This window comes from Amphiura filiformis, chromosome 14 (assembly GCF_039555335.1).
Source record: "Amphiura filiformis chromosome 14, Afil_fr2py, whole genome shotgun sequence".
Classification (NCBI taxonomy): Eukaryota; Metazoa; Echinodermata; class Ophiuroidea; order Amphilepidida; family Amphiuridae; genus Amphiura; species Amphiura filiformis.
The window spans coordinates 16,430,138-16,502,226 of record NC_092641.1 but is presented as its reverse complement, the minus strand read 5'-3'; the positions used below and the strand labels follow the sequence as shown (position 1 = coordinate 16,502,226).

The following is a 72,089-nucleotide window of genomic DNA, read 5'->3' as shown; positions in this document are numbered from 1 at the left end:
TTCCGTTCAAGAGAAATGATGTTTTAAAGATCAGTGCCGAAATGCCGAAAATCGAATATTTCGACTTTTCCTCCAATATGCGAAAGTTTATACAAAACTCACAAAATTAGTGACAGACGACAATTTGAGCACGTCTTTGAACCAAGATTAATTTCTTTTCTAGATTATCAGTGTTGCCATTTTCTTTTGGAAATCATTTATTACTGAGTCTCAAGTATAAATACCCCCCCCCGTTCCAGTTAAACAATTGCGATCTTTTTGAGTAGGCCTACTGAATATTCAGCAAAACGGCTTCATGCAGATTAACAATGTCTATTAACCTTAAAATCCATTTATGAACCTTTTTTAGGATTTTTGGACGCATTTCTTGACTTTGAAGGCGCCTACTCGGCCAATAAAGTGTTTTTTTCCAATAATTTTTCATGAGGATGACTTTTTGTAATATTTGTTTATCATCATGATGGAAATAGAACACATTTTGTGAAGCGCGTCTCTTATTTTGCGCGAAGAATGTAAAAGGAACGCGTTCATAATGACGGCCGTTACAAGGAGGCGCAGCACTAATTCAGCGCCCCATAGGATAACGTGTGATTTCGGCCTACTTCAAGCGCCATTTCTGGCGTCCCTGCAATACTTGGCAAAATAAATTTGGTATCAAATTAAAGCTCTGTTTCTCTAGATTCCAAAACTTTTGTCGGCATATATCGATGACCATTGACTTTTTTCGCTAATTTGCGGTGCGGTGCAAAAAAGAGCTAAAAATATGCTAAACTCACCACTCACATTTCAAAATCGGGTTTTCTCTTAATCCGCCACAGAGAATTGCTTTTGAGATCAATTGTTCAGTTTTTATCTGCATGTTATCATTAAAGACACTTGTCGAATTCATATGAGCCGATATTGAGTGATTTAAAGTGAACATGTCGGTAGATATGGTCGCTGCAATCTCATATTCACTATGGACTATATTAGCCGAATTTCGTTGTTACATAAAATGCGGAGTGATTTAGTGTTGCGCCCTCTTATAAGGTGTTAAAAGTTTTCAAAATCCACATTTATTACTCATTAAGTAAACTAGAGAAAATTTGAAGCTCAACACCGAAGATTTCATGGCTCTGCGACATTCCGTTCAAGAGAAATGATGTTTTAAAGATCAGTGCCGAAATGCCGAAAATCGAATATTTCGACTTTTCCTCCAATATGCGAAAGTTTATACAAAACTCACAAAATTAGTGACAGACGACAATTTGAGCACGTCTTTGAACCAAGATTAATTTCTTTTCTAGATTATCAGTGTTGCCATTTTCTTTTGGAAATCATTTATTACTGAGTCTCAAGTATAAATACCCCCCCCGTTCCAGTAGTAACAATTGCGATCTTTTTGAGTAGGCCTACTGAATATTCAGCAAAACGGCTTCATGCAGATTAACAATGTCTATTAACCTTAAAATCCATTTATGAACCTTTTTGAGGATTTTTGGACGCATTTCTTGACTTTGAAGGCGCCTACTCGGCCAATAAAGTGTTTTTTCCAATAATTTTTCATGAGGATGACTTTTTGTAATATTTGTTTATCATCATGATGGAAATAGAACACATTTTGTGAAGCGCGTCTCTTATTTTGCGCGAAGAATGTAAAAGGAACGCGTTCATAATGACGGTTTTAATGATACGGCGGCCAGCACTAATTACAGCGCCCCATAGGATAACGTGTGATTTCGGCCTACTTCAAGCGCCATTTCTGGCGTCCCTGCAATACTTGGCAAAATAAATTTGGTATCAAATTAAAGCTCTGTTTCTCTAGATTCCAAAACTTTTGTCGGCATATATCGATGACCATTGACTTTTTTCGCTAATTTGCGGTGCAAAAAAAAGAGCTAAAAATATGCTAAACTCACCACTCACATTTCAAAATCGGGTTTTCTCTTAATCCGCCACAGAGAATTGCTTTTGAGATCAATTGTTCAGTTTTTATCTGCATGTTATCATTAAAGACACTTGTCGAATTCATATGAGCCGATATTGAGTGATTTAAAGTGAACATGTCGGTAGATATGGTCGCTGCAATCTCATATTCACTATGGACTATATTAGCCGAATTTCGTTGTTACATAAAATGCGGAGTGATTTAGTGTTGCGCCCTCTTATAAGGTGTTAAAAGTTTTCAAAATCCACATTTATTACTCATTAAGTAAACTAGAGAAAATTTGAAGCTCAACACCGAAGATTTCATGGCTCTGCGACATTCCGTTCAAGAGAAATGATGTTTTAAAGATCAGTGCCGAAATGCCGAAAATCGAATATTTCGACTTTTCCTCCAATATGCGAAAGTTTATACAAAACTCACAAAATTAGTGACAGACGACAATTTGAGCACGTCTTTGAACCAAGATTAATTTCTTTTCTAGATTATCAGTGTTGCCATTTTCTTTTGGAAATCATTTATTACTGAGTCTCAAGTATAAATACCCCCCCCCCGTTCCAGTAGTAACAATTGCGATCTTTTTGAGTAGGCCTACTGAATATTCAGCAAAACGGCTTCATGCAGATTAACAATGTCTATTAACCTTAAAATCCATTTATGAACCTTTTTGAGGATTTTTGGACGCATTTCTTGACTTTGAAGGCGCCTACTCGGCCAATAAAGTGTTTTTTCCAATAATTTTTCATGAGGATGACTTTTTGTAATATTTGTTTATCATCATGATGGAAATAGAACACATTTTGTGAAGCGCGTCTCTTATTTTGCGCGAAGAATGTAAAAGGAACGCGTTCATAATGACGGCCGTTACAAGGGGGCGGAGCACTAATTCAGCGCCCCATAGGATAACGTGTGATTTCGGCCTACTTCAAGCGCCATTTCTGGCGTCCCTGCAATACTTGGCAAAATAAATTTGGTATCAAATTAAAGCTCTGTTTCTCTAGATTCCAAAACTTTTGTCGGCATATATCGATGACCATTGACTTTTTTCGCTAATTTGCGGTGCAAAAAAAAAGAGCTAAAAATATACTAAACTCACCACTCACATTTCAAAATCGGGTTTTCTCTTAATCCGCCACAGAGAATTGCTTTTGAGATCAATTGTTCAGTTTTTATCTGCATGTTATCATTAAAGACACTTGTCGAATTCATATGAGCCGATATTGAGTGATTTAAAGTGAACATGTCGGTAGATATGGTCGCTGCAATCTCATATTCACTATGGACTATATTAGCCGAATTTCGTTGTTACATAAAATGCGGAGTGATTTAGTGTTGCGCCCTCTTATAAGGTGTTAAAAGTTTTCAAAATCCACATTTATTACTCATTAAGTAAACTAGAGAAAATTTGAAGCTCAACACCGAAGATTTCATGGCTCTGCGACATTCCGTTCAAGAGAAATGATGTTTTAAAGATCAGTGCCGAAATGCCGAAAATCGAATATTTCGACTTTTCCTCCAATATGCGAAAGTTTATACAAAACTCACAAAATTAGTGACAGACGACAATTTGAGCACGTCTTTGAACCAAGATTAATTTCTTTTCTAGATTATCAGTGTTGCCATTTTCTTTTGGAAATCATTTATTACTGAGTCTCAAGTATAAATACCCCCCCGTTCCAGTAGTAACAATTGCGATCTTTTGAGTAGGCCTACTGAATATTCAGCAAAACGGCTTCATGCAGATTAACAATGTCTATTAACCTTAAAATCCATTTATGAACCTTTTTGAGGATTTTTGGACGCATTTCTTGACTTTGAAGGCGCCTACTCGGCCAATAAAGTGTTTTTTCCAATAATTTTCATGAGGATGACTTTTTGTAATATTTGTTTATCATCATGATGGAAATAGAACACATTTTGTGAAGCGCGTCTCTTATTTTGCGCGAAGAATGTAAAAGGAACGCGTTCATAATGACGGCCGTTACAAGGGGCGCAGCACTAATTCAGCGCCCCATAGGATAACGTGTGATTTCGGCCTACTTCAAGCGCCATTTCTGGCGTCCCTGCAATACTTGGCAAAATAAATTTGGTATCAAATTAAAGCTCTGTTTCTCTAGATTCCAAAACTTTTGTCGGCATATATCGATGACCATTGACTTTTTTTCGCTAATTTGCGGTGCAAAAAAAGAGCTAAAAATATGCTAAACTCACCACTCACATTTCAAAATCGGGTTTTCTCTTAATCCGCCACAGAGAATTGCTTTTGAGATCAATTGTTCAGTTTTTATCTGCATGTTATCATTAAAGACACTTGTCGAATTCATATGAGCCGATATTGAGTGATTTAAAGTGAACATGTCGGTAGATATGGTCGCTGCAATCTCATATTCACTATGGACTATATTAGCCGAATTTCGTTGTTACATAAAATGCGGAGTGATTTAGTGTTGCGCCCTCTTATAAGGTGTTAAAAGTTTTCAAAATCCACATTTATTACTCATTAAGTAAACTAGAGAAAATTTGAAGCTCAACACCGAAGATTTCATGGCTCTGCGACATTCCGTTCAAGAGAAATGATGTTTTAAAGATCAGTGCCGAAATGCCGAAAATCGAATATTTCGACTTTTCCTCCAATATGCGAAAGTTTATACAAAACTCACAAAATTAGTGACAGACGACAATTTGAGCACGTCTTTGAACCAAGATTAATTTCTTTTCTAGATTATCAGTGTTGCCATTTTCTTTTGGAAATCATTTATTACTGAGTCTCAAGTATAAATACCCCCCCCCGTTCCAGTAGTAACAATTGCGATCTTTTGAGTAGGCCTACTGAATATTCAGCAAAACGGCTTCATGCAGATTAACAATGTCTATTAACCTTAAAATCCATTTATGAACCTTTTTGAGGATTTTTGGACGCATTTCTTGACTTTGAAGGCGCCTACTCGGCCAATAAAGTGTTTTTCCAATAATTTTTCATGAGGATGACTTTTTGTAATATTTGTTTATCATCATGATGGAAATAGAACACATTTTGTGAAGCGCGTCTCTTATTTTGCGCGAAGAATGTAAAAGGAACGCGTTCATAATGACGGCCGTTACAAGGGGGCGCAGCACTAATTCAGCGCCCCATAGGATAACGTGTGATTTCGGCCTACTTCAAGCGCCATTTCTGGCGTCCCTGCAATACTTGGCAAAATAAATTTGGTATCAAATTAAAGCTCTGTTTCTCTAGATTCCAAAACTTTTGTCGGCATATATCGATGACCATTGACTTTTTTCGCTAATTTGCGGTGCAAAAAAAGAGCTAAAAAATATGCTAAACTCACCACTCACATTTCAAAATCGGGTTTTCTCTTAATCCGCCACAGAGAATTGCTTTTGAGATCAATTGTTCAGTTTTTATCTGCATGTTATCATTAAAGACACTTGTCGAATTCATATGAGCCGATATTGAGTGATTTAAAGTGAACATGTCGGTAGATATGGTCGCTGCAATCTCATATTCACTATGGACTATATTAGCCGAATTTCGTTGTTACATAAAATGCGGAGTGATTTAGTGTTGCGCCCTCTTATAAGGTGTTAAAAGTTTTCAAAATCCACATTTATTACTCATTAAGTAAACTAGAGAAAATTTGAAGCTCAACACCGAAGATTTCATGGCTCTGCGACATTCCGTTCAAGAGAAATGATGTTTTAAAGATCAGTGCCGAAATGCCGAAAATCGAATATTTCGACTTTTCCTCCAATATGCGAAAGTTTATACAAAACTCACAAAATTAGTGACAGACGACAATTTGAGCACGTCTTTGAACCAAGATTAATTTCTTTTCTAGATTATCAGTGTTGCCATTTTCTTTTGGAAATCATTTATTACTGAGTCTCAAGTATAAATACCCCCCCCCGTTCCAGTAGTAACAATTGCGATCTTTTGAGTAGGCCTACTGAATATTCAGCAAAACGGCTTCATGCAGATTAACAATGTCTATTAACCTTAAAATCCATTTATGAACCTTTTGAGGATTTTTGGACGCATTTCTTGACTTTGAAGGCGCCTACTCGGCCAATAAAGTGTTTTTTCCAATAATTTTTCATGAGGATGACTTTTTGTAATATTTGTTTATCATCATGATGGAAATAGAACACATTTTGTGAAGCGCGTCTCTTATTTTGCGCGAAGAATGTAAAAGGAACGCGTTCATAATGACGGCCGTTACAAGGGGCGCAGCACTAATTCAGCGCCCCATAGGATAACGTGTGATTTCGGCCTACTTCAAGCGCCATTTCTGGCGTCCCTGCAATACTTGGCAAAATAAATTTGGTATCAAATTAAAGCTCTGTTTCTCTAGATTCCAAAACTTTTGTCGGCATATATCGATGACCATTGACTTTTTTCTTTAATTTGCGGTGCAAAAAAAAAGAGCTAAAAATATGCTAAACTCACCACTCACATTTCAAAATCGGGTTTTCTCTTAATCCGCCACAGAGAATTGCTTTTGAGATCAATTGTTCAGTTTTTATCTGCATGTTATCATTAAAGACACTTGTCGAATTCATATGAGCCGATATTGAGTGATTTAAAGTGAACATGTCGGTAGATATGGTCGCTGCAATCTCATATTCACTATGGACTATATTAGCCGAATTTCGTTGTTACATAAAATGCGGAGTGATTTAGTGTTGCGCCCTCTTATAAGGTGTTAAAAGTTTTCAAAATCCACATTTATTACTCATTAAGTAAACTAGAGAAAATTTGAAGCTCAACACCGAAGATTTCATGGCTCTGCGACATTCCGTTCAAGAGAAATGATGTTTTAAAGATCAGTGCCGAAATGCCGAAAATCGAATATTTCGACTTTTCCTCCAATATGCGAAAGTTTATACAAAACTCACAAAATTAGTGACAGACGACAATTTGAGCACGTCTTTGAACCAAGATTAATTTCTTTTCTAGATTATCAGTGTTGCCATTTTCTTTTGGAAATCATTTATTACTGAGTCTCAAGTATAAATACCCCCCCCGTTCCAGTAGTAACAATTGCGATCTTTTTGAGTAGGCCTACTGAATATTCAGCAAAACGGCTTCATGCAGATTAACAATGTCTATTAACCTTAAAATCCATTTATGAACCATTTTGAGGATTTTTGGACGCATTTCTTGACTTTGAAGGCGCCTACTCGGCCAATAAAGTGTTTTTTCCAATAATTTTTCATGAGGATGACTTTTTGTAATATTTGTTTATCATCATGATGGAAATAGAACACATTTTGTGAAGCGCGTCTCTTATTTTGCGCGAAGAATGTAAAAGGAACGCGTTCATAATGACGGCCGTTACAAGGGGCGCAGCACTAATTCAGCGCCCCATAGGATAACGTGTGATTTCGGCCTACTTCAAGCGCCATTTCTGGCGTCCCTGCAATACTTGGCAAAATAAATTTGGTATCAAATTAAAGCTCTGTTTCTCTAGATTCCAAAACTTTTGTCGGCATATATCGATGACCATTGACTTTTTTCGCTAATTTGCGGTGCAAAAAAAAAGAGCTAAAAATATGCTAAACTCACCACTCACATTTCAAAATCGGGTTTTCTCTTAATCCGCCACAGAGAATTGCTTTTGAGATCAATTGTTCAGTTTTTATCTGCATGTTATCATTAAAGACACTTGTCGAATTCATATGAGCCGATATTGAGTGATTTAAAGTGAACATGTCGGTAGATATGGTCGCTGCAATCTCATATTCACTATGGACTATATTAGCCGAATTTCGTTGTTACATAAAATGCGGAGTGATTTAGTGTTGCGCCCTCTTATAAGGTGTTAAAAGTTTTCAAAATCCACATTTATTACTCATTAAGTAAACTAGAGAAAATTTGAAGCTCAACACCGAAGATTTCATGGCTCTGCGACATTCCGTTCAAGAGAAATGATGTTTTAAAGATCAGTGCCGAAATGCCGAAAATCGAATATTTCGACTTTTCCTCCAATATGCGAAAGTTTATACAAAACTCACAAAATTAGTGACAGACGACAATTTGAGCACGTCTTTGAACCAAGATTAATTTCTTTTCTAGATTATCAGTGTTGCCATTTTCTTTTGGAAATCATTTATTACTGAGTCTCAAGTATAAATACCCCCCCGTTCCAGTAGTAACAATTGCGATCTTTTGAGTAGGCCTACTGAATATTCAGCAAAACGGCTTCATGCAGATTAACAATGTCTATTAACCTTAAAATCCATTTATGAACCTTTTTTTTTTTTTTTTGACGCATTTCTTGACTTTGAAGGCGCCTACTCGGCCAATAAAGTGTTTTTTCCAATAATTTTTCATGAGGATGACTTTTTGTAATATTTGTTTATCATCATGATGGAAATAGAACACATTTTGTGAAGCGCGTCTCTTATTTTGCGCGAAGAATGTAAAAGGAACGCGTTCATAATGACGGCCGTTACAAGGGGCGCAGCACTAATTCAGCGCCCCATAGGATAACGTGTGATTTCGGCCTACTTCAAGCGCCATTTCTGGCGTCCCTGCAATACTTGGCAAAATAAATTTGGTATCAAATTAAAGCTCTGTTTCTCTAGATTCCAAAACTTTTGTCGGCATATATCGATGACCATTGACTTTTTTCGCTAATTTGCGGTGCAAAAAAAAAGAGCTAAAAATATGCTAAACTCACCACTCACATTTCAAAATCGGGTTTTCTCTTAATCCGCCACAGAGAATTGCTTTTGAGATCAATTGTTCAGTTTTTATCTGCATGTTATCATTAAAGACACTTGTCGAATTCATATGAGCCGATATTGAGTGATTTAAAGTGAACATGTCGGTAGATATGGTCGCTGCAATCTCATATTCACTATGGACTATATTAGCCGAATTTCGTTGTTACATAAAATGCGGAGTGATTTAGTGTTGCGCCCTCTTATAAGGTGTTAAAAGTTTTCAAAATCCACATTTATTACTCATTAAGTAAACTAGAGAAAATTTGAAGCTCAACACCGAAGATTTCATGGCTCTGCGACATTCCGTTCAAGAGAAATGATGTTTTAAAGATCAGTGCCGAAATGCCGAAAATCGAATATTTCGACTTTTCCTCCAATATGCGAAAGTTTATACAAAACTCACAAAATTAGTGACAGACGACAATTTGAGCACGTCTTTGAACCAAGATTAATTTCTTTTCTAGATTATCAGTGTTGCCATTTTCTTTTGGAAATCATTTATTACTGAGTCTCAAGTATAAATACCCCCCCCCGTTCCAGTAGTAACAATTGCGATCTTTTTGAGTAGGCCTACTGAATATTCAGCAAAACGGCTTCATGCAGATTAACAATGTCTATTAACCTTAAAATCCATTTATGAACCTTTTTGAGGATTTTTGGACGCATTTCTTGACTTTGAAGGCGCCTACTCGGCCAATAAAGTGTTTTTTCCAATAATTTTTCATGAGGATGACTTTTTGTAATATTTGTTTATCATCATGATGGAAATAGAACACATTTTGTGAAGCGCGTCTCTTATTTTGCGCGAAGAATGTAAAAGGAACGCGTTCATAATGACGGCCGTTACAAGGGAGCGCAGCACTAATTCAGCGCCCCATAGGATAACGTGTGATTTCGGCCTACTTCAAGCGCCATTTCTGGCGTCCCTGCAATACTTGGCAAAATAAATTTGGTATCAAATTAAAGCTCTGTTTCTCTAGATTCCAAAACTTTTGTCGGCATATATCGATGACCATTGACTTTTTTTTTCGCTAATTTGCGGTGCAAAAAAAAGAGCTAAAAATATGCTAAACTCACCACTCACATTTCAAAATCGGGTTTTCTCTTAATCCGCCACAGAGAATTGCTTTTGAGATCAATTGTTCAGTTTTTATCTGCATGTTATCATTAAAGACACTTGTCGAATTCATATGAGCCGATATTGAGTGATTTAAAGTGAACATGTCGGTAGATATGGTCGCTGCAATCTCATATTCACTATGGACTATATTAGCCGAATTTCGTTGTTACATAAAATGCGGAGTGATTTAGTGTTGCGCCCTCTTATAAGGTGTTAAAAGTTTTCAAAATCCACATTTATTACTCATTAAGTAAACTAGAGAAAATTTGAAGCTCAACACCGAAGATTTCATGGCTCTGCGACATTCCGTTCAAGAGAAATGATGTTTTAAAGATCAGTGCCGAAATGCCGAAAATCGAATATTTCGACTTTTCCTCCAATATGCGAAAGTTTATACAAAACTCACAAAATTAGTGACAGACGACAATTTGAGCACGTCTTTGAACCAAGATTAATTTCTTTTCTAGATTATCAGTGTTGCCATTTTCTTTTGGAAATCATTTATTACTGAGTCTCAAGTATAAATACCCCCCCCCGTTCCAGTAGTAACAATTGCGATCTTTTTGAGTAGGCCTACTGAATATTCAGCAAAACGGCTTCATGCAGATTAACAATGTCTATTAACCTTAAAATCCATTTATGAACCTTTTTGAGGATTTTGGACGCATTTCTTGACTTTGAAGGCGCCTACTCGGCCAATAAAGTGTTTTTTCCAATAATTTTTCATGAGGATGACTTTTTGTAATATTTGTTTATCATCATGATGGAAATAGAACACATTTTGTGAAGCGCGTCTCTTATTTTGCGCGAAGAATGTAAAAGGAACGCGTTCATAATGACGGCCGTTACAAGGGGCGCAGCACTAATTCAGCGCCCCATAGGATAACGTGTGATTTCGGCCTACTTCAAGCGCCATTTCTGGCGTCCCTGCAATACTTGGCAAAATAAATTTGGTATCAAATTAAAGCTCTGTTTCTCTAGATTCCAAAACTTTTGTCGGCATATATCGATGACCATTGACTTTTTTTCGCTAATTTGCGGTGCAAAAAAAAAAAAGAGCTAAAAATATGCTAAACTCACCACTCACATTTCAAAATCGGGTTTTCTCTTAATCCGCCACAGAGAATTGCTTTTGAGATCAATTGTTCAGTTTTTATCTGCATGTTATCATTAAAGACACTTGTCGAATTCATATGAGCCGATATTGAGTGATTTAAAGTGAACATGTCGGTAGATATGGTCGCTGCAATCTCATATTCACTATGGACTATATTAGCCGAATTTCGTTGTTACATAAAATGCGGAGTGATTTAGTGTTGCGCCCTCTTATAAGGTGTTAAAAGTTTTCAAAATCCACATTTATTACTCATTAAGTAAACTAGAGAAAATTTGAAGCTCAACACCGAAGATTTCATGGCTCTGCGACATTCCGTTCAAGAGAAATGATGTTTTAAAGATCAGTGCCGAAATGCCGAAAATCGAATATTTCGACTTTTCCTCCAATATGCGAAAGTTTATACAAAACTCACAAAATTAGTGACAGACGACAATTTGAGCACGTCTTTGAACCAAGATTAATTTCTTTTCTAGATTATCAGTGTTGCCATTTTCTTTTGGAAATCATTTATTACTGAGTCTCAAGTATAAATACCCCCCCGTTCCAGTAGTAACAATTGCGATCTTTTGAGTAGGCCTACTGAATATTCAGCAAAACGGCTTCATGCAGATTAACAATGTCTATTAACCTTAAAATCCATTTATGAACCTTTTTGAGGATTTTTGGACGCATTTCTTGACTTTGAAGGCGCCTACTCGGCCAATAAAGTGTTTTTCCAATAATTTTTCATGAGGATGACTTTTTGTAATATTTGTTTATCATCATGATGGAAATAGAACACATTTTGTGAAGCGCGTCTCTTATTTTGCGCGAAGAATGTAAAAGGAACGCGTTCATAATGACGGCCGTTACAATGGGGCGCAGCACTAATTCAGCGCCCCATAGGATAACGTGTGATTTCGGCCTACTTCAAGCGCCATTTCTGGCGTCCCTGCAATACTTGGCAAAATAAATTTGGTATCAAATTAAAGCTCTGTTTCTCTAGATTCCAAAACTTTTGTCGGCATATATCGATGACCATTGACTTTTTTCGCTAATTTGCGGTGCAAAAAAAGAGCTAAAAATATGCTAAACTCACCACTCACATTTCAAAATCGGGTTTTTTCTTAATCCGCCACAGAGAATTGCTTTTGAGATCAATTGTTCAGTTTTTATCTGCATGTTATCATTAAAGACACTTGTCGAATTCATATGAGCCGATATTGAGTGATTTAAAGTGAACATGTCGGTAGATATGGTCGCTGCAATCTCATATTCACTATGGACTATATTAGCCGAATTTCGTTGTTACATAAAATGCGGAGTGATTTAGTGTTGCGCCCTCTTATAAGGTGTTAAAAGTTTTCAAAATCCACATTTATTACTCATTAAGTAAACTAGAGAAAATTTGAAGCTCAACACCGAAGATTTCATGGCTCTGCGACATTCCGTTCAAGAGAAATGATGTTTTAAAGATCAGTGCCGAAATGCCGAAAATCGAATATTTCGACTTTTCCTCCAATATGCGAAAGTTTATACAAAACTCACAAAATTAGTGACAGACGACAATTTGAGCACGTCTTTGAACCAAGATTAATTTCTTTTCTAGATTATCAGTGTTGCCATTTTCTTTTGGAAATCATTTATTACTGAGTCTCAAGTATAAATACCCCCCCCCCGTTCCAGTAGTAACAATTGCGATCTTTTTGAGTAGGCCTACTGAATATTCAGCAAAACGGCTTCATGCAGATTAACAATGTCTATTAACCTTAAAATCCATTTATGAACCTTTTTGAGGATTTTTTGGATGCATTTCTTGACTTTGAAGGCGCCTACTCGGCCAATAAAGTGTTTTTTCCAATAATTTTTCATGAGGATGACTTTTTGTAATATTTGTTTATCATCATGATGGAAATAGAACACATTTTGTGAAGCGCGTCTCTTATTTTGCGCGAAGAATGTAAAAGGAACGCGTTCATAATGACGGCCGTTACAAGGGGGCGCAGCACTAATTCAGCGCCCCATAGGATAACGTGTGATTTCGGCCTACTTCAAGCGCCATTTCTGGCGTCCCTGCAATACTTGGCAAAATAAATTTGGTATCAAATTAAAGCTCTGTTTCTCTAGATTCCAAAACTTTTGTCGGCATATATCGATGACCATTGACTTTTTTCGCTAATTTGCGGTGCAAAAAAAAAGAGCTAAAAATATGCTAAACTCACCACTCACATTTCAAAATCGGGTTTTCTCTTAATCCGCCACAGAGAATTGCTTTTGAGATCAATTGTTCAGTTTTTATCTGCATGTTATCATTAAAGACACTTGTCGAATTCATATGAGCCGATATTGAGTGATTTAAAGTGAACATGTCGGTAGATATGGTCGCTGCAATCTCATATTCACTATGGACTATATTAGCCGAATTTCGTTGTTACATAAAATGCGGAGTGATTTAGTGTTGCGCCCTCTTATAAGGTGTTAAAAGTTTTCAAAATCCACATTTATTACTCATTAAGTAAACTAGAGAAAATTTGAAGCTCAACACCGAAGATTTCATGGCTCTGCGACATTCCGTTCAAGAGAAATGATGTTTTAAAGATCAGTGCCGAAATGCCGAAAATCGAATATTTCGACTTTTCCTCCAATATGCGAAAGTTTATACAAAACTCACAAAATTAGTGACAGACGACAATTTGAGCACGTCTTTGAACCAAGATTAATTTCTTTTCTAGATTATCAGTGTTGCCATTTTCTTTTGGAAATCATTTATTACTGAGTCTCAAGTATAAATACCCCCCCCCGTTCCAGTAGTAACAATTGCGATCTTTTTGAGTAGGCCTACTGAATATTCAGCAAAACGGCTTCATGCAGATTAACAATGTCTATTAACCTTAAAATCCATTTATGAACCTTTTTGAGGATTTTTGGACGCATTTCTTGACTTTGAAGGCGCCTACTCGGCCAATAAAGTGTTTTTTCCAATAATTTTTCATGAGGATGACTTTTTGTAATATTTGTTTATCATCATGATGGAAATAGAACACATTTTGTGAAGCGCGTCTCTTATTTTGCGCGAAGAATGTAAAAGGAACGCGTTCATAATGACGGCAGTTACAAGGGGGCGCAGCACTAATTCAGCGCCCCATAGGATAACGTGTGATTTCGGCCTACTTCAAGCGCCATTTCTGGCGTCCCTGCAATACTTGGCAAAATAAATTTGGTATCAAATTAAAGCTCTGTTTCTCTAGATTCCAAAACTTTTGTCGGCATATATCGATGACCATTGACTTTTTTCGCTAATTTGCGGTGCAAAAAAAGAGCTAAAAATATGCTAAACTCACCACTCACATTTCAAAATCGGGTTTTCTCTTAATCCGCCACAGAGAATTGCTTTTGAGATCAATTGTTCAGTTTTTATCTGCATGTTATCATTAAAGACACTTGTCGAATTCATATGAGCCGATATTGAGTGATTTAAAGTGAACATGTCGGTAGATATGGTCGCTGCAATCTCATATTCACTATGGACTATATTAGCCGAATTTCGTTGTTACATAAAATGCGGAGTGATTTAGTGTTGCGCCCTCTTAATATTTACAAAATGGCGAATGATGTAGTTTAAGCCCGGTCCCCGCACTCCGTGCATCCGCGGGTATTCGTGCTCGTCGAAAATTTCGCGAAATAAGGGGTGTTTTCAGATGAAGAAACGCGATTCGCGAAACACACAAAAAAAGGGGTGTTTTTTTCAAACCACGTGTTCGCGAAATTGAAAAAAAAAGGTATTTTCATCGAGCAGCCTACGCGTTTCTGCCAGAAAAGGGTATATTAGAAATATCGTTCGCGTTTTAGCGAAAATAGGGGTATTGTCGAAGGCCAAATAATTCGCGAAATCGCTAAAAAAAGGGGTGTTTTCCCCCTAAAAACTTCGCGAAATAAGATGCAAAAGGGGTGTTTTTAAAGTTCACCGACAAGCATGAATACCCGCGGATGCACGGAGTGCGGGGACCGGGAGTTTAAGTCGAACAATAGCGTGACCGGCGTGACGTAGTTTTTGGCATTGTTCCTATATGCACTTTCACCCTCCTGTTAAAACTTACCATTTCAAGACAACATCAGCAAGAAAATAATAAATTAAAACCGCATGTGCACCCGGGGGCCGGGGGGGTACATAATGTTCCCCGGAATTTTGAGGTGGTGGGTCTTTGGGAGCTGACGGCGTGGTAAAAGGGGGTCTTTTGAAGCTGCGAACAGGGGTAGCGCTATGTCGCTTTTTGGGGTCCCGGACCCACCAAAATAGAGTTCGGACCCCCGGTTTTTCAATTTTCTGCAAGTTCAGGGGTCCCTGCAGACCCCCGATTTTTTCAATCTAGCGCTATTGCAGACATACTATTTATGCTGCATTTGTGCAACTCGGACTCACCAAACTCTACTCCGGACCCCCTACTTTTTAATTTTCTGCAAGTTCGGGGGTCCCTGCGGACACGGGAGTGTTTAGTTCTAGCGCTACCCCTGGCTGCGAACAAGTAAAACTGTGATTTTTGGAGCTGCACACAGTCAAAATCATGGGTCTTTCTTGGCTTTCTGGTTGAAAATCGCCTGAAATTTAAGGAATGGGCAATTTTGGAGTCTTTTAGAGCTGAAAATATGATAAAGGGTCTCAGAGCTCTATATTATTATATATTTAGGTTAAAAAAAGGTCTTTCGGAGCTGCGAAATCCAAAAAGGGGGGTCTTTTTACCCTCACCCCAGGCCCTTATACAGCCCGGGCTTATACAGCCCCTTATTTTTGGCCTCAACCCTGATCTATGAGAACATTTGACATTTAGGCCTAATTTCTAGATCCGCTTCATGCAACTCGACTCTCGATCAGTAGGCCTACACTTAGAACTGTAGTTTAGGTACACTCTTGGCACCAAGGTTTTTATTTTATTTTTATTGTGTGTATATAGGCCTACGTGTGTGTTTTAGCACTAAGGGCCTATTCAGATTTCTAAATTGTTGGTGGTTATTTATCGTAGCCTACAAGTTTGAGCGAATTATGAATGGAAATATTAAAACAAAAGGGTTAGGCCTAAATTTCAGTGGTCAGTGGTAAATGTCGGTACGGTGAAAATCCATTCCAAAGTATTCCTCTCATCAAAAAAAAGTAGCCTATAGGCTAGGCCTAGCCTATAATAGTTAAGACTCAGGCTGGGTTCTCAACTCGAAAAAAGTTATGAAGCGGCATGCAAGGCCCACGAAAAGGTCAAACACTAAAAAGAAAACGTTTAAATGCTGGAACACTTTGGAACATTGCATGGGCATTTCTCAATCATTATGCATCACTTCAAATTCACCAATAATGCTGTCTACTGAAGATAGCACCAATGCCCGTCGACGATGCTTGTTCATATTCCGGGGGGACGTCATATGATAGTGTATGCATGCGTGACCAAATTTTCCTTAAACACTCCCTATAAACGAGTTTTACCCTACCAGCAAATTTAGGCCCTGAATAAGGTAATTTAATATAAAATTGACCCCATTAGTAATGAGGTTTTTGGCTTGAAAAAATGTACCCTTTTTGGACTCATAATTTACCAAAAATTTGAAAAGGTACCCTAAACAAGTTGTTCAGTTTCAGAAAAGTACCCTTATTCTTGAAAATCAGTGTTTTTAGACCATAAATGCGTCACTCGCGTAACTTGCCTTGCCTAAGAAAACACGCCCTTGTCATTGTTTTTTTGGTCACGCATGCATGCATACAGACCATTTAGGGGTGGTGCAATAATTATGATTTTTACAAAGATTTTTTGGCAGGCCAAAAGGGGGGCAAGCATTTTTGGCAGGTCGAAAGGGGGGGTCAAGCGATTTTGGCAGGTCGAAAGGGGGGCAAGCAATTTTTGGCACAGATATTTTGGGCACCGCTATATTACGCCCTAAAAAGGCGTAGGAAAACGGTTACGAACACGTTCAAATATGCAAAATTTCCTGCTCGCTGCGCTCGCATTAATTTAGGCCTATATGTTAAGACAATTTAAGGTTTTAAATTCGGGTTCCCCAAAATCTTGCATGTGTAAGGGGGGGCAAAGATTTTTGGCACGTCAAAAGGGGGGGCAAAGGTTTTTGGCACGTCGAAAGGGGGGGGCAAAGGTTTTTGGCACGGCCAAAGGGGGGCAAGCGATTTTGGCAGACCATTTTGAGAATTCACCCCCCCCTGGTACACATAATTATTGCACCACCCTTATGTGAGTGGTCCCCCCCTGGGTTCATATTTCACAGATTTGGAATATCCGAAAATGATAACGGACCAATTGAACATAAAATAATGTGGGGTTTATCATTCATGCTATTTGGCTAAAAATGGCCATTGAGGCTAATTTTATTCTATTTTGAAAATAAGGCTCTTAAATTTTATGACCCTATTTTAGTGTAAAAAAAAAAAAGGATAAGATGGGGTAACTAAGTGAGACAGTGGGCACTTAGGCCTATGATAGGGCCTACTATACATCTTCATTGCCAATACGATACCGAATGTGACTTTACATTGTAAATACGACGTATATGCATGTTATAATTTCACTGCTCAATATTGGAGTTTATTATTGGTATTTGAGCTGCAGGAGATGCTTGAGACCAATACTACCGGTAGGCCTACCTTGATGTTGCGACCAACTTTAAGGAATTATTTATTACCCAAAATATTTGAAATTCTTTCCTGTGTTATGGACAAATTGAGATATAATAAAAATTATAGCAAAAAAATGATGAAATTATGCAAAGTGAGCCAATTAGGGCCTATTTTAGTAAGCGATTTTTGGCAGACCAGTTTGAGAATTCACCCCCCCGGTACACATAATTATTGCACCACCCCTTATGTGAGTGGTCCCCCCCCCCCCTGGGTTCATATTTCACAGATTTGGAATATCCGAAAATGATAACGGACCAATTGAACATAAAATAATGTGGGGTTTATCATTCATGCTATTTGGCTAAAAATGGCCATTGAGGCTAATTTTATTCTATTTTGAAAATAAGGCTCTTAAATTTTATGACCCTATTTTAGTGTAAAAAAAAATAGGATAAGATGGGATAACTAAGTGAGACAGTGGGCACTTACTATAGGGCCTACTATACATCTTCATTGCCAATACGATACCGAATGTGACTTTATTGTAAATAGGCCTACGACGTAGGGGCCTATGCATGTTATAATTTCACTGCTCAATATTGGAGTTTATTATTGGTAGGGGAGAGTGGGGTAAGTTGAGCCACTTTTTACATTTACTTTCACTACGCTCAAATAAATAAAGCAGGACCCAAATGCAGTGTTACAAATGAAACATATGCATGTTTACTTGGTTATGATACCACAAAACAAGTTGTAATCAATATTTTGCACTTTCGCACAGTGAGACGCCAAAAATCATTTGCACGGTGGGGTAAGTTGAGCCAGTCGCGGGGGCAAGTTGAGCCACCATAGAAATGTACAGTATATGCCATAGCTGTGAAATTCAATTTTGCCTTTTTTTAAATTGTTGTTTTCAGGTCTTTATTTCGAAAAATAGTTTGATATAGAAGTAGTTTGATCTAAATATTGCATACAAGTAATTTCTGACAAGATTTTACTTTGAATAAAAAATTGGGGAAATTCTGCAGGTTTTTCCTATGCTCAACTTGCCCCATGGCCTTCGGCACAACTTACCCCATGTGACCCTTTTTGTCAACAACCAAGCCTCCCACCTGACTAAAACTTGTTACGGTTGTAAATAGTTTTCTAAAATAGTGTTCATATATCACATCCTCAATACCCAGAATGCTATCATTTTAGCCTTTTTCTTTCTGGGTGAAACATGAAAAAAATTGGTTTTTGCCAAAAGTTCAACAAAAGTGCGAAAAATGAACTTTCTAATGCAGCTTTCTTACCCTATGTGCAAGTGATTCCATATTACACTTGAGAAGCCTCTGTTATGTCATATACAAATAAGTGGAACTGCAAAGTAAGATAAGTTTTTAATTTTCTTTCTAGAGGGGGTGGCTCAACTTACCCCCTGGCTCAACTTACCCCACTCTCCCCTATTGGAGCTGCAGGAGATGCTTGAGACCAATACTACCGGTAGGCCTACCTTGATGTTGCGACCAACTTTAATTATTTATTACCCAAAATATTTGAAATTCTGAGATATAATAAAAATTATAGCAAAAAAAAATGATGAAATTATGCAAAGTGAGCCAATTAGGGCCTATTTTAGTATGGTGTCCCACTTACCCCATCAACTTGAGGTAGGTGGGACAGTGGTTCTTGAAATCAATTTTACAAAATATAACAAAATTACTTTTAGCATGAATATAATGTCGCCAACAAGCTCAAAAATTAAATTAATACTGAACATGCTGAACACGCCTATTCCAATGACTTGGTTATTGATTTTGTGGCACTTAAAATCGCAAATCGTGGCTTTTTGGGTCAAATTTACACCTCAATGTGTGACCCTTAGGCCTACCCCTTGGGTAAGTGGACAGTTGAGTCATTACATAATTGGCCCGCCCTTCTGTACGGTACTGAATTGGAGTAGGCCCTATCACCCCAAAACTAACACCAGACATTGTCCTAGTTACTTGAATTATAATTTATAAAAACATAAGTTCAATCCGCTTTATACCCTTACATGAGTTTATGATATCCTTTTTAAGTGTTCACCAAGTTCTTACACTGCTTCTCATTAGGCCTAGTCATAGGCCCTAATGACCTATTTTTGTTGCAAGTTAAAACTTATAACCCAGTATTTTGGGCTGCACAATAATTATAGGCCCTGGGGGGGAAGCAATTCTTGGCACGCCATTTGGAAATGTTATCCCACAGGACTCATAATTTATAGTAGGCCCTATGATTGCTTCAGGCTCTTTTCCGACGTGCACATTGGTGCACGACTCTTCCTGTACATCCTTTTTAAAGGTTTTTTTTATTAGTCTACCGCCATCTTTTGTTTGTAAAATTCCCATTTATAGGACAAAATACGTGTAGTACTTCAAGCGTGGTGAACTTTGTTTTCTGAAATCGGAACTTTGCATGTCCTTTTCGTTTTCAGCAACGTGAGTACTGCGAGTGGGTGAAAGAACTGGGATTTTTAGCGTCAATTTTTAGGGTGTATTCCGCATTGGAAATAATTAAATTACCATTTGGTATGAACTATAAAACCTAGTGAACTATATGGGGTAGATTTTATTTTATATGAATAATTTAAACTTGTCCTAAGAACGGATCAGAAATCGATGTCAATTTCGATGATTGATTACACAATCGTGAAATACATGCACGGATAGTTGCAGAATTCGACACACTAACAAAACGGCGATCTTTTCTTTTACTTTTTTTAGACCACCCGAGCTATAATTGTTGTTGTTGTTTACCCAGGTTGGTCCGTGAGGGACACATGCTAAGGTTAAAACTACGAATTTATCAAATTAAACTTTCGCTTCAAAAAAAGGCTTATTTCGTCAAACACATGAACAAGCGCAAGCTTTATTTTGTTCCAAAATCTTATGATTACAAAACCAGTGCATTTCCATGGGTGATGCAAACTCTAAAACTTTTGCGTTTTGACGGTGATTTACGCTCGCATATCAAGTTAATCAAGCATTTTCAAGTAGTACAAGGTCAAGGAAGGAACTTGCATTGTATGCAGGCCTCGAAATAAGCCAGAATTTCTGAGGGCCATTTGGGCCCTTGATCTTAAAAGTTAAATGTTTGAGGGCCCTCGCAAATTTTTGTGGGCCCAAATTTGGGCTATTGATTTTGATCTACATGTATGAACCCCACAAAAAGTGAGAAAAATTGCCACAAATTTTGCGGGCCATTTGGGCCCGCGGGATGTGTCTTTTGCGGGCCCTCACTGATTTTCGGGGCCGAGGTTGGGCCCTCCTTATTTCGAGCCCTGATTTATATGTTGACCGTTGTCCTCATTCACAAACTGATACTATCTGTCCAACATATAAGAAGGCTAAGACCGTACGGCAGAGTGAATATAACACAGTCAAGAATAGGCTCAGTCACCCGTTGTTTGGGATCCCGCACAGTTATCCAAAACATCAAAACGCCAAAAGCGATGCACATTTTCATATTACACAATACACACCCAAAGTTTTGTCAACTAGAAAGGTCAAATTTTGCCGAATTTTAATCACTGTGCAATCCCAGACAAGTCTCGCATCACATCGATATCGGCGATCGTGTTTTTTACTGAAGTTTGGCTGGTCAATTCCCACCAGCATCATGCACATCATCATGCGTGACACAGTTAAAATAATTGGCCGGGAATCGGGGATCATTAAAACGTCAACCTTTTCAAAATACGCAATGACAGTAAACTTAATGGTGAGCGGTCCGAATTTTGAGCCATACAAGTTTGTTTGTTTCAAGCGTGTTTGACACTATTTTATTGCATTCCGCCACAATTTTGCATAAATTATTCAAGATGGTGAATTTCATGAAGAACACAATGTAATTTTTCTTTTAAAAAAACCCCTCATTTCACAAATTCTTTGCCAATTCGACTCATTTTTTTATGTGACGGAAGTGGTGCTGATTTTATGAAGGTATGTTTCTTGCTTTTCCGATCATTTTAAATTGTTTTTGAGGCAAAAACTTCCTAGCAGAATAGCCGTTTTCACTTGTTTTCAAGAAGTTGTTTTAACCTTGTTTTTTACCCCATAATTTCCCTCATTTATCGAAGCCCTGCCCTCCTTCCAATACAGTAAACCTTGACTTAAATTTAGAGTTTGGCAACTGTTTAACCTTGATGTAAAAGGCCACGCGTTTTGAACTCGCCACCCAAAAATGGTGGTGTTGTTACGCTTTTCCTAATCGAGACTCTTTCAAATTGTTATATCTCTGCTTAAACAAAAGGTATTGAAGTGTGTTTGGTGTCATGTTGTAGCTAAATGTGTGCCCTAAAAGACCTCCAAAGGAGAATTGTTTATCAGTTAAGATAGTGGAGTTAGAGTTGTTTGAGTTCAGAATGACCGAGGTGGGGGATGAGGCGGAGGCGGTGGCGGTATGTGCAAAGTCTATGGAAATAAAGATTTTGTGTGTGTAGCGTTGAATCAACTGATCATATCTTTGCATCCATATGGGCTACAGACATGGTTAAGAGCTCTTTTGAAAGATTATTTATTCTGCTAATTGTTTTAATCATTTTGAACTCTTTATGATTGGTTTAGTCTATGAAATGCAAACTTTTATGTGCAAAACTACCTGTTTTCATATTAAACACTGTAGTAAGCAATGCAGATGTCTTCAAAATCTAAAATTTGCCCTAAATTTTTAATTACTTATCCTATCATAGTCAAAGTTTACATTTTCTGAGAGGAAATTTGATGAGGAATCTAAACATGGACTTGCTTTTTTTGTATGGGCTAGGGGTAAAATGTTTCAGTTCAAAATATGTTGAATTGTAAAAAAATTTGAACATATTTTGGGACACCCTGTATTCGAGATTACCAAACAGCTGTGATTTTTTTTTTTTTTCTTCCAAAATCAGTGGGCTCCCCCTAACCTCTAACCAAATCAATGTTGTTTACTTTCAGTTTATAACTGCAAGTTAGTAATAAGCAATGCATTAAGTGACCCATTTTTTATTTGGATTTTTTTTATTCCACCCTGTATAACTTCAAGGTCACCCTGTACAATGAGTTGAAATGTGTATATTTAAATTGCTTATGCCTTCAGCTTTCCAAAAATGTATACTTTTGCTAGTTCAGGGTTGATAGTTGTGGAGATATTCTAATTTGAAACTTGATTGGTGTAAAAATTCATAATATTTGTGATGTAACGCTAAGGGTGGCGAGTTCAAAACACGTGGCCAAAAGTATTAATTTAGTCCATGGTCTGAAGGAAAAGATCGCCAACAAATATATAAAGGGTACAATTACACAAAACAGCTTTCCATAGACTTTACAGTTTGCAAAATAGGGGGCACGTTTTAGCGTTTTAGGCCATAGTCATGAGTCAAGTTATGTCCAACTTTAAAATATATATATACTGAGCTCAAAAAGAAACTTATAATTTTTTACAACTTGTGAATCACAAGGTCATATCTTAAAATACTGTCAATCAAAATGAACCAAAATTACACACAGGATTGCCTTAATACTCTACTCAAAACACATGTCCAGCGCTCGAAATAAGGCGCGTCCTTGCGTCAAATACCCGTGAAATTAGGCGCGGACCCGCAAATTTCCTGCGGTACGGGTCCGCGTGACCCGTAAAAATTAAGGCTGGCATTTTCGGTCGGGTAAACGGGTACCCGCCCGAGATTACATTACCAGGTAGGAAATACCCTCCCGGGTACCGAAATTCAAAAAAAAAAAAAAAAAAATTTTTTTTTTTTTTAAGTTTTTATTTTTTCGGTTTTGTAGTGTCCCTGGACCTAGACCTAAATGCTAGGATCATTCATGGTTGACCTAAAAAAAAAAAAAAAAAAAAAAAAATTCAAGATATATTTTGTTATTTTAATATGAAAATTGATAATTTGTATTCATGTCATAGTCTATTAATGATTTCAAAATGCATTCAAATTCAATACATTTTGAAATCATTAATAGACTATGACATGAATACAAATTATCAATTTTCATATAAAAATAACAAAATATCTTGAAATTTTTTTTTTTTTTTTTTTTTTTTTAGGTCAACCATGAATGATCCTGGCATTTATAGTCAGGGAGTGAAGGCAGTTTAGGTAGAATTAATTCCTCAATCGACGATTTTTGTATCAATGGATGCAGAGTATATTGTAGTATTGTATAACAAAAATCGACTAAAATCTACTTTGGGCAATTTTTTTTATAACCCCACGACAGTCGCACATATTCTAACTTTGGGCAAGTTTAATTCCGAGACGTGAAATCAAAATACAATTGCGGCGTGGTCGCACTTAGCTATCGCGACGGCATTACGCGCTGACACATGAGCGACAAATTTTGCGTATAGTGCGCATACACCGTTTACCGCGCTGACTCACATTTTATTTATTATCCTTCCGCTGACACCCGGTTTGCAGCATAGTAAAGTTGATTGCAAATTATACCACTCACCTGTTTACGTTTGTTTTACCAACGAAATGCGTTTGTTAGTTGGAATCTTCAGCATATTAGCTTACAAGATTATTTCAAAGGTATGTATACAACAGTATGTATTATTAGTCTAAATAATTATAGGCCTATTTAATTAATTATGCACCTGGAATTAAATATTAATCATTGATAATTTTAGATGCGTAGCCTATAGACGGTTCAAAATTGATAAGCTTTTAAAGACCCACAATTGTAATAAATAAGGCCAAGTAGGCCTATTGCTCAAATCCGAGTTTTTAAAACAACAAAGAGGAAAAGTTGCTTTTTATTTCTTATTTTGATCGCAAAAATCGGTGCAAATGCAAATAAACTTATTATACGCTGTTTCAGCGTATATGTCTGTAAAAAAGGAAGAGGGTTTAGTTATTTTGTTGTTCTGAGAAGTAGGCTCCCGGGGGTAGGCTACAAAACCTTCCAAAAGTGTTCATTGCAAGACCTAAAGAAACATCACAACTGAATTTCAAAATAATAAGCTTAGACTAAAATTGAAAAAATCTCAAAAAAAGGAATCGGGCTGAGGCGAGAAACACTACAATAGGCCTACCGATAGGCCTGTGTATATTTAACCTACAAATTAAACAGTAAACCTGCATTGGGTCTATTTCAAACCATGTAGCAAGAACACGTACAAAATATGACAGCTATATAGTGTGTTTTAGATGTACCGTATTTATTTATTTCTTACAGTGGATTTTGTGAAAACAAATAGGCAAGGTTTACATAGGCCTATTAAAAATACTATTTAAATATTTACATAAAAGTTACAGCTATAGGCGCTAGGCCTGTACTGTACTGTTGTAACAAATCAACAACCGACTTTATAATATTATATTATAATATATAATTTTGAGATTTACAAACTTAGAAAAACGTACAAAAATGGGATAACAGACATCTTTCACCACTTCCAACAATATAAATAATGTAGGCCTATTTCAGTTGACGTGGTCATGCTGGTTGATGGCTTCTTCAGAACTTCTTATATAGGGCCTACAGTTTGAATTTACAATTGGCCCTATATACATTTTGAATTTACAATTGGCCCTATATACATTTTGAATTTACAATTGGCCCTATATACATTTTGAATTTACAATTGGCCTATTAAATTTACAATTTATAATAGCCCTATACACATCTTGAATTAACAATTGGCCCTATATACATTTTGAATTTCCAATTGGGCATATATATACATTTTGAATTTCCAATTGGGCATATATATACATTTTGAATTTACAATTGGCCCTATATACATTTTAAATTTACAATTGGCCCTATATACATTTTGAATTTACAATTGGCCCTATATACATTTTAAATTTACAATTGGCCCTATATACATTTTGAATTTACAATTGGCCCTATATACATTTTGAATTTACAACTGGCCCTATATACACTTTGAATTTACAATTGGCCCTATATACATTTTGAATTTACAACTGGCCCTATATACATTTTAAATTTACAATTGGCCCTATATACATTTTAAATTTACAGTTGATTTTGCAGCACGGGAACAACGATGTATACATACTCTCACAATCGTCAGCAGGGCCTTTTAGAAAAGTAGTCTAAATACTGCATGCAAATCCACGCCTAGTTTTTCAAATCATCTGCAACCGCCAATTCTATCATAAAGAAAAGCGGAATAGAGGTCCTAATTATGATAGGCCTACTAGGCCTATAATAATCCCAGCAAACACAAAACGTTTTCGATATTATTCGCAAAAGGTTAGAAAAGGTTTATATAAAGCATACACTAGAAAAGGTAGGCGTATAAATCGTGTTCATAACCAATGGCGGCACCAGAAGAATCTGGTGTAGGCTATAGGCCTATATACTTTAAGATCTTTTTTCAAAGTCAGATAGGCCTACATTTTGTCTCTGGAAAGAAATATAATTACATTATGGCGGGCGTTCCTCCAGCTGTTAAGTTTGTTTTTGTTTAGACCCTAATCGTATGCACAAACAAGTTAGACCAGGTCTAAAGTTAGACCTGGTCTAAAGTGGAATTTAGTTCCATCAGGAATGGCCCTTTAGCTCGTATTTCTTTCCCCAAGGCGTGAGTAGAAATCACTTATGTCTTATCACGGTAAAATACCTGGCAATTGTATTGGCAACAGTATACCGTTAAAATTACTGTTTTACATTTAAACACAATATATTGGGACAATACGGCTGTTTACCCGGGCTGTTTACTACCGTATTTAAAAATCGAAGATGCAACACTTTACACACCCACCCACCCTAAAAAAATTTAAACTACTAGTCTAAACGGTACTAACATGCCTATTTTTAGTGAAATAGTATTTCATTTTTACGGTAAATAACGTAAAGTTTACGGGAAAGTCCCGAAAAATAACGGTAATATTTTAGTGTATAGGCCTACATACTGTTATCATTATACTAAACAACGAATGCGTGGTTACGTGACGTTTTAGGACCGTTTTATTCTTAGTTACGATATTAAAAGAATAACTAAAAGTAATTAAAAGTTTTTACCTTTTATGGAACTCCCGTCATTTAAGGGCACACTACATGTATAACAGGTGACAATCACAGGGCAATTATAGCGGAAATCAATGCAAGCCGTCAATGAATTACACGTCAATCAATTAGTCACCGACTTTTGTGTGTTGTGTGCGTGACGCTGTGGTTTAAATTCGGTTTTACGCAGTGACGCATAGCCAATACGCTCACTTATAGCTCGCACGCGCATATACAAAAGCGATAAGCGCGACGCATTGACCATGTTTGCGAAAATGCGGCTTACAGTCGGGAGCGTTAAGTGATTTGTTCATTTTACTGAAAATAGTGATTTTCAAATGCCTGTAGATTTTTTTTGCCCAGGGTGGATTTTGGCCGATTTTGGATATGTGATTGAATATTTAAAGCCACGTCTACCAGTACAAAATTTGTCGATTGAGGAATTAATTCCAGCAGACACCCTATCTGGGGCTCTCACTCCCTGACTATTAGGTCTAGGTCCAGAGACACTACAAAACCGAAAAATTAAAAAACTTAAAAAAAAAAAAAAATAAAAAAATTTTTTTTTTTTTTTTTATTCAGGTACCCGGTTACCCGCCCGAAAATTGCGTGGCGGTACCGGGTACAAAATTACCCGAAAATGCCAGGCCTAGTAAAAATTGAACTTGGCAAATGTAGCAGAAAATACTAGTTTTGTTGTTCCACTGGAAAATCTGGTTCACATAATACGTCCGACTCACTGAGTACACTTTCATTTAAGTTTCCCATCAAGTTTCCAACCCGGATATTCAATTTTGTACAATCTACATACCGTGATCGCCGAAGCTAGTTCTCTCTCTTGAAATTTCAAAGGCAAGGGTCCGGTCGGACCCTTGAAAATTGGTGCGGACCCTTGAAATTTCAAAAGTAAGGGTCCGGAGGACCCTTGGATTTTTCTTCTTATTTCGAGGCCTGCACATGTCAGTAACCAAGCAGTTGTCCAACTGACACAACAGCAAAATGCACTGTCATGGGATAGCTTCCTAGACCTTCACTTTCACAGCCCAATATTTGGCACCCAGGACAAAAAATCTGTGCGATTGCACACAACATCCTTGCACAGATGATAAAACGGTGCTGCTCTCTGCTTTTCATACACTTTTTTCATGAAACATGGCTGGGCTGTGAATGTGGTCCAGGAAGCTGGCCCATGTCAGTGCATTTTGCTGTTGTGTCAGTTGGATAACTGCTTGGTTACTGACATGTGTTAAGAGTAGAGTATTGAAGTAAATCTGTGTGTAATTTTGGTTCAATTTGATGGACAGGATTTCAAGATATGACCTTGTGAAAAATTAATAAGTTTCTTTTTGAGCTCAGTTTATTTACCGTATTAACCGTATTGTTTGTAATAAACACTTCACACACAGGGGGATTTAGTGATACCGGGTATTCATGAACCCTTGAAGAGGCGAAAACATAGTTTTTAGGTCTTGAAAAGGATTTTTTTGACAACCGGAACAGTTTTGACGGGTCTTTTGTCTCGAGAAATCTAACCAAGAATTTGCTCAACATTCTAGGCAAGAGACCATTGCAGTCAAAATCTAGTCGGATTCGCTGAAGCATTAAAGTTCAGAAGTAAACGCAACCGATCACGACAGGCGAGCGCGATTGCATCAAAAATGTTGCTAAAATAAATAAATTATACTTCAGCAAAATTTTAGACTGTCCAAAATAGGACAATCTTGCTCAAAAGATACACTTGACTTATCGAAAGAACTTCCTTCCAAATTTCAACATTAACAGAATAAATTGCATCGTGTCCGATAGTTGACCCAAAAATCTTCAGGGGTAATTAAAACAGTGTTTGATGAGATACTTGTCGCACCGAATTGAGATAGCTATGAATACGACCTTCACACACATTTACACTGTAACTCAGAATACAATTTTCCAAGTTTACGGCTCATTCGTAATGTCCACTCACATATCGCGCTTCGCTATAGTTTTCAGCACAGAACCAATTTGGTGCAGTTTATGGGGTAGGGCTTAGATACGGAAAAGGAGAAAATTGGTTAATTGAATCGCGTCATCATCGCATCAGCACCTCATTCGCTGGCCAAGCTGTAATGCATGACCTAGTTCTTTTTACGCGATAAAGAGACGGAGCAGACGGACATCGCTGAACTAATTTGCTGAATGTATAGTATGTTCATGTGGTACCTCCTCTGCATTAAACGGTTAAAGCAGGGGTCAGCAAATAGCGGCGCATGTGGCAGTATTGTATTCAATTTATGATTGCAGACATACACAGGTGATGAGTTTAACCCTTGCTATGGTAGTTAATCTGATTATTACATCACTTCTATGGTGAATATAATGAGGGCATCCTAGTGTAACATCTACAGATGATGCATATTTTTGTGTTGACCAAATGTTGGGACGTTTCTTCACTTTCTTATCTCTTAATATATTTTTTTTGTTTAATATTGTTCTAGTGCACATCTGAGAATAGAAGATGCAGATCTTTGTGAAGACCCTTACGGGGAAGACCATCACCCTTGAGGTGGAACCTTCTGATACCATTGAAAATGTCAAGGCTAAGATCCAAGACAAAGAGGGTAAGTACATGCACATGCAGGATAGATTAGACTAAGTAGCAGGAACATTTGTGCACAGGAACCACTGATGTTAATAATAGCATCAGTAGTTCCTTTGCACAAAGTTCCTGCTACTGGATATGTGTCTTTTTTCCTTCTTTTGTTTTGCGCAATTTAGCCAATTTGTAACTGTTTCAGGTACGGTATATGAAGAAGGAAGGCCCATGCTGAAGGGTCATTCCATGCCAAATCAACAAATTTGCTGAAAATCTTGGCAGGTCAGCGCCTCGGATTTTGATGAAAATCATTCGTAGCATACCAATATAGGTATAATGAACACATGGAAAAATTAATGCTGAACTCCCAAGCGGCTAAATGGAGATAAGGCTTGTCGAAATTTGACCCAGACCCCCTCCCCCTTATTGTTCTTGTGAGTTGCGTCGTTGAATTAGTTACATTTTGGGGCATTCATATTTTTACTTGGAGATACTCTAATCTCTCTTTGAGCTTATAAGCTGCAACATGCTACCTGGGGCGACTTTCACCCAGAGAAGCAGAATCTGGCCTCGGAAACATCAAAATTTCATTTGCTTGATTTCTAAAGACAAAATATGAGTGTCCCAAAATGCGACTAATTCAACGACACAACACGCGAGAGCAAAAAGGGGTGTCTGGGTCAAATTTTGACAAGCCATATATCACCAAAACTGCTTGAAGGTGAGCATTATTTTTTTCCACATGTTCATTTTACCCATAGGGTCGCATGTCATGAATTGGTCATCTTTTGTGTAACATATTGTTTTATGATAAAAATATCACCAATCTTGATTCACTTCAACACAACTTTTAATGAATACATTTTAGACCATTAAAAGTATACATTTCTGGAAAGCTTATATTACAAGGATGCCAAATCAACAAAGTATAATATCATAATACAGGGTGGGTAAGAAATATACAGGGTGGAACATCAACAAAATTAGCATCTTTCGGGTCATGGTAAACCCCATAGTTTCTTTTTCTGAAAGCTATGTAGCTCAAAATAAATATGGATTCAGAAAGACATTGCATGGGCCCTTCCAACAAATTAGGAAGAAAGAGTTTGGTATCCCTTGCGTAAAACATACAGGGTGGTCAAAAATTGAAAAAATAATTTTACAATTGAATACCTGAGTGGAAGAAGGGCCCAACTCCATTTTTTTACAAAAATGAGTTAGACCCAGCATTTTATTGCCAGCAGACTGATCTTCCTTGTGTGTGAAGGATGAGCCAAAATCCACTCTCCAAATAGTCTTCCACGTTACACTTAATCATGGTTTTCATGGAAGAAAGGCCCAACTCCATGGAGTTGGGCCCTTCTTCCACATATATAGTGTTAAAGAGGAATTTTGTTCATCCATGAAATCTGCTTTTCACTACAATAAATTTTCTTGCCAACCTATTACATGAGTTCTACTTGTGCAATTAATGGTGATTATCTAATTTCTGTAGCTATTTATAACACAGAACTGGTACTTGTGGTATATTAGTGGAAGAAGGGCCCAACTCCAGCTCAGATAAGACCTGTACCGTTGCCATGGAAACATGATATATAATTTCGAATGTATGTACTATTGTATGTTCATGTATTAAAGGTCCCCTGAAGATAAAAACATTCTGCCTATAAAACTTTTCCAAATATTAAGTTTTTTCTTAATATCTCAAAAACAGTTTTGATGGAGTTGGGCCCTTCTTCCACTCAGGTATTCAATTTGTATGACATTATCAATCAAAACTTTTTTCCTCCATGTCTGGCACTAAAACTAATAGCATAATTGAATTCCTCATCAAATTTCCTTAAAAATATGTGTACTTTTGAATAAGCAGGGTGACTCGGGCAAGAGATAGGCCATTTAGAAATGTCGGAGCATTACGTACACACTTTGTACAGTAACATATAGGGAAAACTGTCTTAATTAGTATTTAATTAGGCAATTAATTAATTACATCTTTTGTTACAGTTGATCTACTCTAAGGTAGATTAACAATCCAGGATGATATATGTGCAATTTGGTGTCCATGCTAGTTGTACTTTTTAAGATACAAAGGTTTGAAGTTTGCCATATTTTCACAATTTTGTGTACAACCCTATGGGGCTCACCCGCCCCAGCTCCTCCATTGACACATCTTACATATTGAAGTATAAATCTCAAAGTAGTTGTCCAATTGACTTGGGTTTTTTTGCATTTGACAAAGAACATAATTATCTACAAAATGACACCAAACTTTCTAAAATAGGTATCATACTTTTAGAATAAACTAAACTTGACGTGGGAAGAAAGCATTTTCATGTTACGGCTCCTCCATTTTTGGGTGACCTATTTGTGACATGCGACCATAGAGGTATACTAGAAATGATTTTGAGCAAATATGAGAGGGTGACCAGCTAACCCATTTGTTGGATAGAATGAATGACTAGTAAACAACAATTTTTACAACATTTCAAATTTCACCTAAAAGCCACAAAAAAAAAAGTAAACAAGTTAATACATGTGTAGCAGTTGTTTGAAAGGCATCAATTGGAAAAATCTTGCCTTTGGAACCGATGAATGGATATCAATAACCTCTGCACCTGTGTGTGTACATGTCATATGTGACACGATCTGGTTCATGGGGGCCAAAGGCGGCAAATTTGAAACTGAGATATAAAGGCAAAAATATGGAGTAAAAAACAAGAAAATACATAACAAAATAGACATACTTTAGAACCAAGTATGCTAGACATTTGGTGTTTTCAGTAAATGATAGACTATAATGTAATAATTGCAGTAACTCAATTTTCAAAAATGCCTGCTTTGGCCCCCATGGACCAGATCATGTCACATATATAACAAACATTTTGATTGGCACACTTGTGTGTGTGATACACGAAGGTTGTGAATTCAGCACCATTCATGTTGTGTGTTTTTATTCTCCCTTACAGGTATTCCCCCAGACCAACAGAGGTTGATCTTCGCTGGAAAACAGCTGGAAGATGGCAGGACACTGTCAGATTACAACATTCAGAAAGGTGAGTACGGTATTATATTACCGGCATATTTGGCAAATCTCCTGCAGATGCAGCTATGGGATGGTTTCTGTCTCATCACCTTTGAATTCACCTCCCACATTCATGCAAGAATTGGCTTGAATGTTTTGGGATCTATTATGGAAAATGCATAGCCAACTACTTTGCTTTCCTCTTTGAAAATAGCGGTTCATGATTAGGCCCTTCGCACTTGATTATTAGTTTCCTGTTTAAGATTTTGAAAAAGGGACGAGGTGACTTTTAATTATTAATTGTTAATTATCTTTTATTTTCTTTATTTAGTTTGAACTATTACAAGCAACTATTGAGCGGGCATTTAATTATTTCACAACAATATTTGATTTTATAAATAAGTGAAGGTGGAGTTGTACTCTTTGTTCATTCATCATTATTGTTGATATTATTAAAGTCAGAAAATGGCAAGTAGAAGTAGTTGAAAGTTATTTTAAAGGAGAAAATTAGAAATAAAAATAAAATAATTAATTATTTTGAGATGTTCAATTTTGGACGCGGGCGGTAAACAGGAAACTAATAATCAAGTGCGAAGGGCCTTATGGAAATACCTACTTAAAAGTTTACATTAAGCAGCATAGCAATTTAAATTCAAGAGTGAAGAGAAATATGCTCGCTTCAAAATCTTGCATACTTTTGCACATGGACAGACTTACATGTAGATTCAGTGAGGAGTCAATAATTGTAAACTAAAAATTGCATAGAACTCAGAGGAGTGAGGAGTCAATAATATTGTAAACTAAAAATTGCATAGAACTCAGAGGGGTGGACAATTTATAACAAATTTTCTGGCTTGCTTGACTAGTGGGCTTGCTAAGTTTTTACGGCAAATGTGACTCTTGGTCATTCTGAGGGAGCCCAAAAATTGGTGTCAAAATTGCCTTTTTTTTTTTTTTTCTTATTTTTAGAGGAGGGTTTCCCCTTGAATCCTCCCGTGGTATGACTGCAAATTCTATTCATATTTTGAAAATAGGCCTACACTAGTAGAAGTTTATCAAGTTTAAAAGCGTCTAATAATTGTTCCTGATATTTTTGTGTTTCAGAATCAACCCTTCACTTGGTGTTGCGTCTCCGTGGTGGAATCATTGAGCCCAGTTTGCGTATGTTGGCACAAAAATACAACTGTGAAAAGATGATCTGTCGCAAGTAAGTGTTAAATGTCAGCAAAGTCTTGATCTGGAATTGGATCTGGATCCCAGAATTTTTGAATCATCAAGAAATATGTGCTGATCACCACTAGCACACTGTATTTCGACCGGGTGGGGGGGAGGGGCACATAAAAAGTATTGTGGGAAGGATATTGACTTAAGTTTAAAAAAACAATAAATTGAAAATAATATCTGCATCAGGTGCCGAAAAACCTACAGGCAAGAGCGACCCATATTTTTAATCATTTTCCTGTACAAAATTTAATGAATGCTAACCCAAATTTCATGAAAAATGATGTTTTTTGGTATTTAAAAAATGGCAAAATATTTACAGATTTTAGTAAATTTTAGGGGTCATTTGCAAAAAACTTAATAAATGAAATATTGACCAACCCTACTTAAAAAAGTCTATCCGCCCGCAGAACAGGTTCTTTTCGTCACTTTATCTCATTTTAATTTTTGGATCCATGTTATTTTTCTAATCTTCTTTGTTTATTTTTCTTTACAGATGCTATGCTCGCCTGCACTCGCGTGCACACAACTGTCGCAAGAAGAAATGTGGACATACCAGCAACCTCAGACCCAAGAAGAAGCTGAAGTAGACTTGTTTAATTCACATGTACTCATCTCTTGTTCTTTTTTACACACTCCTATGGGTATGAACATTATGGCCTATATGGTCTTACAATGTTATTCTCTTCATGAAGTTAGCGATGAAACGAAATCTAACTTATTTGATCTATGACTTTATGAAAATGGAGGCAAGTTTCCGTGTTATAAACTAGCCTATGTGAATATCTAAATTGAGTTTGGAAATGAATAAGAGGTGAATAAATAGCTCTATTATGAAATAATGAGTCTGTGTTCTTGTGTGTTTTGTTGAAGCCACTGAAGTTCGTACAGTGGGCATTGGGTGTTTTTAATTGCTACGATAATTAAAGATAACTATTGATGGATTGCCCTACGAAAAAGGAATAAAAATCAAAACCACTAATCCCTCCAATTATCCCCTGCTGATTCCCAATTATATGAGCTATCAATTGCAACATGGTGTGAAAATTGTGCCTTTCAGAATATACATTATTACAATTTTCTTGTCTATGGTTTATCACTGGGGTGGGCTTGTCCAGCTGGAAGTGATATTGGCCAAAGGGGTTAATTACTAGTAATTGGGCCTGGATGTATATCCTTTTTCATAGATCAAGCCAACTATACATGTAGTTCAAAAAGAGGATTATGTCACATTGAGCAGTGGACGGTGGTGGGAAAATGGTAACATCCCGCTATCTCTAAGGACCGCTATCTCTAAGGTTCGCTATCTCTAAGGTTCGCTATCACTAACGTGTAAAGTCTATGGAGATCCGAATCCCACTATCTCTGATAGAGAAAAGGGTTCGCTATACCTAAAAAAAGGTCCGCTACTTCTAAGGTTCGATATCGCTGATTTCGTATAAGGTTCGCTAGTTCTAAGGTTCGATATCACTTATTTTAAATAAGGTTCGCTATCACTAATTTAAAATAAGGTTCGCTATCACTAATTTTGACAAAGGTCCGCTATCACTAATTAATTGAAGGTACGCTATCTCTAAGGTTTGCTATCACTAACTGCAATAAAGGTCCGCTATACCTAAGGTTCGATATCACTAATTTTGTTTTAAGGTTCGCTATCCCTATTTAATTAAGGATCGCTATCTCTAAGGTTCGCTATCACTAATTTCGATTAAGGTTAGCTATACCTAAGGTTCGTTATCACCAATCTTAAATTCCACTATCTCTAATATTAAACAAGGTCCGCTATCTCTAATTTCAAATAAGGCCCGCTATCTCTAATTTTAAATAAGGACAGCTATAACGAACCTTATTTAAATTAGAGATGGTGAACCTTATTTAAAATTAGAGATAGCGAACCTTATTTTAAATGATAGCGAACCTTAGAGATAGCGAACCTTAGAGATAGCGGACCTTATTTAAAATTAGAGATAGCGAACCTTAGGGATACCGGGATTGTTAAAATTAGAGATAGCAGACCTTATTTTAAATTAAGGTTTTTTTTCAACCCAGGAAAGAGTAGGTTAAAACCCGGGTATGACCCGGGTCAATTGTAGTGTGAACATAAATTCACTGTTTGACCCGCATTACTAGAACGCAACCATTATCACCCCATTTCTATTGTTTCTGTCTGCACTGGGAAAAGAATGATTCAGTTCTTTGGCAATAAAATCAATAAACATGTATTCCTGAGATAAGAAAGTTATTTTCATGCAAACAAATTACTAGTATTATCGAATCAAGAAGTATAACAATTATTTTTGTGAGTTTTTAACCCAAAACAGCTACAAGAAGCAACTAGATCATTTACACAAGGTGGAATTAGAAAATAAAATTAAAAAAATTAACATAATTAGGCCGGGAGCCTGTTATATATACCGGTAATAGTCAATGACAGAATATGTATACGCCTGCATCATCAGTAGGCTTAGGTAAAATAATCAACCCGGGTCAAATTTCTTCATGAGAGTGGCTATATAGTGTGAACAGACATTTTTTGAACCCGGGACCCGGGTACAACCCGGATTAACTCGGGTCCCGGGTAAATAATTCATGTGTGAACATGACCTTAGAGATAGCGAACCCTCAATAAATTAGTGATAGCGGACCTTATTTAAAATTAGAGATAGCGAACCTTATTTAAAATTAGTGATATCGAACCTTAGAAATACGGAACCTTATTAAAAATGAGTGATATCGAACATTAGGTATAGTGGACCTTTTTCGTAATTAGTGATAACGAACCTTAGAGATAGCGGTCCTTAGAGATAGCGAACCGTAACCGGGAAAATATGGGGTGGGTTAACAATTCACAGTTCCAGTCTGGAAAAGATATTTCGGTCTGTTCATTCAGAAGTTCGTGCCCCCCACCCCCCTGCTCGTTCTGAAAACATGGCTGTTCAAACATTCCGAGAGAATTTGACAAAATTCCGAAACCCGACATGTTATAAGTAACAAAAACATTCAAGTGTTCAAAGTAATGAGTTACCTTCACCATCTGAGAAGAAAATATTTGGTACTTTTCATCTCAGTTCAAGTGTAACAAATACCCTACGCATAATACAGGGTGAATAAAAAGTGCATTAAGGATACGATACATGATTTACCGACAAGTGACTCATTTCGGAATGCGATCATGAATTTTGAAGAAAAAAAAGTTTCCACGGGGTTCGTTGGGATTCGAACCAGCGATTCGGTAAAGATAGATTAGCCGTTTTATGCATAAATAGCACGAACGTTTGGGAAAGGTTTCAAACAAATAATAAAGACACTGATGTGGTGATGAAATTGCGTAAGTCGGGAAATATCTGCGTCGCAATGTTTTGTTTTGGTTTTAGGAATTTGACCTTAAAATTTACGACTTCTTGACATTATCATTTGAAATCAACAAAAAATATTTCAACAGTATATGGCCCCATTCTTGCTCTGTTGCACTTGTATATGAAATAGCTTCAACAATGGTTCGCTGCATAATGGTAAAAACAGCCTCGACCTAAAAAAGGACGAGAGGTACCATATTTACGGGTTCAGGCTAAATTTAAAATTGATATAAAACGTTTGTTTTATGATCGATTACAAAAATTAATTTTTGTCATATAAAGAAGTTGTGTCTGGCGTGAATTACACTACAGTTTTTATTCTTAGGGCTCTTTGACTTCTTCAAATAATTTTTTAAATGATAGAGTGAATCCCCTGGCCCTCTATAATTACGCACAAAAGATCGAGTCCCCTTAAGGCAAAGAATCCATATTGATATCAAAACCCAACATGACCAAGTTGAAATGCTCCTGGGGTGGAAAAATTAAATGAATCGGCATTTACTGTTCGATTTTGATGAGTATTATTACTGCAACACACACTTTCAATTTTTGTCCACATGGCGCCTGTATTGGTTTGATCTTGCAGGATTCAGATTTAGAAATATGAAATGACCTTGCTGGTCTTGAAATAGGCCTACTAAACGTTTAGATGTTTTTCAATTTTAACACCTTTGTTTCAAAGATGTTTATTAAGTTTCAATAACAGATTAACAGGATGAAGAAATGTATAGAAGTTGGTGGCGGGTTCTTCAAATGTCATAACGAAATGTGTGCAGATTGAAGAGGAGTTCATTGTGAAATATTCAGTAAGTTCGCTAGGGCACAGAACTGGAAGTAACTTGGATATTTGAGGGGTAAGAAGGGGGAATTTGAGAGACTTCATTTGAAAATAAACATGTGAATTGTGAAAGTCAGTTTTGGATCTGCAGTGGAGTTTTTGTGCGCGCTGTGTGCTCTAATTTAGAATTGCGCATGTGCCGCGTGGAAGGCTCATAAAATAAATCGTTGCATGCGATTCACTGATTTTTTTTCAAACAGATAGTGACTATTGGCCATAGCATTTATATCCAAGATTTATATAAAGTTTCAATAATTCAAATTATAGTTCCAAAATGTATAATTATGGCATCTGCCTTAATATTGCACTCTTTGATCTCACCCTGTATATAGACTGCTTTTATGTATTTGTGGTATTGAGTATGGTACTTAAAGCCATATTATAACATTTGCTGAGGAAGCCTCGCCCTCACTGAATTTTTAAAATTCCTTTTTTACACGATTAAATTGTACTTTATTAAACCAATATACCCTACAAAAATCAAGACTCTAGGTGCTTTAGTTTTGTCAAAATCCGAGACTTTGAATTACGATGGAATTATTAGTCGAACGCATACACGATGTCCATAACACACAGTACGTACACGGCGTGCGGGACGGTGATATACACAACAAAGGGTCGTACCACAACATGACCGAAGGACTGGTATTGGCGACATGTGCGCTGGTAGTAAATTCCAATTTTCTTGCTTTGCCGTAGTTGTACGGCTCAAAAATAAAAGGGGATATATCTGACAGTAAAAGCTAACATTTTATTGCAAAGAAATGCTAATCTATTTTGTTTGAAAATGTTACCGGTATAATATGGCTTTAACTTCCCAATTATTTTAACAGTGGTGTACAGCTTCCCTGTGAGAAGCCTTCCCCACCCCCCACATGCTGGCTGTCCGATATTTAAGAATGTCATGCTTTTGTACTTTGTAGCCCATTGTTGACAATTGACATCAAATTTACCCCCCTTGAAAATTGCCTAAATTGTTTACACAACATACGGAATTAAAAGCTGGGAATTCCTCAAACAAAATTTCGCTTCAAATATTGTGATGAGTGCAAAAGCATTAAAACTTAATCAGAGATGCCAATCTTCCGATTTAAATCGGAATTCCGATTTTTGTATTTTCCAAAAAAATCAGATTTTCTAAAAAAAAAAAAAAAAAAAAAATTTTTTTTTTTTTTTATTTTCAAAAAATATTTTGGCCAAAAAGCAAGTTATAGACCTAAATTACTTGTTATTCAAGGTTGAAACCATAGAAATACTGCTATTTCAAAAAAAAAATTGCCAATTTTATTTTACAAAGTTGGATAAAGTTGTACATTTTGATTACTTTTGCTTCTATTGAACAGTCAGGAACACATTGAATTAATATACATTGCTAGCTGTTCAGTAGAAGTAAAAGTAATGAAATGTACAACTTTATCCAACTTTGTAAAATAAAATTGGCAATTTTTTTTTTTGAAGTAGCAGTATTTCTATGGTTTCAACATTAAATAACAAGTAATTTAGGCATATAACTTGCTTTTTAATAAAAATATTTTTTGAAAATTTAACAAAAAATAGGGTGGGGGTCAAAAATTTGATGAATCATCGTTTTTATATTACGCATTATATATATCCATTTCAGCCATGTAGGCCATGTTATTAGGCCAAACAATACTTTGGAAAATGGTCTCTCATGTACAAAAGTATAGGAAACTGAACATTTAAAACCACTTTTTTTGGGATGAAGGAAGCATTTTTTCAAAAAAGTCTAAAACTGGTTTTTATGTTAAAAATGGCCTTTTGGGGTGCTAATTCTGCTAAAATTGCCTGGGCTTAGGTACCTAATTTGCATATTTTATGGTATAATTTTCAGAAAACAAGCCTTGAAGAATATTACATGTATAATAGATACTGCTATCTGGGCTTGTTTTCTCAAAATAACCTTATTTTTTAATCCATTTGAATGTAATTTTACCCTCAGAAATGGTGTCTCCTGCAGTGTAAAATGTGTAGAAACCCTCTGGCTTAAGCGGGCCCCTGGACCCCCCCGGCCGTGGGGGCGAGACTTCGGTCGCTTCGCTCCCTACGTTCGCAAATTTCAGATTTTTTTTTCATAACCCATTGGCATCTCTGCTTAATACTAAAAAGTATTGCAGAGTGTAAAAAATTAGACGCCAAGCTCATTACTTAATTATGTCTTTCTTGGTTTTTTGAAAAGTTTAACATATTGCATAAAAATAAAAGCTGTTAATGATCCCCATATAGCTATCCAATTTAGGAATCATGTTAAGCTTCTCATAATTCAACCACTGTATCAATGTGAAGGCAAATCATACGTTATACATGTATTCAAATTGTTAATCTTCAGTGAAAGCATCAACAACGAAACACTGTCGGATTGTAAAATAGATAAGAGGACTAATTAATTTAACGAGATACGCAATAAGGGGTGAGCGAGTATGAAAAAATGCCTGCTGATTAAACTTGAAATGAACTTCATTGATGCAAGGCATTATGTAATCGCTCATTTCTGCACAACCAGTCACCTGAATCAAATAAACTATGTGTATGTTGCGCAATAAAACGAGATTCGCGCTGCTTCTTGTTTGATTCCTATGCCTATTTCTCGACTTATGGCCAAATTCATTCCGCCGGTATTTTTTTTCTGGGACACCCTGTATGTGCTTCTGATGTGATCGGAACAGCTCATACGATCACTGTATTACATAATGTCGTGTCAATGTCGTCGTCTTATGTTCATGTTATTTCACTCCAGAAAAGTAATTCAATCCAATTCATTTCTTCACTGCTTACAATAATAGACTAATCATTTCAATTCATGCCCATAACCAAGCCAAATCTTTTTTTTTTATTCCAATTCAATCCCAATGCATTGAAATGAAAATCACCCAAAATTCATTTCAATTAAAATTCAAATTTCAATGCATTGAATCAAAATTTAATAGGGCCTACTCAAAATTATTTCAATTCCAATCCAATATAGGCCTAAGTCTTCATTTTCATTGACATTCCCACAATTATTGAATTCCAATTCATGCCCAAGCCAAATAATATATTCATTTCAATTCCAATTTCCAATGCATTGAAATAAATTAAATTCATATTTCAATACATGGAATTAAATATGTGTCAGTATATTATAGCTCAAGTTTCCAATATGTTCGGTAGCCGGTTTGCCACATGCAGCGATTTACTAGTAGGCCTATAGTTAATTCTTGTACATGGAATATAATATCTGCTTAAAACCGCCACTACCGTAAACGTACTTTCACTATCCTGATTTCGACTTAGTTGCATTAACATGATTAAGGGCTCGTTCACCGACCTTTGCGCAGTATTTTTTGTGGGGCCTGAGAGCACATCAGATCGAATTGCATTATGAATATATCAAATAATTTTGATTTTTTGAAATTCGCGATTTAATACAAATTTTATGGTATATGATTAGAAAGCGATATTTTTTATATTTAACAGTCCTCTAAGTAATTTATTTTAAATCTAATGATATTTACTTAAAGTGTATGTAGCTGGGAGGAAAAGCCGACAATCACTTGAAAATCTAACTTTTCGTGAAAAAAAAAAGATAGGCCTATATATTTTTTCCCAAAAGATCTAAAAAAAATAGGTCTGGGGGAAATGTGTATTCAATACGAAAGGTCAAAAGTTTCAAAATAATGATCGTAATGTTTAATATTCCAATTCCAGTATTGATTTTATAATGTCGGGACTAAATAATTTGAGGCCAATTTTGAAATTCAAGTTGCATTATCATAACCCCAACCTTAAAGGTTAAAAAGCCGGTTGGAAGTAATATTCAGCTATAAAACATGCAATATGTTTCTCTAATATGCTATACCTATATCTTATCCTGGTGTGTATCTCATCAAGCTTCATCAACGATTCAACCAAATTCCGGGTTTCACTGTTAAATTAATGAATGAATTATGTGGTTACTGATGACATTTGATCTGGCGAATTATTGCACCATATACCTTATAACAGCCCCACGTACTTTCACTGTAAAATACCCTATTGCATCAACTTGGGAAGTACCCTATAATGTCGTCTTGAGTAATTCTTGGGCTGGAACTCGACATGAGGTATATAGCGTATCGCAGATGCTTTTAAAACGAATGTGACCGAGCATGCGAAAACATTATCAGTTGTCTTTGACAAGGTACATATTTTTATTTTAGAATTTTTTAAAAATATTAAAAAAGCCTAATCATCATCCCGTTGATTAACAGTACATCCGTGCAGAAACACGCTTGACGCTATATTTCTGATAATCAGTAGGCTACTATGGGTGACAAGACGGTACTGTTACGTGACGAGGAGCGGGTAAGTAGCTCACTGGCATATTTTTGTGTACAATTGTTTTCATTATAATGTTTTGATGAATCCAAATGCGTGAAAATATTGGATCCAAAACATAAATAATAAAAAATTGATGCTTTACGTTAGGCCTACGCTCAATATTTATTAGTCTCGTTATGATTTTAAAATAAGACTCATGAGCTCGACCAATAAAATGGGCTCAATCGATCCAATTATAATTATATCAAACATAATAAAGTCATGATTTAAAGGATATTTCGTGATCCTAGCATCCTCTTTTTATGACATTTTTCAGTACATAGGCCTATCCACGAAAAAAAGCATATTCCCAACATTTCAGTTGATTCCGATATTGCGTTTGCGAGTTATGCATGATTATATGTGTACACTGCTCTATAGACAATACGTTGTAATTTCGTTCTGGTGCACCAGAACGAAATTCAAATTTCACGATATCTTTGCTAAACGAATTAATCTGCAAGAAATTTTTGTACATAAACATTATGTAGCCAGAGGTTTCCAGTGATATAAAAATCTCAACTTTTTTTGAGAAAAGTGGGGGATGAGGCTGTGGATCACGAAATGCCCTTTTAATCTTTAATTTTTTTTGTTAGTAATGCTTCTTTAACATGTTTAAGGTGGTACTTACACCCCATGATAAATTTTGTGACTAATTTTGCATTTTTCTCAAAAATAACTAGGCCTACACCTTGGTAACAAAAGTTATGTATAGGGACATGGAATCTAGTTACCTACCTCGCTGAAATTTCAGTGATTCCAGACAAGTGGTTCATTGTATATGTTCTAGCGGTAGGCCTACCTCTTTTCTTATCATATCGTACATGTACCGCTTTTCTTGAGTCACTGAAATTCCAGTTTAGTAACTGGATTTCTTGCCCCTATAATAATAATAATATATAACTTTTTTTACCAGAGTGTTTATTTTTGAGAAAATGCAAAATAGTCACAAATGTTTCAAGGGTGTAGTCCCAGGGGGGGGGGGACACTTCCATGACAGATATGCATCATGTGCCTCGGGATAGACCCCCTTTTTCAAACTGGCTTGTACCCAATGACCCCCTTTTTTGTGTTATGGTTCTACCTATTACCCAATGACTCCCTTAAAAAAAATTCATATACTCAATGACCCCCTGACCCCCTTTTTCTATTTCCTGTTATACCCAAAGACCCCCCCCCCCAATTTAGGTGGTATTGTGTTCTCCTCCAGAAATAATGAGATTTTTCACATTTCCAAGGTGGCCAAGTTGTTTTTACGCAGTTTGACACTTATTTATGTGTACTTAATGATACTCTTTTGGCAATCCTGTACTCAATGACTCCCATTTTACTTTTTGTTACCCCAATGACCATCCTTTTTTGAAAGTTTCATACCGAATGACCCCATTTTTATTCAGGTTGTGTACTGAATGACCCCATATTTTTGTAATTGTACATTTGACCTGAATGCCACCTACTTTTAACATGGCCGAGGCACATCCCTGCCATTTCAGATAGGGAGTGCCTCCCCCAGGGGTGTAGTACCACTTTAAAGAGGCATTGACACTGTGAATTTCACAAAGTTTGAGCTGGTTTTTCCCCTCATGAATTTCGGTCCATTTATTTTAAAGGCATCTGCGAATACCTCACGTCGTCAGCCCAAGAACTGCTCATGACGACATTATAGGAGCTTATAGGGTATTTCCCAAGTTGATGCAATAAGCATGATAAGGTGTTTTACAGTGAAAGTACGTGGGATTGTTTAAAATGGTGCAATAATGCGCTAGATACTAAATGTAGCAAACTCAATTCATTCATTAATTTGTAGTCCAGTCAATCTAAGCAAATTAGTGGTGTCACCCACCACTAATTGCAACAGAATTTTTTCACTTTTATACATTTTAGAGATGTCCCCTGAACATCATACCAAAAATATACTAAAATATACTTGGTGGAAAGGTAGTTTTTGGCGGGAAAAGGTCATACAGGGGTCAAATTTCAAAATTGCTTTAATCTTTTTAAAAACTATACCAAAGCATTCCTCTAGTCTTAAGGATTCAGAAAAGTATAGTTTGTCATATCTGTGATGTACCATTCTCAAGTTATAAGCAAAAAGGTCAAAGGTCAAATTTTGGGCTCCACGTGGGTCAACTTCGAAAAAATGCTCCGATCTCCTTAAAAATGGTCTCAACACTCCAAAATAAGAATAGTTTGCCATATCTTGGATATTTCGTTACCTAGGTAGCAGGGTAAAAGAGGTCATTGACCATTGAACTCTATTGACCCCGACCTAGTTTTCGATGTTACGCATGTAATTAAACAACCTAAACAGTGCAAATATTCTTTAAATGAATTATGTTTGCAAGCCGAACAATTTGAGACCATTTTGGTTAAAATCAGACAATTACTAGTTTTTTGACCTCTGTTGAACCCAATATTTGACCTTTGACCTTTTCGGTTATAACTCAAGAACCGTACATCACAGATATGGCAAACTATATTTTTTCTGAATCCTTATGACTAGAGGAATAATTTGATATAGTTTTTAAAATGATTGGAGCGATTTTGAAATTTGACCCCTGTATGACCTTTTCCCGCCAAAAACTACATTTCCACCAAGTATATTTTAGTATATCTGACCCCTGCAAAATGTTCCAAAAATGTTCCCCTGGTCATGAGGGTTGTTGTCACTGAGTTTGAGTCCCGGACTCCTTGCGGATGTCCAGAAATGCAATTTTAAGATTTGACCCCAGATGACCTTTGACCGGACCCCTGCAAATGCTCCAAATATGTTCCCTTGGTCATCAAGTTTGTTATCACCGAGTTGTTAACATCTTCATGACCTTTGACCTTACCCCTGCAAAATGTTCCCCTGGTCATGAAATTTGTTATCACTGAGTTTGAGCCTCATATCCCTTATACAGATATCCAGAAAATGAAATTGTAAGATTTGACCCCAGATAACCTTTGACCTGACCCCTGCAAAGTGTTCCAAAATGTTCCCCTGATCATTAAGTTTGTAAGTTTGAGCCCCGTACCCCTTACAGATGTCCAGGAAATTCATTTTTAAAATTTGACCTCTGCATGACCTTTGGCCTGCCCCGTTGAAATTTGTTTTCCTGGTCATGAGATTTGTTGTTGTCACCGAGTTTGAGCGCCATACCCCTTACGATTTTGGCCCTTAATGACCTTTGACGCCATAACTCGTCCAGATGATATCGTAGAGCATCAAAAGAGGTATAAAATTCGCAGGAGAAAGTTGCGCTTTTATACATTAAATAAGTTTTTGCTATATATATTTCAGTTCCCATATATCTGACCATCTATAATCGTTTCGATACTTTCTGGGTTGAGTTTATTTACCTGTAACATTTTTTCCATTTATACCCACCTCCCATATCTTGGTATGCATTTGTAACATTCGATTTACAATAATATCGTATTATACTTGAATTTCTGATAACCTCTTCTTTCAGAAAGTCAACTATGACACTACGCCACGTCAATCACCTGCAGCCATAACCGAACCAAATAGTGAAAGAGGAATCGAACCCGCGCACATCATGTTAATAACAGTCATTGCAAGTTTTGGAATAGCTTTCAGTTTTGCGCCAATTCTGGTCTCATCAGAAACCACTTGCTATGCTAATCTAAATATCCTGCCAAAAATTAGCCACATAGTGTGTTCACTTATTATATCCGTAATTTCCGTTGTGTGTATTGTATGGTACATGAATGAAAAAGTCAAAACTTCTCTTGAGCCATCGACCAAAGCGTTCTTTGCGGAGCAGTTGAAGAAACTACCCGGTCTCATCAAACAGTTTCGACCCATTGTCTATATCTTTAAAAAATGTCCAGCTCTTCTGCAGATTTATGTTTTTGGATTCGGAAGTATTTTGGTATGTATCCTAATCATGGCTGAAAGTAGTGGCGAAAAACCACTGGTATTGGCACAAAATATCATTCGATTCGCTTCACTTGTGATTCAGATCATCTTCTTCACCGTCTTCGTGAGAGTACCAGATGAATGCCCTGATCTTCCATCATGGTGCTCATGGGGTATGCCTGTAATGATAGGAGCGCAGATATGGTTGTGTCTAATTGACATTGCCGAACCTCTCTGGCCCGACAAACAGGATCATTTAGATTTCACAAAACCAGCTTCAGACGATCCAACTGACTTTTTCCTTTTCCTAAAACATTCAGCTGAACCTTACCAAGAAGAGTTTACAACTATTGCGATTAGTATTTTATACAATATATGGACTGAAGTGGGAACCAACAAGATTGGAAAACATATTGACGCTGCCGACAAGAAAGGCACAGTAAGTGTACCAGAACATGCAGAAGAGCGACCGATGTCTCTTAAATGGCATGCTCTCTTTTCGTCAATCTGGGCCCTTTCGTATATTATCATAACTACTATTCTACTCCATACGAACAATCTAAATAAAAGATACACGCAATTTGAACGCGTTACCATATTCCGAAGTGTTCAGACTGTTTATTATGGTATACTTCTAACAGTGGTGGCGATTTATGCTCTTCGGCAAATCAGATTAAATCGGACAGGCGAATCTCCAGAAGCTGACGCAGACAGTCAATGTGTTTTACTTATGACTGCGGTAGTGGTTCTAACATTTTACGCCTTGAGGATTCTCGCAGCGGTTGCTGAGATCAAACATGATAGACACAAGATTACTTCCGCAAACTCGACTGCAATATTTTGTCTCTTTCCTGCTTCAAAAGTTAACACAACAGGTGCGGATGCGTTACTAACAACGAAACAAAATCTATTGATGGATTCAATTCTATTTATATATCCAGTATTTTCTATACTACAAATCTGGACGCAGACACAACTTCTTTTAAAAGCGCAACAAACCCACGTGCAGCACAGATCAGTTCAAATTTCATTAGTATACGTCATCGGATTGAACATCGCTGATTGGATGCAGACGGGTATCGATCTCGGGTTTTATCGCGATAAAAGTGTGACTTACTCAAGTACACCTATATTGGGGGAATTCTTTAATGCAACAGCTGCGGAAGCTATTCGATTAGGGGTGTTCCCATTTATTGTTTTGTATCGATTTCATTCAGCAGTGATAGCGTGGGAACTCATAATACGTGGGTTTGAAAGAAAGGAACATGAACGTAATCCGGAACTGAAAATGCAAATACAAAATGTTCCGATGGTATAAAACCAATGGATGCTTTTACGCGAATTTGGTCGCGTTGATCTGCGCACAAGAACGTTTTCTGGGGGTGCAAAATTGCACCTCCGATGTGCTCTCATGTCCCATAAAAATACTGTACAAATGTGGGTCACCGAGCCCTTAAAATTAAATTCACTTCCAGTGTATTCACTTCCAGTGTTAGTATGTTATGATCTATAATTGTATTTATTTTGTTAATTTCTGTAGTAAAATTATATATCTAAATCATGACGAATTACTGTATACACTATGGGCCCTAATGGTCGCATCCCAATGGCATAGTTCAATAACCTCAATTAAACAATCAGAGTGGAAAAATTGACCTCAAGTTTTAGAGTATTTTTGTACCCAGATTTTCAAAGGTCGTTCAATGAATGTACAAATGTATTGGGGTTAAAGAAATGTGCCTTGATAGATGAGCATGTTGTGGAGCCTAGTGATACAGAATTAAGTATTGCCCTGGAAATTAATTAGGTGTATACACACCCAATGACTTAAATATTTTAGAAGTAGAGGACTATTATTGGTTATTAACGATATTTGTTTATTGTACCAGAACTTATTGTTGCGGTTCAATAATAACAATATTTGAATTTGACTAACCAGCTGAGACTTAGATTTTCCATTATATTATGTTATAGCGAATACCCAGCAAACACAAAACGTTGCACAGAAAACGTTTAAATGTCGGGTTATATAAAGGGATATAAAGGGTATAAAATGATTTGATAATATTCACAAACATTTTTGCAAATTTGCTGCTAAACATGTTATTTAAGTGTTGATAAAAATGTTTTCCAAAATATATTTAACAATATGACTTTTTTTAATGTTGTTGTATTTTTTTGAATAAATCATTTTTAAAAACGTTTTCATGAATTTTTTATAACCCAACTTTAAATGCTATCAAAACGTTTGACTGAAACCAAATACAATTATGACACGCTTATAAAACATTTTTTGTGTTTGCTTGGTAATTCATTATTCGCATGAATAACTAAATTGTTACAAACATGATAAAGGGCATTGGCTCTTATTAAAGTGGTTCCTTGTTATGCAAATGAGACAGTTTACGCTCCGTAGCTTACATTGAGATTTCGGAGCTTGCTCTTTGTTGCTTTTCGGGGTTGCTTTTCCTATTTTTGGGGTTGCCTTCCCTATTACTTGTTCTCAAGGCCGTTTCTACACGGTGAATGAGTATGAAAAGAGTCTCTCGCACGACTTTTTGGTGCGGACTAAATATCAATAACAATATAACAATAAACGGAATTTATATAGCGCCTTAGCATAAGTATGAACAAAGCGCTTTACAATGATCTTAAAAGTACAACTTACACTACATCTTAGGCTACAGTAAAATTACAACTTAATTAAAAAAAAAAAACTTAGTTTGGAAACAAATAGGTTTTCAGATTAGATTTAAAAGTGGCCAGACTATGTGAAGTACGAAGTTTTACAGGTAATTTGTTCCAGAGAGCTGGCACAGAATTGCAGAAGGCATTATTCCCATACGATGTGTGACTTCTTTTACATTCAAGCAGACTGCCATCAGCATGTGATCGATAGGAACATACCATCAGAAAATGTGTGAGATTTTAGGAGATTTTGTATGTACAGTGGTGTTGTTTCATGTCTACTTTTATAAGCGAATGTGAGTAGTTTGTAGGTAATACGCTCTTTTACTGGAAGCCAGTGAAGCTCTTTAAATAAATAAATAAATGTAGATATTTATATAGCGCTTTATGCCGTAAACAGCCTCAAAGCGCTTTACATTTATTCCGCCGTCATTAGAATAATCGGAACCACGTTTGCAGCCTACAAATGGCGCAGGGTTCATCAGTACAACGACTGTGACTACCCCTAACAGCTTCCCATTGCACCTGGGTGGGGTGAGGCAAGCGAGGCAAAGCGCCTTGCCCAAGGACACAACACGGTGGGGACGGGGATTCGAACCCACGCACGTCGAGCAAGCTCTCAGATTATGAGTCCAAGGCCGTATCCACTGAGCCACCGTGCCTTTCAGCAGAGGAGTGGTGTGTTCCATACGGTTTGCCTTGAATACAAGTCTGGCAGCTCTGTTTTGTATCTTTTGTAGTTTTTGTGTGTTTTTTACAGTTGTACCATATAATAAAGAGTTACAATAATCAATTCGAGAAATCACATTAATAGTTGTAACAGATCTTAAATTATGACGATTCTAGTTAAGTGTTTAATAAATATTAAGTTACGTTAACGAGGCGTGGGCCGATTTTTTATGTTCTGTTTTCTATCTTACATCGAGGCATACCATTAAAACAACATATTTTCATTATGTGTTGAGATATGCGAATGTTACAAAAAATACCTCATTTTCAAACCGTCCCACGGATTCAAATATTAATCAATAAATATTCTTAGTAGCCCTACCAAACATTAAGCGCTCACCTTTATTTTAACATTAGAACTACTGAGCCATATGTTGTAACACGGACTACGAAAGGGGTTGTTGCACCCCCTCAATTTTCAATTATAAACGCAATATACCTTTATAGTTGGTACCAATATATAGCTATGGGTCACCTCTATCCAGTGATACCAAAATAAGTACAAACATTCACACCATAATGGCGCTATGACGTCATAATGTGAGGGCGCCAATGCAAATTTGGAAAATTCTGCCTATGTACAAAAGTATAGGCAAAATTGATTTTGGTTCTAAAAATTCTACAAACCTAACTCAAGTAAAAAGTAAGTAGCTCATGGAACAATTTTACAAGAGCGAAATGAAAATCACTGATTTTACTGTAGAAACCAATGGTGTGTCTCACCCCCTCTCTCTATGGTCATCTTTGATTGCCGGTCCTACCCCCGGGTAAGGTGCTGGTGTAACTTGTATCGTTTAAATGAGCGCAAAAGATGGATCCACGATCATCTTAAGTCGTTTGTGTGTAAACGAGTGCGTTTTTTATGACGGATAAAAAATCTTAGGGGGTTGGTACAACCCCCTCCCCCCTCGTAGCTCTAGAGTTAATAAAGGGGGCATTTTAAAATTATAAGCACACATTTTATAAGGTCGATGATATGTTAGTGGACAGACTGCAGGGTTTATTGTTCTATTGTGTCCGATTTGAGCGCTGACATATTGGAATATGTTGCCAAAAATGCTGCATGACTCAGTCATAGCTATGGGTTATATGAGAACAAAAGGTACCTCTCACTCAAGTGGGCGCTTTCACATGTATTCTTTTGATCACTAATTGACAGTAGTTTGCCTTGTAAAGCGTCAATACGCTATCATTTTAGTTGCAAAGGTACCTCTCGCGATGAATAGCTTGTCGGTAAATCAAATCGGCACAAAGGAACAATGCGTTACGTAATCTATTGCGCCTCCACGGATATGATAGCTACATGGAGTGATGACATACCTCTTTGTTTGAAAGACATAAAGTGCAATTTGTATGAAAATCAAAATGCTCGGTTTTTAATTTGTGAGCGTTTTTGTAAAAAGGGTGTTAACATCAGAGGAATGCGCTATCACCTCACTTTGCATTCAGTTTTAGGCTTGTAGTAACATGAGTAAAAACACGAGCGCTTTGTTTTACAGACTATTTGTAAAATATGCAACACTGTCGTTAAGATTGCTAAAACTAAATTGTCCTCATTATGTCCTATTATTATCATCCTATTAAAATTACTACACCCCTCGATAAATTATGTCTATTTTTGCATTTTCTCAAAACTAATAACACACTGGTAACAAAAGTTATGTATATTATAGGGGCAAGGAATCCAATTACTACACTGAAATTTCAGTGACCCAAGACAAGCGGTTCGTTATTTATGATTAGAAAAGAGGTACCGCTAGAATGTACCTCATTTCTTATCATAAATACTGAACCGCTTGTCTAGAGTCACTGAAATTTCAGTGTAGTAATTGGATTCCTTGCCCCAATAATATACATAACTTTTGTTACCAGTGTGATATTATTTTTTGAGAAAAATGCAAAAATAGTTACAAATATACCACAGGGGTGTAGTACCCCCTTAAGGGAAGGGGTATGAACGTTTGGACAGTATTTATTGTGGGACATTAGAGCACATCAGACATATCGAATTGCATTCTGAATACGAAGAATGTCCTTCTGATATCAAATAATTTCGATTTTTTGAAATTCGCAATGTAATACACATTTTATGGCAAATCATTAAAATTGATATTGTTGATATTTAACAGTACTTGAAGTAAACTTTATAAATCTGATGATTTATACTTAAAAAAATCCATATCTTCAATATAAAAGGTCAAAATTTTCAATTGATCGTCGGCTTTTCCTCCTAGCTACATACACTTTAAGAATATATCATTAGAATTATAAAATTTATTTCGAGGACTGTTATATATCAAAAATGTGAAAAATATTAAATTTTAATAATTTGTCATAAAATTTGTATTATATCGTGAATTTCAAAAATGAAAATTATTTGATATCAGAAAGACATGCTTCGTATTCAGAATGCAATTCGATACGCCTGAGGTGCTCTCATGTCCCACAAAAAATACTGTCGAAACGCCATTAACGCTCATTCTAGATCCCTTAACTCAGTACTTCATTTCTGATACTTCTATTGTGGCTTGCAAAATCATCCATCCATGGGTACAGTCGCGAGTCGATTTTGACCAAATTGGTAATCGGAATTGAAAATTGGTGCAATCAAAACCGAAATTCTGACAAAAATACGATAATAGTCCTAAATGACGTGCTTTAAATGACGACGCAGGGGTGTGTGAGAGGGGGATGTGCCCCTCATAAGTTCGAAACTTTCACAAAATGAAGGTCCAATTGGAGCTATTTGGTGCACAATTTTGACACTATTATTGTGTCAAATTTTAGTCGGTTTTATTGTATAAATTATTGCTATAAACATAAAGTGTACGGGTAGGGGAACGGCGGGTAATCCCGAACTCGGGGTAATCCCGAACAGTGCTGCTATAGCTAACCTGAGAACGGTGACGCTATCACACTACTCTGCAGTAAAAGCTACTACAAAGATACATTCACACAACGCCCATTTTTCAAGAGTTTGGGGTTCTTCTAAAGCCTAATTGAAGCCATGTGGTGAGATGTGGTGAGTTTTAGTTTTTTACCCTACTATTGTTTTTTAATGTGTGCCGGTGTCCAAAACAGAGGCAAAAGCAGCAACCTTTTCAGTGGCGGGAGGGGGGCACACTGGAAGGTTTGCCGCCACCCTCACGTCGCGCTTTTGTGTGACACAGTGGGGGCGTGTAAAGGGGATGTGCCCCAAAAGAGAGAGTCGGAGAGACACACACGCAAGTGAGTGAGGGAGAAATGACACCAATGCTTTATATAGTTCATTGAGTCGAGGTTCTTTAAAAAAAATGACATTATTTACGTAAGAAATATATCTCTTCATATTTTATGAAAGTCGTATTATTAAGAGAAAATTTGCAAGTATAAGAAGATTTATTTTTTGCCTTTAATTATCTGAAATGAAGTTTAGTTGACACCTTATATGACCCAGTTAGCTACAAAATTAAATACCAATTTTGCTATTGTTACTCTACAGTACAAATGCTTTCAGAGCTTGGTTTAGATCTTTCATTCTATTTTTCATATACATCATCAACAACCGTCGTCAAGATTGTGCTATTGCAGTTGAAATCCATACACCCCCTATGGAAATCATGACATTAATCGCCCACATAGGGATATGTGGATATGGTAACCCAATTTGAGTGTGGAAGATTAAGGTCATGTCTTCCATAAGGGGTATATGGATTTGTACAGGAATAACACATTGTGACTAGAAGTAACAATAGCTAATGCAATGGTGAAAATGAGAAAAATATAGCTATCTGTCCCTTAAGTGCTTTCAATTGGGTTTAATTCCGTTAAACGTCACACTTTCATACTTGTTTGAAATGCATTAAGCTACAGCAATATATAATATGTGATTTGATCAAGCAAAAGTCGGATACATTGATTTTTAGATATAGCTAAACAAAGACAATAATTTCTCTTGTTGAGTTTGGGGGTTCTTCTAAAGCCTAATTGAAGCCATGTGGTGAGATGTGGTGAGTTTTAGTTTTTTACCCTACTATTGTTTTTTAATGTGTGCCGGTGTCCAAAACAGAGGCAAAAGCAGCAACCTTTTCAGTGGCGGGTAGGGGGCACACTGGAAGGTTTGCCGCCACCCTCACGTCGCGCTTTTGTGTGACACAGTGGGGGCGTGTAAAGGGATGTGCCCCAAAAGAGAGAGTCGGAGAGACACACACGCAAGTGAGTGAGGGAGAAAATGACACCAATGCTTTATATAGTTCATTGAGTCGAGGTTCTTTAAAAAAAATGACATTATTTACGTAAGAAATATATCTCTTCATATTTTATGAAAGTCGTATTATTAAGAGAAAATTTGCAAGTATAAGAAGATTTATTTTTTGCCTTTAATTATCTGAAATGAAGTTTAGTTGACACCTTATATGACCCAGTTAGCTACAAAATTAAATACCAATTTTGCTATTGTTACTCTACAGTACAAATGCTTTCAGAGCTTGGTTTAGATCTTTCATTCTATTTTTCATATACATCATCAACAACCGTCGTCAAGATTGTGCTATTGCAGTTGAAATCCATACACCCCCTATGGAAATCATGACATTTATCGCCCACATAGGGATATGTGGATATGGTAACCCAATTTGAGTGTGGAAGATTAAGGTCATGTCTTCCATAAGGGGTATATGGATTTGTACAGGAATAGCACATTGTGACTAGAAGTAACAATAGCTAATGCAATGGTGAAAAAAAAAAAAAATATAGCTATCTGTCCCTTAAGTGCTTTCAATTGGGTTTAATTCCGTTAAACGTCACACTTTCATACTTGTTTGAAATGCATTAAGGTACAGCAATATATAATATGTGATTTGATCAAGAAAAAGTCGGATACATTGATTTTTAGATATAGCTAAACAAAGACAATAATTTCTCTTGTTGCATATTGTTTTGGAAATACTTCAACTGTTCATATCTTTGGAACTAAATGTTCAATTTCAACATGGGGTTTCTGCAAAATGTAGCTTAGCAATTGCTTTATACGATCATGTAAAAAACTGATCACTTGCTTGATCACACCCCATATTTGCATTATTTTATCTATATTTTGTATCCATACAAATAGCAGGAAGCAATCTTATTTGACTTTAAGTAGATTACCTAACACTGTAATAAAGTGTTCTTTGTTTGTAGAAGAAAAGAGAAATTTCCCCTCTGCATTAAATATTGCCAATTTGTCATTATTGAAAAGGGTTTTTGATTCTATCAATTCTAAGAGGTAATCATTATAATAGCCTTAGAGATCTCATTTGGCACGCCTGATATAATTGTAAAGCTCTAAAATCTTCTTTCTTTCCCTCAAATATGCGGTTATTTATATGGTGGGGAAATTATATACTCTCAAGCACCAATGGACAATTTGATATCCTTTTCATTTGAAATTCAGACCTGAAATATTTCAGCTTTTTAGCGGATTTCAGCTTCTTTTTCTTGTGTTGCTCAAATTTACCACTTTTATTTTATTTTGAGCCAATTTAAGCTATATTACCCTAATTTCACACTGTTTTCAGCATTTTAAAATACATTTTCAGCTTTTTCTCTAAAGGTCAGTTTCAAGTCTGGAATGTAATGTATCTCTAAAACTATACATCTCACACCAACAAAACTATATTTTCTGAAAGTTGGTATCAAACACAAAGGGTGATATCATAATATACCAGATGTTAAAGGTGGGTGGCCGATTGAAGATTGAAGATTGAACGCCTAGCTATTGAAGATGTCAGCATTGGAATTACAATTCAAGGACATCTCATCAACAACCTGAGATTTGCCGATGATATTGTTTTACTGGCCGACTCTGAAATTAACCTCCAAACTCTTGTCGACAAAGTACACAATGAAAGCATGAAGTTTGGTCTGACCATAAACATCGCTAAAACCGAAGTCCAGGTGATTGGTAGAGAAACAGCAAAAGCCACCATATCCATTGGAAATTCCACCCTTGAGCAGGTGGAATCATTCATCTATCTAGGTGGAGTGATCACTGAAAAGGCAAGCAGCGAGAAGGACATCAAAAGGAGAATTGGCTTGGCCATGGGCATCATGCAAAAACTCTACCCCATCTGGAAATCCAAAGAAATATCCACCATAACAAAATTGGAATTGTACAAAATACTGGTGCTTTCTATAGCAACCTATGCCTCTGAAGCCTGGACAATCAAAAAACGTGATGAGCAGCGACTTCTGGTATTTGAAATGGCTTGTCTTAGAAAAATCCTGGGTGTTACTAGAAGGGACAGGATTAGGAACACCTCAATCAGAGACACCCTTGATTACCAATGCACTGTAATGAACAAGATCCGTGCAAAACAGCTGTCCTACTATGGCCATGTGAAAAGAATGCCTCCATCCAGATATCCAAAAATCGTATTAGAAGGAAGAATCCCAGGAAACGACCTAAAGGAAGACCCCAATGCGCTGGATGGACAACATCAAAGCAAACTGCAGTGCAGTGGGAATCCAATCCGTTGTAGAAGCCGGTCGGATGGCAAACAACAGAGCTGAGTGGCGAAGCATAGTGGCTAGGCAGCTATCTCCAGGACCTACCTGTGTCATGGGAGGAAAGCTTTAAGTGAAGTAAGTGAAGCTTCTACCTCACATTGAGGCCCATTACCCAAACATTCTTATTTCAGGTTTTGTGTTTGCCCTAACGATTCGAAAAGCAAAAATATGAACCACGGGGACCCATAAATATAACATTGCACAACTTGACTGTTAGCAATCACCAAACTGTGTTTTTGATTCAATGCCAAAATATCACGGGGGTTAGGATAAAAATATAAGCTTTCAACTGATACCAATATCTGCATTTTGCTGGGTAAAGTGGGGCGGATGAGGCAGTCAGAGCAGAGCAGATCAAAAGCAGCATCATCGCTCTGGTTCCTTTAATGTTCTTCTCCTGAGCTCAAATCATTTTGCATAATGTGTTGCAATCTTATTCAATAAGAGAAAAGGTAATGTATCAGAATCAAAGACGTACCTGAGTTGTAACATTACAAGGCAATGTAGTCGACTTGGCCCTGTAAGTTTCTCATCTCTTAAGGCGTAGGGTATGAGCGACCTTGAAGTACAGGTATCTGGAGAAGGGAAGCAACGAGTTACCCCAAATCACAGCGACAGGTAGTGACTTGGCCGCCGAGTGTTAATATATATTTATTTTGGAAGGTTCGTATTTGTTTTAAATTTTGGGGCGTTTTTCCAAAATTTGATATTTTTGGTGATATTTCAAAAAAGCGACATGCCAAAGACAAATCTTTTTGCACATACTTTGTTATTGCTAATACAACTCTTTTGTGCATACCTACGTTACAATTCGTTTTGGTGATTTAGTAATATTATACATTTTGTGACTGCATTTTGGCGTTTTCGATGCGATTTTAGGCTTACCGTGATTTAACATTGATATCTGGTCTTGCTCCTTTTATAATTTCACTTTGATCGTCGGGTTTTGTAAATAACAGAATGTAGATTGGCTCTGAATAAGTCTCGTAGTGCTCTTGGTGGGTTTTTTTCATGATATATTTAGTTTGTATTTGCATGTAACAACCTAAAACCGACCTCTGATTTCAGGGTTGAAGGCTGTTTTCGGAATACTCGTGGACTCAAACAAGTGCACGAGTGGCGACTATGGTTTTATACTTCCCGCATTGATGATTGCGTCTTCGCCTAACAATATACTTCTTTTTATATGTTGACTGTAGCTGGTATATACACTGGTATACAAAGAATTGGTTACATGTCAATGACCATTAACTTCAGGGATAGACCCTTAGATTACTTATGCGCCTTTCTATCATGCAGAATCTTTACCCGCAGACATGTGCCCGTGTCATGTGCTAATATTGCGTAACGTTAAAGGTTAATACATTTCTTTGACTTCGAAGAAACTGTGTGATTCTATGGCCTAGCGGTTTAAGGCGTTGTGGTATAAGTTGCTGTTCTGGGCGTCGCTTGTTCGAAACCGTGCGCGTCTGTCATTTTTCTTATGCTGCTTTATTTTTCCAACGTTTGGGCCTAGAAAAACTGATTTATAATTTCTGTTTGTATTATTTATTTATTTATTTATTTATTTATTTATTTATTTATTTATTTATTTATTTATTTATTTATTTATTTATTTTATTTTATGACGTTTTGGGGCTCGAGAGAACGGACACATTTATTTATTTATTTATTTATTTATTTATTTATTTATTTATTTATTTATTTATTTATTTATTTATTTATTTATTTATTTTTCGATTGATTATTTGATGATTGAGTGAGCAGATTTATCGATTGCTACTTTAGTTGTGGGATTTCTATTTGATTTTGAATGACATCGTACATTAGTATTGATTTTTTCCGTTAAGCATTATCAAGAATTAATATCACAGGTTTTCGTGCAGATACAAAGTTGGCTGCGATACTATCCGTTGATTCAGAACCGGAAGGTGCCGGGTTCGATTCCCACCTATGCCTATTTTTTTAAAGACTTGGGAAATTTCTGCAGTAAGTTTATTTGGCGCGCGATCTCAGTTATTCATTTTCTGATGGCTGTGCCTCTTACAGACACCCTCCCTCTGGAATCCAAACCACGGTTCGCTCATTACACCACCCTTAAACACCGGAATGTATTTATTTATTTATCTATTTTTCTCCAAATTATTTCGCTTCTCCTTTTCGGTCTTTTCTCCCTTCTCCTTTTTCCTTTCCTTTTTGTTTTTTGATACCGGGCGCGCGCCCGTTCAAAAAGGTTAAATACACTACAGTTTCGGTCAAATCCATATACCCCTTATGATTCGAGCAATTTGCAAAAGATCGATGGAATGAGTATCGACCACTGTGAAAAATGTTCCAGATTGAAAAGACCGCGGTCAGCATGGTCAGTTACCGATAGACGACACACGCTGAGTTCACACTGCGTAATCTGGGGTTTTCCCCAAATTTGCCAAATTGCACCAAACTTCATTCAATCATTAATTTATCGATTATTTGGATTTATTTTAATACAAATTTTAGAGTTATGACCTCGTAATCAAATGAGGACAATCTTTCTTTGATGTGTTAAAACTGTTTGTATTGCTCGATTTAAGCTATACGCGTGCACGTACCGTATACCCGAATAGTATACTTCAATGTGATCGCAGCCTGAAGGGTATACGATATTGTTGGTTGAAGCAGCAAAAAAAAGTAGTTCACAGCATCTTGCGAATGGTAGTAAGCTTTAGCATTGCTCAATTCATAGCGAGCATGTAGAAGAATTCAAATATCACAGATATACTTTTGAAACAACAAGACTTTCGTAAAACGTACATAACTCATTAACAACAATAAAATAAGTTTTCAAAGTATATGATTTGTAGAATGAACGTTTGCAAAACACCAAAGTGTTATTTTTCAATAATATATTGATTCAGATAATGAAAATCGACTTTTTGGCTGCTTCGACTAACAATACCTCGTATACCCTTAAGCCAAGATGTGAAATACATACAAGGAATATTTGTTGTAATAACACAATCTAAATACTTGGCACTCGGTACACGAGCAGCTATATTAATTTTCAAATCGATAACTTCGTTAGAAACGTTTAAAAAATCACAATTACAATCGAAAAGGAAAACAATTTCACAGTCATCAATAAACGCGTTACTCTGGCAACATTATAATACATGTATATAGAAAGACGTCTTGGAAAACATTGGACGTTTCCACCATTGAGATTATAAACAGGATACAATAAATAGAGCTTTGGTGTTATTTCAGACCAGAGCACGTGTGGCCGAGTGGATAAAGCGCCCGACTCATAATCCATAGGTTGCGAGTTCGAGCCCCGCTCGTGCCAACGTGTTGTGTCCTTGGGCAAGGCACTTTATCCTCATTGCCTACTGGGGGATGGGGTGGGGTTGGATTGGATGTTTGTATAGCTGTTTGTTTCAATGTTGCAATATTGGCGCTGATTAAGCTGCTGCCTGCAAATTGCATTGTGTCTGTTTAGGTGTGTTTAATGTTCAATTCTAGCAATTTGACCTGCGGGTCACCATTAGAGTTTGAAATTTAAAAAAACCTTCCTTTTTTCAGATACATTCAACCAGATTGAATGTAATAGGCAGGAACCATTGAACAATGTTTCCTTTTCTGTTGCAGATGTGTATAATTAGCACCATATTTTATTTGAAAAGGTGCTATTGATCTCCTACAAGGCTACACGATTTTCAGTGTCTTTGACATAATTAAACTCAACCCAGAAAGTATCGAAACGATTAAAGATGATCAGATATATCGGGAACTGAAATATTTAGCAAAAACTTATTTATTGTTTATAAAGCGCAGCTTTCTCCTGCGCATTATGATTCTTCTTTTGTTGCTCTACGATATCATTTGGTCGAGTTATGGGCGCTTGAGTGGTTTCAAGTCGGATTTCGAAAGTTTCACTTAGCTCCTATTCAAGCCAAATGGGTTCGTCGTGTACCCCTCCTCCCCCACACACACACACACAAAATCAAGACAAAGGACACCGATGTGCTCTGTTTACTTAACCATGTCTCGCCATTTCCTGAGCAGGATGCGCCGAAGGCCTTCTAAGGTGGTGTCAGGAGAAAGCTGCGCTTTATATACATTAAGTAAGTTTTTGCTATCTATTTCAGTTCCCGATATATCATCTACAATCGTTTCGATACTTTCTGGGTTGAGTTTAGTAGACTTTCTGTAAAAAACAAATCACTGATGCCGGATGGAAAATACTAGTCCGCCATGACCAGTTTGTGCCCTGACCATATAGGGGCACTCCTGTTACTCGCATTGAACAGGCAAAGTTCATAAAACTAACAGCCGCTTTGGCAACGCTAATTTACATGATCAAGGGGTCGAAATCGAATATGAATTATTCAGATACGAATCCGATCGACAATTCGCCTCACTTTCTTGCTAGCAAACCAGCAGGATTTGTCATAGGTTTGCGTTGGTAATAGTACAACCGTGAATTAAGTGACACTCCCTTGTAATAATGCAGATTCAACAGCTCACCTTTTTATTGAATATTTCTGGCCCCGCGTTTATAATGGTGCCGATCTACTCTTGATTTTGATCAAAACTGTTAAAAGGATTGGGTGATACCATACTGAACACCACAATGTTGCGCATGAAATCGCCGGTACAAATCACGTGACTTTGTCATAGCCCGGTGTCATAGTTCCAATTTCTATATAATTACACACAGTAATTCGTCGTTCGTCTGCTGATGTTGCATCTGATGATATCGTACGTTGTCTTATAAACATGATAAACTGGATACACAATTTTCAATCCATTTGTATATTGTATTTTTAAACAGAATTGGAATCCACGCGACGCTGACTCCTCATTTTCTTCTTGGCAATCTTAATTAAACAAACAATCAGAGTTTCAGAATGGACGTTACAACAACGTTGAACGATTCTAATATTACGTTAGACATAACTGAATATCCGAAGCCTGAAATATGGTATATTATTCTTGGAATCCCGACCATGCTATTCGCTGGACTTGGGAATATCGGAACTATCATAGCTTTTTGGTTAGAACCAAGTTTGACGAGCAAACCAAGCGACTTGATTATTCTAAATCTGGCTATCGCTGACTTCGGCATGGCTGTGTTCACCATCCCGATATTTCAAATGATGGTAGGAGCGTATGGTTATTGGCCATGGGGCGAAGTTTCTTGCCGCGTGCTGTTATCGATTGCTATGATTTTGATATTTGCTGGTGTCCTTTTCATCATACTCATGAGTTGGGATCGATATCTCATGTTAGCTCTTGAGTATTCGGACTACCTGAAAAAGCAGAGCAACAAACGCATGAAAAGGTTTCTGATATTGACGTGGTTAGTGGCAACAACGCAAGCTATTTATGAGGGAGCTACGTGGGACTATATTATTGAAGCGACCCCTGAAATCTATCGGACTGATTTTACTAAAGAGTGCGACTGCCCTTCAATGAAAACATTGTCCGCAACAATGTTTTGCGCCTTCGTGTTTTCTATCGTACCGATCATGGCAATAGTAGTGCTGGGTGCATTGATTGTGAAGAGTTTACGGGATCGTTTGATGCGCTTCAGTCGCGTTGGCTTTGAGGCAACGTCAGGGGGTACAAGTAGCACAACCGGATTGATGAGTACAACAAGAAACACGGTAACGAATGCTTCGACGACGGGATTCGAACTCAGCTCCTCGTGTAATAACTTTGTCACTCCAATGAAGCTAGAAGACACGAAAGGAAGAGCAGAAGACCAAACTTCACAAAGCGTCACAGCTGACGCCGCGGCAGTAAATGACGCAGACGTAAGTAGAATACCAGCGCAACACCATTCTCGGCTAGCTGTTAATGCTGTTCCACCATCAACATCAAATATTGGAATCGCTGTGCCAGCAAAAATTAACAAAAAGGATCATGCAACACAGAAGCGCTATATCAAGCCTGTAGTCACTTACATTGTCCTTGTGTTGTCTTTAACAAGCTGCACCTTACCGCTTTACGTTTATATCCTTTACGTGAACATTAACTGTCAGGATTGTTACCATTACATTACCGCCGGATATTTCTTTGGTATTTTATTTTTCAACAGTGCGCTAAATCCTATCTTGTATGCGTTGACCAATGCTAAAATCAGAGCGTTTTATTTCAAGAAATATTTGGCATTTCGTAGGTGGATAAGTAATGGATAGTGACAGATTGAAGGTGGATTGAAAAAGGTATTTACTTGAAATGACGGCTGTGCTTTTAGTGACCCGAGGAACTTTTGTCCGGAAGTTTTAAGTCATTATGTACGATATTATAAATATGAATTTGGTTAATTTTTTTTCGAACCTGATTGTTTGCCATATTTGTAATGTTAAGGACTCGTATATTTTGTGGGACCTGATTGCACATCAGACATACCGAATTGGATTTTAAATTCGAAGAATGTCCTTCTGATATCATATGGTCCACTCTACACTAAAGTTGAATTTATTCCTGAGCGAAAAGCGGTTGGTATTTGACCATGAGGTAATGGCGCTTTTCCCAACGCAACAAAAAGCGCTCTACCTCATTGGGTAAAACCAATCGCTGTCGCTCAGCTACGGTAATAGCTTACATATGCCGCCGTGAATAACTCTGTGAATTGCCTCGCTGTGCCGATATATATTCACACTGGACGTGATTTTGAGACATATTTTGTTCACAAATGATATAGGAAGGAACTGTTTTCAGCCAAAATGTTGGCTGCCAGCAGATGCCCAGTAACTGGTAAGATACAGTAACTAGTAAGTTTTGCAGAATGGTAAGCATACTCATTATTTGTTCAAAGTATCACATATTTATGGATCCAAATGGCTTCAAAATTAAAGACAAAGTTCTCTAAGAAGCAAAAGTGATAGCAAAGTAAGCTTTCTTGTTAATAGATGCCTTCACATTACACCATAATATTATAAAAGACAGGTCTCAACACATGAAATTAACACACCCCACCCACACCCACGCACCCTACACATCGCACACATAATATTTCAAAAAGCAATAATCAAGATATGCTATTACGTAACCTCAGTATACATATAAGTTTCTAAGATGACATTGTTTGGTCAGTCATATCTGCGATATAATTTACTTAGTTTCATTCGGAATGAATCATAAAGTTGGAAGGGATTGATCTGAGATGACCTTGAAATTACTTTAACATTTGTGGCCGTTATTGCTGATCATTTGTTCCAAAGCTTTCCAAATTTTATGAGAAGCCAAGACTCTTAACTCAACTTTAGATAACCTAGGAATATTGGAAACAATAAGACGAAACTCATTTTGAAATCTAACATCTTCACTCGTTTACAAGAATATAAAACGTTCGCCTAATGGCGTACCTGAGCTTCTTTGCCTTGGTGTAAATTTCATGTACAAATAGAGAACTCCCTCCTCTAAAAATCCCAACAAGAATTAAGGGTAAGTGCCCCTATTTACTGGTGGGATTTTTATGGGAGGGCACTTTTAGTTTTGTGTCTAAAATTCCAGTTATGTCAAGGGAGCCATGAGTAATAATGTAAATGACAGGAAATGTTTTACGATGATAAAACAAAATGTAAAATACACATGTATATATGTTACACCCTAACACCCACACAACCACCCCTCCCACACATACACAATGATACACATGTTATTTTACAGTACATGTACGCGCACCCCACATCACACCCCACATCACATCCCACCCATCTACACAACACTATAAACATGATAAACACCCCTGCATACATCCCGCACAAACACACAAATCTTCAATCAATTTGTAATTTAAAAGGACATTTCATGATCCACAGCCTCATCCCCCACTTTTTTCAACAAAAAAAGTTGCGATTTTTATACTTGGAAACCTCTGGCTTCATCATGTTTATGTACAAAAAAATTCTTGCAGATTAATTCGTTTAGCAAAAATAATCGTCAAATTTGAATTTCGTTCCAGAACGAAATTACAACACTGCAGATCATGCAGAACTTGCAAACGCAAATATCGGACTTAACTGAAATTTTGGAAATAAGCTTTTTTCATTGGTATCTACTGACAATGTGGTAGTCATAAAAAGAGGATGCTAGGATCACGAAATACTTTAGCAAACAAAAGCAATAGAAAATTAAGGAATTTTAAAACCTTCAAAGACAAGGTTGCCATCTGTACGCCAAGAAGTAAGAGTGATAGTAAAGTACTACTCTTCTGTTTATTGATGTCTCTACAGAACACCCATGATAAAATGTATGCATCAACATAATACAGAAACACAACCACCCTACATACTTCACATATAATGTTAAAAAAAAACACACTAATCAACGCAACTGAGTTTTGCTCGCATTTACACTAAAACAAAACCTATAAAATGGTATTTACCGCCTTTCCCGAAAAACATGATAATATCGCAATTGTAATGTTTAAATCCTAAGAAAAATCATCACTGAGAAACAATTAGTCATCCCTCGCACAGCCTATATGTTATCAATAAACTAAAAGAGAATAAAAGGAAGAATAGATTCGCTCTCACTCTCTCGTGTACCAAAGTCTTACTAAGTGAGCTATGCCAGGGAGGTAAATAACATGTTAACTGGGTGGGAATTTGCCCAGTAAATTATTTTGCCCACAAAAATTGGGCACCTTATAATAATTACCATCTAATTTTACTGCTTTTTTCCTACGTAGTAGTAATGGTGAGTGACAATTAGTAGGCTATTTATAATTGGCAGAAGATATATTTAGGGGCGGGTAATGTCCACTTTTTACATCAAAGCCAAATTGTATGCAAAAACAGGTCTACATTTCCGAAAATCCAAACGCCTTGATGCCATTAATTATCACTGCCCACCCAGTAAATTATTTACCATTATTTGAGGGCAAAAATTAATTAAATTGCCCACCCAGTAAATTATCATTATTTACCTTCCAGAGCTATGCTCGCTCGTGAGATACGAAACAACCATTAAGGGGGTACTACACCCCTGCCCAATTTTGTGCCTATTTTTGCATTTTTCTCAAAAATTATAGCGCATTGGTGACAAGTAAGATATGTATATTATAGGGGCAAGGACTACAACTACTGCACTGGAAATTTTATTTCAACACAGACAACAGTTGTTTAGTTACAGTCAAACATGAGGGAAAACCAATATTTGATCAATACATCAATAACTACTTGCCTTTAGTTGCTGAATTTTCAGTGCAGTAGTTGTAGTCCTTGCCCTATATATACATATTAAAAACATCGGTCGATTTTTTGCCAAGTTTTAAAAATAACGGTTAGTTCATGAAAAAGAAGAAGTGAAATTTAGCAAAACGCGACGAGGTTTATTTGCCCGTAAGAGAGCTCTATTGTTCCGCTATTGTATCCGCTATTGTATCCACTATTGTATTCTATTCATAAAAGCTACTGCAAGAATCGCGGCAATCTCTGATATCGCAGGTGTCTACCGCCGGCGTTTCGCATTTATTAACATTCAAAATGATCCGATACTCTTACATTTATAGACTTATTAGTGCTTTTTATATAATATTCAGAAATTTCAATTATGAAAACTACAAACTTTGAAAGTGAAAATATATTACCATCGAAATTATATCATACTTAAATTCTATAGAATTTATACATACCCAACCCAGAAGTGCCATTTATTTTCTAAATTTTTGAGTGAACACGATAATGCGATTGATTTTCTTACGCGTAAAAATACGGCCAATTCAGAGAGAAAATCTTGTTTCTCGTATAGGGCCTACTATAGACAATTTTTTTTTTTGGCTGGCCGCTGAGGTATATCTTTTTACTAATTATAGATACGTCAAAACGTGTTCCCATGTTGAAAGTGTACAAGCTATTTCTACTTGCTTTAAAGAGAGCACAATTGAATGAAGACGATTTATTTGTGCCAGGATTTCATTTAATATTACTAATTTTTATTTTAATAATACCCCATACCTAACAAGAACATACGAAAATATTGTAAAGGCCATAAATATACGCACTCATGCATAGGGAGACAAACATGATAAAGTTAATCTGTTCTATTCATTCTCGTTCATTAACCTTTGGAACATTTCACATGCATGATGTTTGCATCAATGCCTTCTCGGCAATCTAGGGCAACGTCAAGTGTTCAAACTTTAAAGCTCTTTTTCTCGAAACAGCAATTTTAATTTCAAGTTAGATCATTTTACCAAATCAGGGCCGAATTAGGCTGTTTAGCTTTATCATGTGAAGTGACCTCTTGAAATGATATCACACTGATCAGACTGATCTTTCTGTTATTACAGTGAGGCCCACATACAATGTTCAACACAAATTGAACGATGTTATAACTTGGAGGGCTAACAAACCAACACCGCCACATTCGACTGACGTGTGTACAACGTGGGATGCTATGAGGAAATTGAACAATCGTTGTCTGATCATGCATGTGTTTATGGTTCGGATAGCGGTTACTTAGCAGCTCTCGTTCCGCTTGGGTTTATTGAATACAAAAAACTGCTAACCGCGAAATATGGATATCCAACTAGTTTAGCCCTCGAAGCTTTAAAAAACCACTCATCGCGAAATATGGATATCCAACTAGTTTGCCCCGCAGGGCTACAAAGAACCACAAACCGCAAAATATGGATATCCAACTAGTTTGCCCCGCAGGGCTACAAAGAACTGCTAATCGCGCAATATTTTACATTTTTTTGGTACGTTTTTTTTTTAAACGTTTTTTGGTAGATCTTGCTTGTCACCAATGCGCTATAATTTTAAAATGTAAAAATAGGCACAAAATTGGCCAGGGGTGTTGTACCCCCTTAATATATGTAATATGCCAATGTTACCACAGAAAATATGTCTTACAATAAGTATGCTCGTAACATGTTTGTATAGCCGTCAGTGTCGGTGATTTATTTGCTAAGTGTACATTATGTAATGGAGTTATTATTTGCTGAAACTCCATAATTTAGCTTCCGTCAAACATACTCATGTAATACCGTAAAACCTCGTCTACAAGCATATAGAGTGCCTCTGATAAAAGCTAAGTTATTCTAGGCGCCATTATGGAGTTTGAGCAAATAAATTACAGATCCAAGCATATACAAACAAGTATTATTGTAAGACCAATCTATTGTATTGGAATATTTACGCTTGTATCGTGTTAATTAAGCTTTCATCAAAAACACTTTATATGCTTGTAGACGAGGTTTTACGGTATGTGATGCGATCAAGGAAAATCAGTCGGAACTCGGAAATATTGATTTTAAGATATAATTTCCTTTTGTTTCCTGTTGTTTTGGAAACTCTTTAATTGCTTACATCTTTGGAACTGGTTGTTCAATTTCAATGGGGTATTCTGCAAAATGCAGCTTTGTAAGGGCTTTTTACTATCCTATAATAAACTGAAAATTTAATATTTCCGAGTTCCGACTGAGTTTGCTTGATCGCATCACATATAGACGAAAGTCGGCGGTATAATCACATTTAGGAATTGCGTTAAATTTGTGTCATCATTGGTCATTGGCCACACGATCAAGGTATTTTTTCTCAATAAAATCAGCTATGTCACGATTTAGGGGGAATTTAGTATGAGGTTTTCATTTCTAAAATTTTTCATCATAATACAATGAAAAACAAAAGCAATAGCATTACAAACCCTAATAAAACAAAGTCAAACATAAGAATAATTAAAAAAGAATAAAAATATATTTCTTTTGTTTTTAATTGTATTATGAGGAAAATTATTAGAATTGAAAATAAGCATCTAAAAAAGTCATACTTATGTTTGACTTTGTTTTATTAGGATATATAAATATATATTTCTTTTGTTTTTCATTGTATTATGAGGAAAATTATGAGAATTGAAATCAGCATCTAGAAAAAGTTATTCTTATGTTTGACTTTGTCTTATTAGGGTTTGAAAATCTATTTCTTTTGTTTTACATTGTATTATGAGGAAAATTATTAGAATTGAAAATAAGCATCTAAAAAGTCATTCTTATGTTTGACTTTGTTTTATCAGGATCTGTAAATATATTTCTTTTGTTTTTCATTATATTATGAGGAAAATTATGAGAATTGAAAATAAGCATCTAGAAAAAAGTCATTCTTATGTTTGACTTTGTTTTATTTGGATCTGTAAATCAATTTCTTTTGTTTTTTATTGTATTATGAGGAAAATTATGAGAATTGAAAATAAGTATTGTTGGGTTTCGGTATACACAATTTGCTGGGTTTCATACACAAGAAATGCAGTTATACTAATAGATATACATTTAAGAAGAGGCTTATTATTCATCATCAACTGAGTAGAATCATACCTGACATACAACTGACCATGTGGCTTTAGGCCCACAGGTTTTATACTGGTCAAGGATAAGGGTGGTGTGCACAAACTACTGGGGTAAAAGGTACTAAGTGCAAATGGCCTAAGGGAAATCTTATATCATGAGATTGGGTTGCCAAAGATAGTGCCCTAGATTTGATTACCAAAAATCCCCATACCCAGGATCCCAACACTACCCTCCCACCTAAAAGAATCCTGACCTCCGGGCAGGTCTCATAAGGTGTAAACACAGACCTGAAATTGTTGCACTAATTTTGAGAATTTGTTTCTTCTTTATAATCAAAAGCCATGTATTGTAAAATGAAATAAAATATAACAAGCAATGGAGAATAAGTATCCGGAAGCGTCATCATGTTCATTATTAAATAAAGATCAGCAAGTGAAATTCCTAGTATGCATCAAAACTGAAATAAATCCAAGCATATAATTATGCCATAATGGTAGCTCATATAAAAAAAATCGTTGGTAAGCGTGCCGGAACTAAGAAATCATAATAAGGATCAAAGATGCTTTAGGAACTATAAACAAGCTAAATCAAATTTCTGAGCGAAAGAAACATACATATACCAAAGTATTCGGCATATACAATGTATGTAAGAGCGATGCAGGGAACATGAACATGATAACACCTCAACTCCAAGCTGGTACTAAAACTAATAAACAAGAGTAAATATGAATAACATATAAGAACTGATAGATATTAACTAGAAAACAAAATAAAATGAAAGGTTGTCGTTCATGTATTAAAGCTGAAAACATGTTCACAAAAGGTCCTTAAAATGAAGTAATTTTGGCTCTTTGACACACAAAAGCTAAGTATTGTTCTATAAATTTTTGGTAAATTGACTGAACCTGAGGAAAAATATTTGACAGAAATGAGCGCCAATAATTTGAACACAAATCAGGTTTAAAAAAACAAACCAGAAATAGAACAAAACAGTGTCAAAAATCAGATTAAAATCAATCTCAAATTTGGATCAAAACAAATCAATGTAAAATTTTATAACTATCCAAACACTAAAACATGAAATTGGTTGACCTATTGAACGACTTCACAAGGTTAATAAAATACTGGACAGTCAAACATGAACTTGGCGGAGTAATCTTGTCTATAAGACAGACATAAACAAAAGATAATCCAAAATATCCAAAATATCCAGCAGAGGCTGTCTGGACAATCAGTGTGCTATCACTATTAGCTTGTGCACACAAGTAATTAACGAAAGCCAATTAGCAAAATTTGAACATGGTTACTCTGCCAAGGATATTTGAAAAACACCCATGAAGTATAATAATCTTACTCTACAACACTCTTATCTGTGGCATGTGACTCAGTAATTGGTTAATGATTGAATAAATAATTGAACACAATAAAATCACACATTTCAGCAAAATTTGGTGAATTGTCTGTCCAAAATCTAATAAAGATTATCAAATCAAATTTGGTTCATCATAAAAAGTCACTAAAAGAATCAATGAAGTTAAAATAACAATTGAAAGGAAATCAAAGTAATCACATTTTGGCTTTAAAATTTAAGCACAATCATAACTATGAAAAGTCTGAATTTAAGCAATACAATATTGGTAATTTAACCAAGCACAAAACATGTGCTGCACATCATCATCATCAAAGAAATTGGTAAATACGAAAATCAGGATCAAAATTATCAATTTTGACTGGATACTGAGTCTGAACGTCACATGTAACAGAACAATGAAATAACATTCACAAGATGCAGCATGATACAAATCCAAGAACATGGGAACAAATAGGCCTATAATTAATCAATTTTGGAATGAAAAAAAATAACCAGCAATTAGAAATGTAAAAAACCTCAATTTAAAGAATATATTGCCATGCCTATTATGAAGTAATTTGTGTAGATAACAAAAATATTTAAACGAGGTTATCAAATCAAAACAACATCTGAAAATGTGGTAATTTTACTGTATCATCATAAATTTGAAAGGAAATCAACACACTGAAATCATATATTCAATCATGATGCATCTTGAAGAATAAGAATCACATATTATTAAAAAAAGTTTCATATCCATTAGTGTTCATCATAAGGCATATAATGTTCATCAGCTATGTAATAATCCAAATGTTCCTGTGCAAAATTTTATCAATGCATTTTACTATAGAAGTCACTGAAATAAATCAAAAGTCTGTTATAGATCCAAAAGTCATTTGTAATAGTAATCTTCTACAAGAATCACTGTGTTTTCTTCTTTCTTCTGATAAAATGCTCAATGTCACAATCCAAAAGATCACTAGCTGTCATAATAATCCATAGGTTCACTGTATACTTTCTCCAAATCCATTCCTTGCATAAACATCCAAGGTAAAATATCCAAGGTTAATGTCACAAAATCGTATACTAGTAGTATTCATGATTCATGTTCAAATGTTCCAATGTTGTCTAGTCCAACACTCTGCTTTCCAATTCTCCATTATGAAGGACATTATGTAATATCAGTCAGAAGCACCCACTGTGAAGATGATTGCGAATTCTGGCAAATCTTGTACAGGTGTCTTATCTAATTCCCCACTGTGCAGGTTGCCTGCTACTTGGCAACATTTTATCTCTCAATACTGAAGGCTTCAGTCTATACAGATGAAAAATACTGGAACATTCCCACAACATTGTTATCAGTGCTAATTAGCTTAATTCCTCAAATTGAAAATAAAGTGTCTGACATTCCTGCACACTATGATCCTCAGATAACAAGTTGTTTGCAAACACATGTATATGTGACGAGTAGAAACTCCTCTATGAAATCTATGAAGTTCTTTGTCAAAACAGTCAGCTTCTCTTGGCTTTATAATTCAGTCCTGCTCACTAATAAATCCTCAGTAGGACTCCAAAATCAAGAATCGACAAAATACACATAACCATTATCTTCTTGAAATAGTCTCACAAATCTCGTTTCCATGACAGCTATTACTGAAGAATCTTATTAAATCCACGATAAATCACACAATGTTAACAGTCAAACACAATGTTGTCGCAAATAGCTCGAAATATTCCTCATGTTCACCAATCTGATGTGAAATCAACATGAACTTCATGGCGTCTCCACTTAAATTCCTTGTTGTCGGGCTCGAAATCATCCAACAAAATTAACTTATTTCCTCACATTTATTTTTACCCTGGTATGACCACTGTCATACAACTATGCAAAGTCATTGTTACATCAACAATAATTATCCATACATCACTATATCATTTCAAACACAACGACCCTATACTTGGTCTTGCTAGGAAAATACACAATAAAGCAAAGCCCACATGGCTGCTACATCGGTCGTCACACAGTCGACCATAAATACACACCTAGCATCAAAACTATAATTTTCTATAACATTTCATAAAACTTCAATGACCTTTGCTTCCTCACCCACTGGTGGAAATCAAAACACAGGGTCCACAAAATATCCGAAGAAATTATCGTTGGATCTTACTGGTGCTTCCATGTCCAAAAAACTAAGAGTTCTTGTGTCTTCATCATGTTCACGTTGTAACGGTTCAGATTGTGCATACACTCATTTATTTCAGGAGCTTTCTGGTTGGTTATCAAATATTCTTCTACTGCTGCATCAAAATATCACACTTTTGTAACAAAAATCCATAAACAACTTTTCTCTGTAGGCCGTCTATATTCCATCAGTGCTGGGACAAATTCTCCAAAAGATAAAGACACACAGTCTTAAAACATACAGTTGGTCCAACGACCATCAACTTAGTCCCCTTCTAGCACACATTATTACATCAAATCACAATCCAGGCCTATATACTCAATATTATCATATCGCTTACCGATTTCAATGTGCAGCTGATCTATATACTTGCAACAAATCTTAGACGAACCAACCAGTCTACACAACATTATGTGACGTTAACATCGAGACCTCACAAGGTCCAAACACATATCCATTATTCGTTCATCAAGGGCGGTCTAAATAGATATCCAAGAAATCTGTCCAATATAAAATCAAAAATGCTAGGTTTCATTAGTTCTCAATTTGAACATGTACAGTTGCTCAAGTTCTTTATCACAGCATGCTAACTGCTTCTGCAAATCTGCCTCATATAGTGCTA

The 72,089-nt window shown here is 36.4% G+C and overlaps 2 protein-coding genes across 2 annotated transcripts; both read left to right on the top strand.

Annotated features, from left to right (window-relative positions):
- Positions 1-28,926: 28,926 nt before the first annotated feature.
- LOC140169772 (ubiquitin-ribosomal protein eL40 fusion protein) lies at positions 28,927-34,135 on the top strand. The gene is made up of 4 exons (XM_072193077.1): positions 28,927-29,072; positions 32,014-32,100; positions 33,174-33,276; positions 33,787-34,135. The coding sequence occupies exons 1-4, from the start codon at positions 28,970-28,972 to the stop codon at positions 33,878-33,880; spliced, it is 387 nt and encodes a 128-aa protein (XP_072049178.1). The 5' UTR covers positions 28,927-28,969; the 3' UTR covers positions 33,881-34,135.
- Positions 34,136-41,716: 7,581 nt separating this feature from the next.
- On the top strand, positions 41,717-47,636 carry LOC140169771 (uncharacterized). The gene is made up of 2 exons (XM_072193076.1): positions 41,717-41,825; positions 45,296-47,636. The coding sequence occupies exons 1-2, from the start codon at positions 41,787-41,789 to the stop codon at positions 47,021-47,023; spliced, it is 1,767 nt and encodes a 588-aa protein (XP_072049177.1). The 5' UTR covers positions 41,717-41,786; the 3' UTR covers positions 47,024-47,636.
- Positions 47,637-72,089: the final 24,453 nt, after the last annotated feature.

Bases quoted from the DNA above. Each gene is read 5' to 3' on its own strand.
- LOC140169772 (XM_072193077.1), top strand. From the start codon at position 28,970: ATGCAGATCTTTGTGAAGACCCTTACGGGGAAGACCATCACCCTTGAG. The intron at 29,073-32,013 runs GTAAGTACATGC...TCTCCCTTACAG, and splicing joins TAAGATCCAAGACAAAGAGG to GTATTCCCCCAGACCAACAG. The intron at 33,277-33,786 runs GTAAGTGTTAAA...TTTTCTTTACAG, and splicing joins GAAAAGATGATCTGTCGCAA to ATGCTATGCTCGCCTGCACT.
- LOC140169771 (XM_072193076.1), top strand. From the start codon at position 41,787: ATGGGTGACAAGACGGTACTGTTACGTGACGAGGAGCGG. The intron at 41,826-45,295 runs GTAAGTAGCTCA...CTCTTCTTTCAG, and splicing joins TGTTACGTGACGAGGAGCGG to AAAGTCAACTATGACACTAC.